The 69,630-nt window shown below is 39.9% G+C and overlaps 1 protein-coding gene, 2 long non-coding RNA genes and 1 other non-coding gene across 8 annotated transcripts in view; 2 read left to right on the forward strand and 2 right to left on the reverse strand.

Annotated features, from left to right (window-relative positions):
* Window positions 1–11,953, reverse strand: part of LOC141743562 (uncharacterized) — a 20,521-nt gene extending 8,568 nt beyond the window's left edge. The window contains exons 1-3 of one of the 2 annotated variants that reach the window (XR_012587106.1): window positions 11,600–11,953; window positions 6,519–6,625; window positions 1–1,660 (exon numbers count right to left, since the gene is read on the reverse strand). The exon at window positions 1–1,660 is cut by the window's left edge and continues 8,568 nt beyond it. This is a non-coding gene — a long non-coding RNA (uncharacterized LOC141743562). Of the gene's footprint in view, window positions 1,721–6,518; window positions 6,626–11,599 lie in introns of both variants that reach the window. The other variant, XR_012587107.1, reaches the window with a different exon arrangement.
* Window positions 11,954–20,956: 9,003 nt separating this feature from the next.
* On the reverse strand, window positions 20,957–49,696 carry USP46 (ubiquitin specific peptidase 46). 2 transcript variants are annotated; one of them, XM_074588055.1, is made up of 10 exons: window positions 49,197–49,606; window positions 48,019–48,140; window positions 36,842–36,922; window positions 35,835–36,048; window positions 33,435–33,664; window positions 29,890–29,966; window positions 24,694–24,777; window positions 24,201–24,398; window positions 23,280–23,358; window positions 20,972–22,298 (listed from the first exon to the last, which is right to left on the reverse strand). In XM_074588055.1, the coding sequence occupies exons 2-10, from the start codon at window positions 48,097–48,099 to the stop codon at window positions 22,197–22,199; spliced, it is 1,146 nt and encodes a 381-aa protein (XP_074444156.1). In that variant the 5' UTR covers window positions 48,100–48,140; window positions 49,197–49,606; the 3' UTR covers window positions 20,972–22,196. The 2 variants fall into 2 exon arrangements, with proteins under 2 accessions (XP_074444155.1, XP_074444156.1); XM_074588054.1 differs by lacking the exon at window positions 48,019–48,140 and having other exon boundaries at window positions 20,957–22,298; window positions 49,197–49,696.
* Window positions 49,697–56,997: 7,301 nt separating this feature from the next.
* Window positions 56,998–59,781, forward strand: LOC141743565 (uncharacterized). 3 transcript variants are annotated; one of them, XR_012587110.1, is made up of 5 exons: window positions 56,998–57,070; window positions 57,370–57,572; window positions 58,393–58,503; window positions 58,977–59,060; window positions 59,497–59,781. It is a non-coding gene; the product is annotated as an uncharacterized LOC141743565 (long non-coding RNA). The 3 variants fall into 3 exon arrangements; XR_012587109.1 differs by lacking the exon at window positions 56,998–57,070 and having other exon boundaries at window positions 57,077–57,572; XR_012587111.1 differs by lacking the exon at window positions 56,998–57,070 and having other exon boundaries at window positions 57,077–57,572; window positions 58,431–58,503.
* On the forward strand, window positions 58,714–58,831 carry LOC141744277 (small nucleolar RNA SNORA26). Its single transcript, XR_012587388.1, has one exon. It is a non-coding gene; the product is annotated as a small nucleolar RNA SNORA26 (small nucleolar RNA).
* Window positions 59,782–69,630: the final 9,849 nt, after the last annotated feature.

A 69,630-nucleotide genomic window follows, 5' to 3' on the forward strand; every position in this document is an offset into this window, starting at 1 on the left:
ATTCTGCCTCTGTTATATGAAATAATCCTTCAGCTTGGACTTTGTCTAGACACGGCACTGCTGAAAGTACCTTTTAACATAAACAAAGGTAGTAGAAATGGTCTACTTCAAATGCATCGGCATGGCCCAGCTTCCCAAAGACATTTTGATGCCTAATTGCGACTGACATGGCCTATGAGATAATCATTACACCAGTCAGTTCACAGAAATGATACTCAGCAATTTTTCTAAAGCTCTTAGGAAAAAAAATGGGTCTAGGGAAGGCATTTAGCAAAACAAGAAACGGAACTGGTCAGAGGTAGGTGTATTTGCTCCCATGGAAAGTATGGCATTTGAGGCAATTAGAGTCACAGTGGTTTTGCTATTTCTTATTCTTAAGCCTTTTGAAGTATATTTGAACACGACTGAAATTTTAAAAACTCGGTGTGTTGTGCATGATGTTAGAAAATGTAGTCTGAAATTTAAATGGAGAATAATCTGTGTTTGAGGTGAAAACTAAATAGAAACCGATGAAAACTTCAACAGATGTGTAATAAGGTCCTGAGGAAAAAGGAGAATGATTTGTGATGTGCATTTTGAGCCGAGTGGATGGGATATGGTAAAGATGACAGTGGCATGGCTGGGTAGTTTATTCCCTAGTGGGAGCAGAATAGTAAAGACCATAAAATCTGAGACTAGTGTGACTCTGGGCCTCCCACAGAGAACCAAAGTCCTGCTTCTGAGGAATGAGCAGAAATAAAATCCTGTGAAGCACTATGGCAACCATCACCAGGGATACCATCACAGATCTGAAACATGTTTATCCAGAAGAATTATAAGTCACGGAGTGGGATGATAAACTTGGAAATGGTATTTTAAAAGTAAAAACACTGTCACCTGATAATTGCAGTGGTATAGAAATGTGACACTTGGACTTCTTAATAAAACAAAACTGTTTTTAAGAGATACTGCAGTGAGTATCTCCTAGAAATAGCTAGAGAGAGTTGTATTTGCAAAATATCCATACACAAGAGAACTGGGAAATTGTGCACAAAGGGAAACCACACCAGCAAAGTCACTGCAGTAGAACTAGGTAGATCTTTAAAAAACAAAAAAAAAAGATAAATCAATGAAATGAATAATCACAAAAATATTTTATGGTCATATCTAAGACCAATATGTACTGACATTTGCAGCTAATCATGTTTGTAGGTGAAGTAAATTCCATCGGGTGTAGTGCGGTCTTCATGGATAGGGTTCCCCTGAGCAATACTTGCATTTGGCAAAGGTGAAAACCCCAACCAATTCTTGGCTCTATTTTCTTTTAAAGAGAGAAGCTGGAATTGTCACATTCTGTTCCTGGATGTGTCATTGACTGGATCTATCACACTGGGCAATTCATCTACTTGTTTCAAATGTCTGTCTTTCAAGGGAAGACAAAAGCTTGCTAAAGTATCACGAAGATGAGCTATTTACCATTTATACAGATGTTTAAACACGTGAAGTGTTGGTTTACAAAATGCTGCATGATGTAATTTGTTGGCATTCTTCACAGTCGGCATTTTTCATCATGAGTCTTGAATGCTTTTATCTTCCACCTATACTGCCCACGAGTCATCTTGTTTCTCCACGAGTTCTCCGGTTTCATGTAGTTCTTGTTGACACTGCCTGCTCACATCTTCTGCAGCGATACAGAAGAAGACAGTGTTATCCTTTACTCCTGCTGAATTCATGAGTGAGCCTGTAAGAACAATAGCTAATAGTAGCAGTCTGTGTCAACAAATGTTTCCAAATCTCGCTGCCAGGCCTGGTTCAAATGTGAAGCTGAACTGTCTCTGATGGCCGTTAGATGCTTACAGCCTCCTGGCCCACCTCTCTGGGTGTATAAATGTCTACCAACCTTTGCAAATCCTTCAGTTAATAAGAAAAATAAAAAAAATATCCCGTATCCCACAAGCCCCTCAGCCCCTGCGGATGTCCCCAGCTGGTGCTACTTGGCTCCCCCATGAAGGAGGCTGGTGTCCGGGAACTGGGTCACCCTGACAGGACATCCGCATGTCTGCTTGTACCCTGCGCCACTTGACAGAGAAAAACAAGCAACATTGCAGTCTAAATCACTGATGAGCAGGCAAGGAGAAAGCACCCTAAACCAGAAAAATATTTCTAATGTTTGAGATTTGAGAGAAACTACTAAAGTTGTTGTAGTAGTGGCCTGGACCTGATCTTGAATAATAAAAAGCTGTTTCTGAGTAACAGGGAAGACAAAAGAAAAAGACAAAGAAAAATTATCACAGACACATTCCTTCTCAGTCTCAAAAATCCCGTCACCTCTGTATTTTCTTACGTGCTTTTTCACTCTGGTATTGTCAGTGCAATATTTGCCTCCCAATATGACATCAAACCATTACTTAATACTTACGTATTGGCTTATTGCTTACGGAAGGAGCACTTTGTTCTGCTGCGTTGTTTAACATTACTCTTTGCTATTATGGGCAAAAATATGTTACTGTCGCTCGCACAGTGACACAAATTCAATCATCCTTTCAGTGGACGCCTTACCCAGATTAAATCAACCACTATGCATTGCATAAAAGCATTTCAAGTTAAAATGGTTCAAGTCAGTCCAATAACCAAGAAGCCCAATGATTCATTACAGCTGATATCTTTAGTTATATTAGTATCGCATCCTTCCCTTTTTTGAAGGCAAATAATTTTTAGCAGCCCAGGTTTTCTTAGTGCTGAACGCACAGGCCTTTATGATTGAATTTGCTTGTAGTGGGGAGCTGTATGATTGGGGCTTTTTTTTTTTCCCCTCTAACTTTTTTGTCCTGGGTTTCAAGGGTGGCGGAAGAGTTGCTTGATCCGATGCGGGCAGCGGCAGCAACCGCTGTATGGGTGATGCACAGAAGCATCCCTGCATGGCACCCGCCCTCTGCTTCTCGCCGGGATGCTCGGCTCCTTTCCACTTGTGGCATTGTTCTGCCCACACTTTTCAAACCACAGGACCACATCCTTGGGGACCACTTTGCTCTGAGTGATGAACAATTCGGGTGTGTTTTCCCTAGTTTATGAAGGTTAGCAAAGATAAAAAAGCTTCTCCTAATGATTCAGTGTAACAGTTAAAGAAGCCAAAGCTTATTTCTAGAGCGATGTGGTCATAATTTTCCCTTTATAAGTGGATATACCACGTACAACTCAACTATACTGCGGTATGAGAAGTGCCTATACAGAAAGCCTGATGTGGGAGTTTCAAGCACGTGTTAGTGAAGGGAAGCTGTGACTCTACCTTAAGTGCTTTTTGAAAGCCCATCTCATCCCCTATCACAAATAGAAGAAAGAACTGTCTGATTTAGGTACACAGCACAGATACCCTTTGCATCATCTAATCATGAAGACAGGGGTAAGATGGAATTTTATTTCACTTCGTATGAGTTCCTGTGAGAAAACTGCAGAGCTACAGCTTTCTCCTTGGTTGTGAAAGCATAATTTAGGTACTTGGATCTATCTCTTCCTGGTAATTCTGTAATCCTTTTTTATAGCAAACTAAATAGGAAAGGCATAGATGAATTTTCCATGATATTATGTATCAAAACAGTCAAGGGGTAACTCACAGAGAGTTTCATATAGCAGCTCCCCCACGCCCCCAAGGCTACACGTCTGAAATCAGAACCACTTGGTTCAGAGAAGACAGCGGCAATTAAGGATGGAGGGTGGTTTCCATGTGGTGAAAATCAGGAAGCTTTCACAGCTCCCAGTAGAGCTACCCAGCCTATTTCATCTGAGAACTTGGCTCCTTACGTGGCTTTTTGTCAAAGATGACTCTGTTCTTGGAGACACATGCCAGAGCTAGCGAGCTGCCAGGCAGCCCCAGCGCAAAAGAGACAAAGCTAAAAACTCCGGACTCAACATCCTCAGGAGAGGAAAAACCTCTCAGTTTTCTAATGCCTTCTTCCTTGCTCCAAGAACTAGATAACACTGATGAATTGCCTCGATGGAAACATTCCACAGCAAATTTCAAATAGAAGAGGTTGGAATTTGAGACTTCTGAATTTAGGGCATTATAACGGACTATAAGGAGCATAAGCTGGCCTATCTTTTTAATAGGCTTCAAACAGTAGGATCTGCATATCATCTTTTAGCTACCTGATTATTTAATCTTGTTGTCTGATTTGATTTATTTCCTTTATGATGAGTCTGTCAGCTAAGATACAATGGGACTGCAAAAGATCTCTTTGATTTAATGGCTTTCATTAGATTATGAGGTTCTCATTTTAATGAATAAGGAATTATGAACAATTTAACTTGTGAAGGGCAGCAATGATTACAGGCCAAATTTGAATTTATGGAGAGCGCAAAGAGGAGCAAGAAATATGACGAACTTTAAACCGCTGTTAAAATCCACATGGGATAGAGAAGAAATACAGAATCTGAATACCCTGATTTTTTAAAACTATAAATGCTTATTAACCAATCATAACATTCAGACATTTAGATAAACAGATATATTAAAATGTAGTATTTGAGTAAAGCAGCTTTTGTCTAGTACCTTAAATTTAGTGCTATTCCCACTGAAATAAACTGAAATCAGGAGTGGCCATACTATGCAAGTTGTGTAAGACCAAACGAGGATCTATTCCATTTTCCCATCTCCAGCACCGACCAGGTCCAGGCCCACAGCTTTATTAATGCAGCCTTAATGCAAAATCTATTGAATTCAAGGGAAGTATTTCCCTGTTGATTTCAGAAGGAGCAGAAGCAAGCCATATAAGTGGCAATTATATTTTATTTGCCTATTTTCAAGCCAAAATAGTAGAACAGAATATTTTGAATAATCAAAAAATAGTTGAAGTTCATTGCATTAATCTAAGGTACTACAAAAATAGCCAAAAGTTGAAAAAAATATAATAAGGATATTCTCAGTTTTGCTTGTAAAATCCCCCAACATAAGAAGGACATGGACCTGTTGGAGTGGGTCCAGAGGAGGCCATGAAGATGATCCAAGGGCTGGAGCACCTCTCCTATAAGGACAGGCTGAGAGAGTTGGGGTTGTTCAGCCTGGAGAAGAGAAGGCTCCGGGGAGACCTTATAGCAGCTCCCAGTACCCGAAGGGGGCCTGCAAGAAAGCTGGGGAGGGGCTGTTTGCAAGGGCATGGATTGGCAGGACAAGGGGCAATGGCTTTAACCTATAGCAGAGTAGGTTTAGATTAGACATTAGGAAGAAGTTCTTTACTGTGAGGGTGGTGAGGCACTGGAACAGGTTGCCCAGAGAAGCTGTGGCTGCCCCATCCCTGGAGGTGTTCAAGGCCAGGCTGGATGGGGCTTTGAGCAGCCTGGTCTGGTGGGAGGTGTCCCTGCCCATGGCAGGAGGTTGGAACTAGATGATATTTAAAGTCCCTTCTAAACCGAACCATTCTGTGATTCTATCATCACCATGACATTTGTCTTTCCACAGCTGTGGTCCATGGGAGACACTTTGGTGGTGTTAGTGGTGTTATTTAGTTGAGTCCCAGCCCTCATCAGAGCCAGGTGACTTGCTACCCTTTGTTGTAGTAACAGCAGATAGTTTACTGGTGAAACAAGCAACCTGGATAAATATCTCAGGGTCCTATTGGCCAGCGGGCATGGGAAGAAGGACAAATGGTCCAGGGTGTGGATGGGAGTGAGGGGGCCTTTATGAGTCTAGGGAGATGGAATTAGGAACTCCAGGGTGCATTGCAAGGGTCATTGGGGTGTTGTCTTGCTCCTGTCAAGGACTTTACCCAGACAAACACTCTTGTAAAAGGCTTTTGGGTCCTTGCAAAGGAGCATGCTCAGGTATTTCCAGAGGTAACTTCAAGGGTCCTAAGGAGAGGATGAAAGACTCACGTTTAATCAATGTGCTTTTCTAGAGGTTTCCTGCTCTTTACATGGTCCTGAAAAGTAGACTAGGACTTGCCCCCTCTCTCGTTCCAAAGAACATACCAGTCTTTTAAAAAAAAAAAAAAGCTAATTAAGGAATTAATGACTACATATTATGCCAGAATCTGTAAAATGTGGGTTTATATTTTATGTACACAGTAAAGCAAAAACTTTTGCTCCTTTATGTGTTGCTATAGCAATGCACACAAAAGATGCTTGTAGGAGAGATTTTAGGTGGTTTAAATGCAAGTGATTGATGCGAAAGGAGTCACAAAATAGCTAAATAATAAACATAATTTTCAATTTAACTGTTCCCTCTGTCTGCTGTGGTACTGAGACCGAAAATTTACTGCTGCAGAGACAAAATACATACTTATGAGAGACTCAGACAGCAAAGAGTTATTGTTTATCAAAAGAAAGGCAGCATCAAAATATTTCTGAGTATTTTTTTTTAAGGTTTAGCACATGCTTGTTCTAAATTCCCTTTGCTCCCAAAACCAAAGAGGGGTCTCTGTCAAACAGACCCTTGATCAAACAGCTTAGAAGTTGCTTTTATTCAAGATCCTTGTGTACAAGTTGTTCTTGCACAAGTCCTTAGACTACAGCCAGGTACTAAAAGGGAGGAGAAAGAAATCACTGACCTCCAATCCCTGAAGTTTCATGATGAGCCACACTCCTGGAGCTGATATTTCCTCCAGAAACCTGGCTCTATTTTGTCTTTTCAGACTCAGGTTGTCTGGAAATCGTCCTGGAAAGCACAGGCAAAGCTGTCAGAGAGCTTGTAACTTGAGGAAATTCATCACAGACTGCCAAGGTCCAACATCTCTACTCAATATTTTCAAGTACGGTAACATGCGCCTAGTTACGAGTACTATATGTGTACTTTCAATTAACAGACACCTAGTTACCGGCTGTTTTAGCCAGTTTTCTGACCCAACAGGATAAAAACTGCTCCCATTGACTTCAGTGAATGCCCCAGAGCACATCGAATTGTAGCATGCGAAAGGCAGGATTTCTTTCCCATCTGTTCCCGTGTATCAAATATTGCATGGATATAGACGATGATAATTCATGCCAGTTGGGGGCTGTTTGGATATGGTGTTCTGTTTTGAGCTCATCTTTCATCAGACCGCATTCATCAGTGCTTTGGTCCGTTTCATCCACTGGTAGTTAGGATTTTTTGAGGCACAGGGGGGTTGCTTTGTTTGGCTTTTTATTAAATTCCTGTTACGAAAGGATAGCAGGTAGGATTTGGGAGGAAGAAAAGCAGTACTTTTTCACAGAAGTAGGAAAATACAGTTCCAGCGTGAGTGAGATCAGTGTCAAAATACATCTGCCTCCAAGGAAATACACTGTCTTAGAGAAAAAAGATCACAGTTTTCTCCTAGAGCAGCTTCTCTATTTTGATTAATGTCTGCGTTAGAGTCCAGAGGAAACAGCAACACGAGAAGAAGCTGCGGTTGCAAAACAATTGTGCACACATGGTATTAAAACAATCGTTTTAAAGAAGTGACAAGTAGGGTGGCGCCTGATGCCCTCATTAGCACTGCAGGACACTGGAGCGCAAGGATGCCCGTGCCCCGAGGCTCGCGCCTGAGGCAGTCATCCATCGCTTCTCCCATCGCTCTCTCAAGCAGACCTCAAATCTGGGAGCCAGAATATTCTTAGTGTGTGAAACTGTGTTGACTGAGAAGCAAGTAAAAGTGGATGACGATTTAACTGTTTAGAAAAAAATCCGTGTCACTTACAAGTTCCTGCGTTACCCACTTGTGTTAGTTATCTAAGCCACCGTATCACCCATCAGGAGATTAGGCACAAGCTGTCCAGCCTTTGCCACTTGTAAATGGAGTTGAACCATATGGTTTGTAAACCCCACAGCAGTCCTAATGTGAGTTCAGTTGGGTCCCATGTGCTGCTTCTGAAAACGAGTATTACTAATGCTTTTACATCAAACTCATAAAACTTGGAACTGGTGTTAGGCCTGGATCTGACCTTTCCCAAAGTCTGGGAATGCTGAGATGATTATTATAAGGCTGTGAAGCCAAAGAGTAAAGGCAACACTTGGTAAACGTCCACAAAGAAAAGCACTAAGAAGCACAAAACATTTTCGTGTCACATAGCTGGTATGGCCCAAACCCTTGACTTTTCTTATTCGTTCTGTGAAGTATCTCTCTGTTAAGCAGAGAAGCCACACAGTCATTCTGGTTCGCTTTATTTGTTCGAAGGAGTTGAAAAGGTTAGGTAGAGTCCCTTCCTGGCCGTGTGTGGGTTGGGTGTGGGGAGGAAACAAAAGCAAATTATTCCGCTGTAGTTAGACCGCATTATAAAATTAACATTCAGCCAAATGCAAATTTTCTTCTACAAAAGATCTTATCAGCTTTTGGAAGAGAATAGCTGCCTTTTCTTTGCTCACTGCCCAGTAGAAAGGGTCTGATGGGAACGGACGTGGAAAATGAAAGGCAGCTCTTTAAACCACCAGTCGTTCCCTGTAACAGCTGAGGATGGTTCACTTCTGCATATTTGCTAGTGTTTGTTCCAGCCTCAAAACGTGGGTTTTTTGGAAACCTGATCCTTATGAGCTCCAAATGCCCATGTGGGCGAGGAATTGCCCTTTATGAAAGGAACACAGCATTTCTTACTCCCCTTCATGAATATTAACCATTTCCTTCTCAGAACATTGCAATGATTTAGCTGACTCCTCTGTTTTGTAGGTGGGAAAAAATGAGGTTAAAATGAAGAGCACAAAACCCAGGAGAGAAATAATTTTAGGACAGAGTTCTGGAAAAAAAATGTTGTTTGCCTTTTTAATATTTAACTTCATAAAACCATTGATGGGTTGGTTTGGGGGGGGGGGGTTGAGTGTATTATTTTATCCTTGTTAGATCAGTTTTGTTGATGATTTTGTAGCCATCCTAAAATCCTTCCAAGGGCCCAAGATGGAATAAGTAACATTGTAAATAACATGATAGCATCTTATTATCTAAAGCACAAATGGAAAACTATTACGGGTGACAAAATACTTTTTAGAGGGCAAATGAGCTAAGCAAACATGTAAAGAACCAGGCAGTATGCGTTGCGCAGCCCATTAGCCTAATTCCTATCTGTAAAAAAAGCAACAATTAACTGAGTAAGTTTGGAGAGAAAGTTTATTTCCCTTGGAAACTTTCCTTTCTTTTCTTTCTAAGGAAACGATCTTCCTTAATGGGTCATTTATTTCATAGCTGTCTGCGATAGGGTTTTACTCCTTTCCTTTGAAATCTCTAGATACGGTCATGTGAGAGACAGCGAGCCGCAAGAAACGTGCCGCAGCTCCCTCGTTAGGTCCCCTATTACTCACTCTGGCCCTGATCTTTGCCCACTGACTGATTTGGGTTATGATGGGGTATGTGGCTTGGAAATAAAACTCAATAATACTGACCTTTCAGGACAAACTTGGAGTATATTTGTATCACTGAATGAATTCCTGCCACCTCTGGACGGTTGTTTGATCTCTTTGTAAAGATCTTTACCTGTCAAATAAAGGTCAGCTAGTCTTACTGTCTGCAATTGTCCCCCCTTGAAGGGAGTGCTGCAGTTATTAAAAGACTGCCTGAAAAGGAAAACATATACTGTTATAACCTAATTATTGTGCATATGAGAGTAATTGAAGTTGCAACCTCTACTCCCCTGACCTAAGCTCCATAGTTCTCTGAGGTAGATAAATAGTGGCATACCCATTTTCTAGGCGGGAAATAGAGGAAGAGAGAGGTTGCATTATTTGCCCCATGTAATACAATGAATTCTTGATAGGGATGAGGTTGGAAGTCACAGACTCTCATGTTCAGTCTGTAGACATTGCTGCTCTCCTGAACATCCTTTCCTGAAGGGTGAGTCCTGTGAATGTGCCCTATAACATTGGATATTAAACGGTTGCAAAATTCACGGCAGCTGGTGAACTGGTATTGCAAATCATAGAATCATTTTGATTGGAAGAAACCTTTAAGACCACCAAGTCCAACTGTTAACCTAACACTGCCATGTCCACCACTAAACCATGTCCCTCAGCACTACATCAACACGTCTTTTAAATACCTCCAGGGATGGTGACTCCACGACTTCCCTGGGCAGCCTGTTCCAATGCTTGACAACCTTTTCAGTGAAGAAATTTTTCCTAATATCCAATCTAAACCTCCTCTGGTGCAACTTGAGGCCATTTCTTGTCCTATCACTTGTAACTTGGGAGAAGAGACCGACCCCACCACTACAACCTCCTCGGGCACGCTGCTGGCTCATATTCAGCTGGCTGTTGACCAACACCCCCAGGTCCTTTTCTGCCAGGCAGCGCTCCAGCCACTCCCCCCCAAGCCTGCAGCGCTGCTAGAGATTGTTGTGACCCAAGTGCAGGAGCCAGCATTTGGCCTTGTTGAATGTCATACCATTGGCCTCAGCCCATTGATCCAGCTTGTCCAGATCCCTCTGTAGAGACTTCCCACCCTCAAGCAGATCAACACTCCCACCTAGCTTGGTGTCATCTGCAAACTTACTGAGAGTGCACTTGATCCCCTTGTCCAGTCATTGATAAGGATACTCAAGAGAACTGGCCAATACTGAGCCCTGGGGAATACCACTGGTGACTGCCCACCAACTGGATTTAACTCCATTCATCACAACTCTCTGGGCCTGGCCCTCCAGCCAGTTTTGAACCCAGAGAAGCGTACACCCATCCAAGCCATGAGCTGCCAGTTTCTCCAGGAGAGTGCTGTGGGAAACGATGTCAAAGGCGTTAGTAAAGTCTAGGTAGACAACATCCACAGCCTTTCCTTTGTCCGCTAAATGGGACACCTTGTCATAGAAGGAGATCGGGTTTGTCAAGCAGGACCCGCCTTTCACAAACCCACGCTGACTGGACCTTTTTGCCTGGTTGCAAAGTACCATGACTTATGGGGAAAAAAATAAACCCAAACCAATAAAAAGGGGGCAGAGTGTCATTTGGAATTATGCCAGGGAACCTACTTCTTGGGTTTTTTTCATTAAGAAAGCTGCATGAATTCAGGTTTAACAGAGGTTCAAGGTAAGAAATGTTTTGCCTGGGGTATACGGCTCATTTTCATATTACAGGGATTTTGAGTAAAATACTTTTGGATAAATAAAGTTCAATTGTATGTAGAACATGGTGAATGGAGTGCTTTGTTTTCAGCTCAGTATCTGGAGGCTGGGATTGACCGCACAAGAGCGAGAGCAAGAGATTGAGTATATTAAGGAAACATAGTCTCTAGGTACGTTTCTTCTACAAGTGTCATGGCAACTAAACGGACCTACTAAACAGCGAGCATTTATTCACCGCTGTTATTGCACTGAATGCTGGCTGCGCACCTTCTGTATTCTGCAGTACCGCTTGCTTTACGATAAACTGCTTGTCTTTCCTCATCCTCTGTAAATGCATTTGCGATCAATAAATGAGTATGAATGTGTAGCATTGCCATAAAATAAAGCTTTTAGATTTCTTGCATCACCTTCTCTAAGCCACTGTAAAAATAGAGTTTAATACAAATACTGAACACTGCTCTGAAGCATGATATTGCAAAAGTGTGTTTAATTCAATGTTGGTTGAAACCACTTTGCAGGATAGTGATGCAGTATGCCCAGAAACATCCCATATATGTCAACAGTGGAATTAGCAACCTATACTTGAGCATTTAAAATTATTGCAGTTGTAAAGGTTAGGGGGAAGAATTTTGCTTACCTTTTGAGGTTTTTTTTGTCTTCAAGGCCAGCCTCTGAGGGGCAACTGTGCCATTCTGGTGTCTTAGCCAACACTGGTCTCTGCCTGAACTGCTCATCTTGCAGAATTAAAACAGTCCAAACTTCAATGACCTTGACTCAGAATACCTTTGTTCATCTGAAAATGTAACTGGAAATATCCCGAGTGAAGAAAGAAATAAACCAATTAAATCACATCATCCTCGCTTTGCCTAGTATTTCCTGCTAGGGTAAAATAATTAACAATTACTAGGGAGCAAAAGAAAGCTAATCCATTCCTTGGAAAGCAAAGCACCGTTATGACAAACTTCCCACATAACCTCAGCTGCCCCACTGCATTCCAGGCAAGACAAGCTGTTTCGGAGATAGCAAGGGATCAGGTTATACTGGAGCAATGTGCTACAAGATCTGCACTTTGAACCACATCCAGAAGTGAATAGGTCATCAAGGCAGCTGCTGAGGAGCTGGTGAAAATGTTCCTACCAGTTACACTGGTCTAGCTGAGGGGCAGCCAGATTTAGCTGAATTTGTAGTTATCTAAAATATGGAGGGATTTTGGTACATATTACCCAATTTCTACTATTCTCACCGAGTTAAGAGCTGGAAATTTATTCAGTTTTCTGGTAAACCATTTTGAGGATGAAAAATGCTTCATAAACGACAGTGAGAATTGTATGATTAGTGACTAAATAAAGGGTAAGATCTTGTGTTTTCAGAGAGTGGAGATAATCCCATTTGTAGTTCTTCTCCAGTGGTTACAGTATTACACACATAGAATCACAGAATGGTTAGAGTTGGAAGGGACCTTAAAGATCACCTAGTTCCAACCCTATGCCACGGGCTGGGACACCTCCCGCTAGACCAGGCTGCTCAAAGCCCCATCCAGCCTGGCCTTGAACACCTCCAGGGATGGGGCAGCCACAGCTTCCCTGGGCAACCTGGGCCAGTGTCTCACCACCCTCACAGCAAAGAATTTCTTCCTGATATCTAATCTAAATCCCCCCTCTTTCATTTTAAAACCGTTACCCCTCATCCTATCACTACAGTCCCTGACAAAGAGTCCCTCCCCATCTTTCCTGTAAGGCCCCCTTTAGGTACTGAAAGGTCACTATTAGGTCTCCCCAGAGCCTTCTCTTCTCCAGGCTGAACAACCCCAACTCCCTCAGCCTGTCCTCAGTTGCTCCAGCCCTCTGATCATCTTCGTGTCCCTCCTGTGGACCCATTCCGACAGGTCCATGTCCGTATGTTGACGGCCCCAGAGCTGGACACAGTACTCCATGTGCGTTCTCACCAGAGCAGAGCAGAGGGGCAGAATCACCTCCCTCGACCTGCTGTCCATGCTTCTCCTGATGCAGCCCAGGATGCAGTTGGCTTTCTGGGCTGTGAGCGCGCATTGCCTGCTCATGTTGAGCTTCTCATCTGCCAGCACCCCCAAGTCCTTCTCCTCAGGGCTGCTCTAAAGCCATTCTCCACCCAGCCTGTATTTGTGCTTGGGATTGCCTCGACCGACATGCAAGACCCTGCACTTGGCCTGGTTGAACCTCATGAGCTTCACATAGGCCCACGTCTCAAGCCTGTCCAGGTCCCTCTGGATGGCATCCCTTCCCTCCAGCACATCAACCACACCACACATCCACGTCTTACAGATGCGTGGAAAACACAGCTCTGCACACCAAAAGTTTTATAAGGATGTTGTAAGAAACTTTATTCCAGTTTCTGTTATTACTAATCCCGCTGTAAAACTGCAAACCTGTGTGGAGCTTCTCTACAGCTACACTGAAGTGGTCAACAATAGAATTTAGCTCTATCAGGTAGCCTCTTGGTTGACGGCTAAGCATTTGCGATGTCTAGTTTGCAATGTTGGGTGAAATCTGTATCTTCTGTTTCAACATCTTTGCTGTTCTGGAACATGACTTGACTATTTTTCCTAATATATGTGTGAAATGGAATCCAAAGGATAATGTTTCACTCTGGCTTATTTCAAATTTCATTACGGTATTAACCTCTTTATTTTAGCCTGCAGTGATTTGGCAAAAAATATCTATCGGTCTCACCTCTTGAACTATGTTTGATCCTGGTAGGTCTCTCCATGCATCCTGGGGCAACCTGCAAACTCCAGGTTGTTGCCTCCTCTGCTGTTTCTGTATTTGTGGTGAGATGGAATGCACTGTTAGCACCAGGTGAAGGGTTTGCGGCTGGCTAAACTGATATAGGCAAAGAGTACGTTCACTTTGATAATGATCACTCTTTACAGTGGTGAATGCCACCAATGGCTTCCTTCTCAGCCAGCCCATCCTTCACATCTGAACCCTAACATTGTGCTCAGAGCAGTAGACACCTGCTGTGGCAAAGCAGACTGAGAGTGCCTCCCCCCAGTCATATAAGAATATGGGGAAGGGAACCATACAGAAAAAAAAAGGGAAAAGCGATTATAGAATCATAGGACTGTCTAGGTTGGAAGGGACCTTTCAGATCGAGTCCAGCCGTAAATGGTTCTGGTCTGGTGTGCCCTGGGAAAAAGGATCCAGGAATATCCAGGTCTCCAGAGGGTTGGTGACCCCGAAGCCTGTGCCACAGAGGTGTCCCAGAGACAGCAAGGAGATGTGGCTACAATCTCTTTAGACTGAGGAAAGCTTGAAGCTCCTGGGTGACAACAGGGCAGCCAAATGAGTCATGCAGTGAGGGTCAGTGAACTTTAACAAGGCGGTGGAGAAATCTACTATTTGATAAAAAATTAATAAGTGAAGAGCAAAATTTTTCAGAACAGACAATTGAAATGTTCTGTTACCATATTTATATTTATATGTCTTGAAAATGGTTGTCCTATTTTTCTTCTTTAAAAATTTTTACTTGATTTTTAAATTGCACACAGACATTCGAGGCAAGTAACATCTCCAGAAACATGGTCTTCCATGTCATAAATTTAGTCATGTCTAATAAATGTTGTTCCAAGTCTGCTGAGTGTATTTAAATGAGGAATCTTATCATTTTCTCCTACCATACCTGAGTTTTCAATCAAGATGGAATTATATTTTTAGCATTTCTCCGTTTATCTGGTACACAGAACACAACCCAATCTAATTGAAAATGATTAATCTAACTCATACCAAAAAATACAGAACAGAGACGTAGGTAAACATCATACTGCTTCTGGGAAAGTGCATTTCTGAAGTGGGAGCAATTCTAGTGGAGCCCACGTACAGTGACTGTGAACCCTGCTCTTGGAAAACTTTCCTTGGTTTCTTTAAATGTACACTATAAATTTTATTTCTTTAAAATGCTTTAAAAATATGGATTTGTGATTTATTTTCAGTCATCTCCTGTGTTTTAAATTTCTGTCTCCATCCTGCAGTTAAAAGCTTATGTTCTAATAACCTAGCAATAAATTTGGAAGTGCTTCAAGTTTTTAATTTGAGAGGAAATCTGCAGTGTAAGATGTGAAGTGTTTTTCAACCTAGTCCTTTGATAGTCTGATGTGTCATAAATCTTATAGCATGATAGCTATAAATTTAACACGCAGTTTGACAGCTATGTTTGATTTTGGTTCTTTAAACAATTCTGAAGGAATAACAAGAATCCATTTAGACGAGAGTAAGAAACTCCAGCCTTTTATTTACCTCACTTTTGAGAAAGTAAATTGTGTTTGCTAATGAATAACTTCAGGAAAATGAGCAGACTACAGGAACCTCACAGTTCTCTGACAGAATTTTAAACCTCATTAGCAAAAGCCTTTCCCATTCCGGTAGTCACAGGTAAAAATCCCAGGCTTGGGAATCTTGTTGAAGAATCCCAATCCTGCAAAATGTAGTTCAATTCTGGCTGCTTTTTATTCTCTTCAGTTTTAGCTGTTCTCAATAACGTTGGCAAGGTCAGTGACGTGCTTTAGCCAGGTACAGCTCACCCACGCAGCTGTGTGTATATTCCACCAAGACGACTCACGGACTGCATGCAAAATTTGTTCCCTTGAGATGCTTCGGAGGCAATTAGCCCAGGTGGTGAAGTATTCTCTGAAGCCGCTTAAAATGCAATGACTCCGTTAAATGAAATAAAACGGGAGCCTCAGCAGCCTTGCCAGCTGTAAGAATGCAGGTACCTGCCATTCGGAAGCATGTTGTGTAACAACCAACACCGACGGGCGGCCTTAGTCTGGCTCCAGCTGAATTCAAAGCAAGTTGAATGGAAGCAAGGTCAGCCAGGGAGTTTATTTTATGTAAAATATAAACATGTTAACAGGAGAAAATACTGTTTTCTTATGTTACAACCTTAATAACCAACATGAGATTTATCTTACATTTCTGCAGGTAGTGCAGGGTTTAATTACATGTACATGATTAAAAAGAGCAGATACTCAACTGTACACGTACACCGTGTATTGTACGATTTACTAGAAATTCAGTATTTTTATGTATCCCCAATTGTGTGCCTAATAATTTTACTACCTCTTACTCCATTTAAAAAGCTAGCGCAAAATATTTCAGTTGTTTTATTATGATTGTATCGTTTTGACAAGGTAGAGAGGGACTATGTATTTACAAACAGATATACATATTCAAAGCCTCCGAAAAACCAAGCCTTTCTGTATTTCTTCCTCTTCTCTTTCTTTTTCCCCCTACCCCACACAAATATTTGAACAGCGTACGGTGACTTTACTCCTAAAGAGTCATGGATAAGTTATGGGGCTTGTGTTATCTTTTCTTTAACAAAAGCCACTGAAGCTAGAAAATTGTCTCCAGGGAAAGCGCTTGAACCTGCAACGTGGCTGCCCTGATGTGTTGAGATGACTAGGAAACAACTTAGAATGTGGACACAGTCTGCCGTGGGACATCTGCAAATATGAACACCTTTGCAAATACAAAGCTGATGTATAAGCTCAGCCTCTCCAAGGAATGTACACCTGTTAATGAGGTTCTGGCGAGCGGGGAGAGAGGGTTTGCAAACATTCATTAGCTGCTGTGGCAAGCAAGGTGTTTTGGTGAACTGCAAGGTGTCTTCGCAAAGGTCTCCTGCGACTTTGGAACCCCTAGGAGAAGGGTTAGGATTACCTAGAGGATGGAGCACCAGCTTCAGCGGGTACAAGCTGCGGTTTAGGAAGCTGTGTGACAGTCCAGCTCCTCCTACAGACCTACCGCGCTGTCACAGAACAGTCACTTACTCTGTAACATTCTTACATACAGCGAAGTTGCCACCCGCAACTGCCCTCATCAGAAGCTCTAGGCTGTTAAATTGACCGCTGCGAATGGCACACACAAGCTAATTTATTTTACATTGTGCAATAGTCCCAGTCTTGACAACAAAAAGAAGCAGAGTTAGTAAAGAATTACAGCAACTCTGAGACCGTGAATAAAGGGAGTTATGTGCGGTTTCATATAAAATCATTCAGGCAAGACCAGCAAGCAAATCTCCTAGGGGTAAAGAATCATTAGTGTGTAAAAAGGGGTGGGCTTAGCCCAGATGGCCCCATCAGGTGGGCACATACCTCCTGATAGGTGTTATTTGACCTTGTATGCAAAAGGAGGGTGTTAATCTGAATAAGCCTTGTGGACAGGTTCAAGCAATCTCTTTGAAGTAATGCATGTTAACTGGAAAGAAATTAAAAGGGTGTCTTCCCAAGGGCTATTTAAATACTAAGTGCCATGTTAAATTGAGAAGAAATGCCTCAGCAACAGAACTGATGCAACAGGAAAAAGCCCTGGTTTTTTTCATTGATCAAAGAGAATACGAAGTCTAAAAAACTAATAACCTTTACAGTGACAACACAGAAACTCAGTGACTTTCTGATATGATACCACAGATGTTGGCCTCTAAGAAACATCCAGTGTCTTTGATAGATGGTGTGCGTTTTTTTTTACATGAGCACCGATCCTACTTCATTATCTCTTCCCTTTATACGAGCCCAAGTGGAGAGAAGGAGGATGCAAAAAGACTGCTCTCCTTGCTAGCACTCACGCAAGGGCCAAGAATAAATGCAGCTCTTGAGATTATTCATACTTGAGACCGTACAGAGGACAGATAAAATGGCAAAGAGTGCAGTATCGGTATCATCAGATGATTGACAGCTCACTCTGTGTTTGGTAAAAAAGAATTCTCCTGTGAGAAATGGAGCTTTTCTAAATTATAATCATTGGTAACTGTGCCACGGATTAAAGTATTACAGCAATTCTCAGCTGGGTTAGCAGGTAGAGGGCAAAACAGGCAGTGAAACATGCACTGTGAGTGCAACTCGTCAGGTACACACTCCTACGTGTAGCAGAGACATAGTAAATCCTTGTTATGTACGAACAAATCTGGGCTTCCCAAATTTACAGCCCAACTAGGGCTACAAGGCTAAAAATGGAAATTGGGTTGTAACTAGAGAGGTTGGATCACAAGCAAACAGCTGCAAAAGCAAAAAGACAAAGGCGAAATGTTAATCTGATTGGAATTTCACAAGATTGACATTGTTGCTTAAAGTGCTTGGGTTGATTACATTTTAAAAAAAAATAAAGTACGTAAAAATTAAAACAGAGAACTAATAGTATTAACTACATAAATTATTATACAAATACAATAACAGAGCAACAAATAAATTAAAACACACACTGATAAACGGTACCAGCAAAGAACAGGTCCACAGCCAAAACTCGTTACAATTTCCAGCACACGTTCAGCTGTAAGATGCTGCTCTCACTTGTCAGCCGCAAGCAGCAAAAGAAGAGACAAAACAAGAAGGGTTTGCTGCTGAGAGCATCACATCCCTGGCAGCTGGAAGCTGTCGGCTCAGGTCCCAGGTACACGAGGCTGTAGCAGATGGGGGAATGCAATGTAATGTCTGAAGACAAAAGACAGGTTGTGGCAGCACTTTAGGACCCACCACGTAATGTAAATTTCAGTTTCGGCTTAGTTAGGTCTTTAATATATTTATTAAACTTAATGCAAAGGAAACACCTACAGCTTTATTTTCTTTACTCCAACTGCTAAAGGAACAGGACTTTTAAGATGTAATCTAATGCTCTAATTTAACTGTAAATTATTAAAATAAAATTGACAGGAGTAATTAGGGGACTTAATTTCAACAAGGTGTTATGCTTCACTGGTATGGTTTCTCCATCACTCCCCTCTTCTGCCTCCCTCTGCTACGTCCCAAAAATAGAAATTACATAAAATCCTGACAGCCTGTTCTGTGAAACATAAAAGTTGAGGTCTGAGCTCATCCTCTAAGATAACTGATTCATCAGCACTGCAGTGCTTCATTGGCTTCGGTGGAAAAACAGCACAGGACAAAAATGTTCATTTTTATAAGGAAGAACACAGTAATGAGATTTTTAAATGGACAAATGCATCTCAGCAACTGTGTGTGAAAGAAGTAGAAAACTTCAGATGTCATTGGGCCCAACATACTCATAACCCAACACCATAAGAATAGTCATTTTAGGGAAGCACAGAATACTATTAGACATCTGTGCTACAATTTTGTTTTCTAGCTGCTGGCTGAAAAGCTTTTATTGTCCTAGATATTTTTCCATTCTTTCATAAGGGAGTGGAAATCTCTACATAAGCAAAGGGGAAAAGGATTATGTTTTATTTAATCAGCTGAAATACGTTACATCATATGACTGTTCCTATGAGGATCCCAGTCCTGCAAAACCCGTGTGAATGTGCCTAATTTAACAGAGAAGGGAAGTTCTGCTGCCTAGACTGGCACTCTTCATCCAGCCATGATGGAACGCTTTTGCTGGACTGAAGTCAAGAAATTCAGCACACTGTAGATTAGATATAATTTATAGAATTGTGACTGCAATTTTAGGTTTTTAATTAAAAGAAAACTCTCCTTTGTTTAGCTGGTGTTACCATAAAGTGAGTATTCTACAATTTTTCAGAGTTGATGTCAGACCACTGATGTTGGGTTGGTGTGATACCAGTGCTGTGATCTTCTCATCGGCTACCATGAATTTAAAATGGATTTTCATATTTTAGGAAAAGATTTGTTCTAGTAATTTTACTCTCATTAACATACTGCAATTATCTGTATGTTTTTACAACCTAGAGCTGTCTTGCAGCTGAGGAAAACCAAAGATTATTATCCTGTACTTTAGCATTTAAATATTGATTCATAATCCTAACACAAAAAAATCAATTTTCAGGTAAGTCGATTGAAATATGGAAAACATTTCCTAAAACTGAACTGATTTAAAAATTATTTTTATGAAAAAATGATTTTCATATAAACATGAGCCCTAAACATACAAATGATACCTCAAGAATATCTTTTTTGTTGCTTGTTTTAAAATTGAAGAACGCCCTAAGAATGTTCAGCAGTAAACTGTGAAGTACAGACCTTTGGACCAGCATTGGTTAATGCTGATCTAGAAAGTGCCTTCATTCACGAGGAAACCGTACCCATTTTAAAAGGCAAATGATTATTATATTTTTATATAGAAATTCTGAATGCTTATAAATAAATCCATTAAAGAGTGATTTGCAGGTTTAGCTTTTCAGTGGAAAAGCTCCCGGGCCTCAGTGAGAGTTGAAGTCACCTGTAAGATGTCTGTCTTCTGTCTTAGAGACAGAACATTTCATTCTAACATCAATAAAAGAGCTGGAGCTACAGCCCAATTATGCTTGTCTTGAGCCTGCACACTAACCTTCGTTCATGTGAGTGATCTCTGCTTCACCTAAGTAAATACTCTAAGGTTACATTCTATGTCTGTTTTCTTGTACCGGTATTATAACAGGATAAATCACAAATAATGTTTGATGAAAAGTCCACTTCTGTTTCTCATTCAGTTTAAAGTGCTACAGTTCCTTAGTTTACAAAATGGCCATTGATAATCCAACTGAACTTCAATTGACGTTACACTAGAAGCTAGTACTTCATTTTCACCATTATTTAACAAAAGTTATTTCACATTCACAGTAGATTACAAAGAAAAAAAAGTTATCCTCTTTCCTACACAAGACTAAAATATAAGACTTAGCTGCACTCCAAAAGCCATTTCTTGAAATGGAGTGTCGGCCATAAAGTGGCAGGCAGGCTTCTTAAAGAAAAGAAGGACCAAAAGCAACATTGTCTAATAAATACTTAACAAGAGTGAATGAAATACAACGGGTAGAAATAAATTTTGTAAGATGAGAATATTTCCTTGTAAATACTAGAACCAACTGTCAGCCCCCCTGAAGACAATGAGAGTGGTTTTGACATTGACTTCATTGAAATAGGAATTAGGCTACTGAAGCACAAGAATTTTATGATGGAGTGAAACTGTCAAACCAAGCAAGGTAGTTACCCAGCGTTACCACTGCCTCAACCTGCTATCAATCCCTTCTCATACCCTATCGATACTTTCTTCTACATTCATTCTTTGCCAAATCCCAATATGTGAGCTCAGCAGTTTTATTTGCCAGTGCCTGGCTAGTGCCAGCCAAATTCACCCAGTAAAATCACAAACTAAGCCTTTTGATGTTTTTAAAATCAGATACTCCAGAGCCCTATCTTTTTCTGTGGTGACCCAAATGCTGTCAAACATGGCCAAAATGTTAGAGATGATCTATATGTGACAGTGGGTGTAAACCAATGGTTGTTATGTACTATGTTATGTTGCTAAGAAGTGGACTCTGTCTTGAGAAATGAAAATGGGACCTACAGATATTCAGAAAATTGCAGGATCAAGCCATGTCTTACGCATTGTAGGAACAACGCTTATTAAAATGGACTGTGTAATTTCAGTCCTGATGGATATGTTTATACACGAGCAGTGTTGCAATCTGCAAACTCAATTAAGTAAACAACGTATGATATCTTTTTAACAGAAAGATAAGCTCAACCTCTAGAAATGTAATTTATCTCTTTGTCATGTGTGTCATCTCGCTCCCTTTATTCCAGTGCTCTGTAAATTCTGAAATCTCACCTCATCTGTACTATCTCATGATAAACAAAGTGACTGGACATACAGAATTACTTAGATCCACCATAATTTAATCCCCTCTATGTGAATTTCAGGCCTGAGGTTATGCACTGAAAGTTTTTAACAACCCAAAATTTAAATGATTTTGGAAGAATATCTTCTTTTGCAGCAGAGAGTAGCACGTAAAAAAATCCCCTATACAACCACAATTCCAATCATCATGAAATAGATTTTTTTCCCTTACACTTAAAATGAGTAAGTATACGTCAGGACGTATTTAAAGGAATGCTTTGTAAATCAACACACCCCAAAGCCATTTAGAAAGTTTTAAACAATTTTGCCCTAAATGCAATGAACACTTCCATATAAAATACTACTCTAGCTGGATTGGGTTTAACAGTTGACATCCAAATCTTATTATCTGTAAATGTTAGTCCATATAAATTCCACTAAAATCTGACTGCAATTAATTCTTCAATCAGACTTAAAAACTACAAACAACCCCCCCTTCCCCAAAACAGAGTTCTGTATGTCAAAAATGGACGGTTATAGTCAATGTCACATAGATCATTTAATAGGAGACAGAGTGTTTCGTTGTTCAACCATACAAGATGTTGTCAGTGTAAAAGTCAGTTAAGGGGGGCCATCACCTTCTTTTGCGTGCAGCATCATTGTGCGCAATTGTCACAGTTTGCCAAGTCACTCTCTTGACTGATAGAATAAAATATAGCCAGACTCAGAATTTTTTGATATATCAGAGGTCAGACCATAGAATTCTTCAATAGCTTGAGCATCTATTTTCTGCAAAATAAATAAAAAATTTTAATGTGCTGTTAGGTAAAAGAAATACCAAACATGGATTAAATGACTGTATAAACACAAAAGACAAACTCAGTTATTTGTTTCAGGGTAGCAATTAGCAAATCCTGTTTGCAATTTAAGCAGTGAAAGGATAATGTTCAGGAGCTAAGCCCTACTGGTCTCGCTCATGGAAGTCAATAGGAATGTTCATCTTAGTGAACCTAACTGAATTCGGCTTTTTCCGATAAGAGGGAGACTCCTTGGAATACAGTGGTGAACACGGTTAAAACACATATGTGACCCCATCATTCCAAGATTCCCAAAAACCCTTTTGAAGACATGCCCCATTCAGTGTCCCAGTGCTTACTTTCCTCCTTTGGATTTACTGCTGGGAAACCAGACTCAAGACCTCAATTTTGCCAAGGTGCCGCAATGACATAGAAGATTTGCTTAGGAATGAATTGCAGAATGCTTAGACAGAATCTGTAATAACTTTCAGCCAGATCCTACTCTAATTTACATTCAGACAAACCCAGATCGACTACAGAATCCAGACTTTCTTGTAACTTTCCAATTGTTCAAAAATTAAAATTCAACAGCAACGCTAGCTTTCCCAAGACCAATTTTGCCAAGTGATATTGCCAAGGTTTGCAACATAGTTCCTGGATATTTTAGGGTTTAATGAATTAAATTGATTTTATTAGATATAGAAAACATTCCAAATTAAACCCTTGAAGTCTGATATTAAAAATGTCTGAAATAAAACACCCCCTCTGACATTGACAGAGTAAGAACTACAGGACTAAAAATTTTGGTTGCAATCTTACTTTTTAACAGAGTTGAGCTAAATGTCACATTACAACCAAACTGTGGCTTTGCAGACTAATAATCTATACCTAGATCTGGATCAGAATTTTAACCCCAAGTAGATACGAGAACATAAACACAAAAAGTTGTGCTCAAGACCTTCAGTATACTGACCTCTACAATGTCATCATCAAACAAGAGCCAAAATCCATGACTTTTCACGATAGTAATATAATGCCCCCGATTTGGTCCACTAGAAAATGAAACAAAAACACAACCCGCAAAATATTAGAAGATACTATTGAGTGTATTTTGATGAGTCACATTTCTATATGCAAGCAGACTGAATTATAACTAAATGTTATGAAAAACATAGTAAACCCACCCCTGAAGGTACAACAGACATTTACTCCTTTCCCCTTTTTACAGACTTGTTGCAAAGATTTCATCAACTGAAAGCTAAATGTCTTGTTTTCATGTGTGCCATGACCATTTGCAAATTAACCTATAGAACACTTAACATATTGAACATGCTCATGGCATGACTATTGCAAATACTTTAAAAACATTATGAGCTGAATTTAACGGGGCAAATTGTTTGGTATCCACCCTGAATATTTAGGTACGTACAGTCTTTGAGAAGAGGGAGAACAAGTCATATTCCTAGAAAGGCAAGGATTTTTCTGTTTGTTTCATATTTGACAATACCCCATATGTGAGAAGCTTTATTAAAGCTATCATTTTCATTGCCTTGACAGGAGACCAAGGTGATCTGTTGTAAGGCCTACATGCTAGCGGAGTCTAGCATTCACAGTGTCCTGGCTCCAAGCTCTCTCAGTGGGCCGATGAGGAAGGAGACAGCTCCATTAATTTAAGCCAATCTTGTGAATTTGGAGGCCTGAGATGTTATTTTTTAACCAAGTACAGATTTCCTATGAGTGGGGATGGATAAGAGGTTCAGGCCAAGACACAGGCAAGTTGGTGCAGCTGGAGGCTTTATGTCCTCCCTCCCACTCTCCCCACATTTTGTCAGGCACGCCTCTGCCCTTGGCAAATGTCTGGCAATAGCTCAAGATATACATGAAAGTATCTTACCTTCCACAGTGAACAACAACAGCTACCAAGTCGTACATCCGATCTAAGTTGACAGCATCGCCAGATGTGTTGAAGAGACGTAACTCCAGAGGAAATACTACACGGTACGATAGCTTAGTATACCTGTGCAATTGCTCCATATACTTGAATCTCTTGAGGTGTAAGGCAAGAATCATTGGCAGTTTTTTTACTCTCATCCTGTGAAACCATTAGAGCACACATGGTAAAGACTTGACCAGTTCAAAGACATTCTGTCTTTCCTTAATGACTAACCATTTGCATTATAAAAGCACTTTGTGAGTCACCGTAGTCAACTAGCAGTAGCTTCTAGACTAAGATGCATGTAATAGATTTCAATCTATCTGTAGGTTCTCTGGCCCACACAGAGGATGCGGCTGGGGTGTAAGCCTTCTAGGTATCTAAACACAATAAATACCAAGAAGTTTGTCAAAGCCCAGGAAGGACATGGTGAAATAGCCTGCTCTTTGCTTACCTTTTCTGTGCCTCTTGTTTACTGCAGCAAGTTTCACAGTAGTATTTCTGTTCACTACATAATGTCTCTGTGTTACTGAAGTCTCTGCAAGTAAATACAATTGTCAGTTCTTAAAGGATCTTAACACTTTTGCCCCACTTGGGCTGATGAACTGGAACCCGAAAAAGACATACAGGATGAAATCCTCTCTCCACTGAGTCCTGTTTTCTAAAACACCTAAAGCAACCGCACAGGGTTTGCAAAAGGACTTAAGGTATCTGGCTGCTATGACAGCCCTGTATTAGGAGGTAAGGACTCCATATGATACAGGTCAGGTGTCTCAAAATAGGACTTATATCCTTGTCTCTTACATGTCAAGAGGTTGCCTAGACTTGGGTGTATTCACTCAATCCATCCAGTCCCTTTTAAATTATTTGCAGAAAGGAACAGCTTCAAGTGCACTTGTATCATCCCCAAATAACTCACATTTGTGCTGTTCTTCTGTAAGATAGGTTTGAATCCTCTTACACGGAAGAAATAAATTGAACTCAGTTTTCTGCATCCTCTGACTTCTTGAACTGTCATCCAGCAGTTATTTGATTATACCTTCTTGTTGTCAAAAAAGGAAAGTGTCAGCTAGTATAAAAGATTTTGTAAATCCTGATCAAGTAAATACGCTTGGAAATGTTTCTGGACTGAGCTTTTGAAGTGAGAGGCAGAGGAAGGCTGGTTTGATAATGTCTCTCAATTCACATAAAAGATTTGTCAGAAGTCACAGTGCTGATATGCTTTGGAACAGAATTTTAGGCACCTAAAAACTTAACTGTAAAAAAAATTACAGTAATTTTTTGCCACCTCTAGTGTCACATTGCAGCTGAGCAGGTGTTTTCAGAACTGTAAATGCAGACATAAGCACCTATCTTCCACTTGAACACGGAGGTTTTCTTGTGAGTTTGGGCCTTAAATAGATATATCTGAAGTATAGAACTCTTCTGTTGAACACCCACATTGTACCTAATAGACCTCTGAACTCCAGACAAATTCTGACCCATTTGGACCAAATAAACTCCATTCTACCATTGCAGTTCACGCACACAGAGGCTGAAGCTGCACTGTCTGCAAGTTCAGCCTGCTCTCACAGTAGGCAGCACCAGAATCATCTGACAAAGGCAAAGGAAGGATTCTGGACAATTATTTCTTCCTGGTATCATCACCACAGGGGTAGATGGGAGAGTTGAAGATGACATAGATTGCCAGGGCAATTGCCAGGTATTAGAACTAATTTACGTAACTTCATAAAGGGGGAGGATTTTCCATTTTCAAGTTTTAAGTTCTTTAAGGTTGACAAAGCGTGACAGAGAGGCACTTCATATGGATGAGTAATATTTATACTAATTGAGAATGCTTTTACTCGAGTTTTTTCTTTAAATAATTTGATCAGAAAGTTCTGAAATTTAGGACAAAGTACATCTCTTGAAAGGTAAGTTGCAACAAAACTTTCATCATAAGTATAATTTTTAAACTAAAATAAAAATAAAGCATGATCACTGGAAGGTATTTGCTTCAGTGGTAAACATGGACCTCAAATATCTGATTTCACATTTGAATTTAAAGACAAAATGAACTGAATTCAGCCAATTCCTCCAAAAAACACGGTAACCTTTCAGGGAATCATAAGTGAAGAGACGAAACATTGGAAGAGATTAGAGACAGGTTATATGTGCGGGGAACAAAATGCTACAAGATTCAGTAGAATGTCCTTGTGTAGGTTTTAGGTCTTCTGTTAAGGAAAGAGTCTGATGTTTATTTTCAAAGCCTAAAGTCTCAACTCAAAAAAAAAACCAAACCCACAAATAAACTTGTGGAATTTATTAGTTTTCTTCCCACCTCAAAGTGAAGCAATGGAAAGAATATTTTTCTAATATAAAGAAACATGTATAGATGGTAGAAATTTGATAGATATCAGTTTGTTCTATGCCAAGCCTCCCATGAAAATGAATTAATCTCACAGAGTTTCTGAATTCCTCCTAAAATGTAGTAATTATTCTGAAAGCAATAATATCTAACATTTCAAATGATAAGTTGACTGGTATGGGAATTATGTCTGTGAAAGCCAGAGAAATATGCAAATACTTGATAAGCTGAGGGGCATTCCCTTACGTGTCCCTTAGTGTTTGTTCTGTTGTTCCTTTGTCTTCTACTTCCACCTGACAGGCTGTTACCCTGTTCTACCAAAGCACGGAATGTAGAGGTGCTCCTAATTAACTTATTCAGCACATACTAATTCCTTTTTCTGTACCCGGAACAGAACCGGTGGCATAATTATAAGCAATAACTCTTCCCTTGGGGGAAGGGAGGTACGTGGTTGAGAATGAGATGCTTTTGCTGCCCTTTACAACTGCAACTTCAGTAGCTGTTTCATCACTTGAGAATTTTCAGCATGGCACTTGTAATAGATGTTGAACAGTTAAAAACAACAGATCATTGACTGGAGTTCACGCAAAGTCTGAATGTACAAGAGCTATAGGCTTGAGGGACTTTTCTCTATACCTGCAGAGCTAGTTTCAAGACATTTCTAACTCTTTCCCGTTCCATTAACAGGCCAATCAGCATTCTGTTTATACGGCACTTTAACAGGAGAATGGAATTTTTTTATCTTGCAGAGTTTTTCTTTAATTTGCCTTTTCGATGCAGTAGCACTTAAAGCTGTAAAGACACAGCAAAGCACTTATTAAAAAAAAAAAAGGAAACAGCAAAGTTTACAAAAAGAGTAACAACTTACGTGGCCGTTCCTATTAACAGAAACCACAAAAGCACTTACACTTTGTTTAATAATGCATAATTGTGCACCACAGAGCAACAAGAGGAAATCCATATTCTAACTGGATATATGTTTTCTAAACAGAAGTAGACATGCTGCTAGTGTAAAAGACAATCAGAATAGACGATAGGTGATGACTCTCTTCCTGTATAATCTGTAAACAGCAACCTGCACCTCCCACTCCAAGAAAAGAGAAACTGGGGTTTTGCTTCCCTTTATTTCCAAAAAGAACAATGGGTGGGCTTCAAAATGCACGTCAAAATGCTGGACTAAAGGCAGATCCTGTACTGGGATGTATAAATAAACTTTTAGAGCATCCATTCTTCACAGGGTTGTGTAGATCTCTGCTGGAATACTGCGCCTAATTTTAGGCAACTGCACTTCAAGAAAAATAGAATTCGAGAGAGAGGTTCAATCGGAGAGAAGGCTGAAGAGTAAAGAACATGAGCAGAGATGTAGAGAAGATAGCCTGTGAGGGAAAGGTTGAATGACCTTAGGCTGTTCAACTTAATAAGAAAGTGATGATGTTCTTCCTGTATGTAAACAGCTGCTGTAAGAGGAAGGGGAGCAACCCCTGGTTTATGTCCAGAGTACACAGAGCAGGTAGAAATGGGCTTCAACTGAAACAAGGAAGATTCAAGTTACACGGTGGGGAAAACTTGTTAGTAGTAAGAACAGGAAGGACTGGGATGGGCAATCAAGCTACTACTGCAAAAAGATCTTTTGGAACAGGTTGGACAAGCATCCCATCTGAGGTGAAGATAGGGGCTACCCTCTTGGTGTCCCTTTCACCTCCACCATTCAGCTGTTGGTTGCAGTAGTGCAGATGCAGTTCTTCCACATCTTAAGTTACAGCCACTGGCTGTCCAGTAGTAGGAATGCTATTGGTACTTCTACTGAAGCACTCTACGCCTTTGCATAAATGGCCTTTCCAAATAAAACATTTCCAGGAAGCTTAACGTCTAAGAAATTAAATTAAAAAATTGAAGTTGAAGGACAGATGGTAACAGCAGAGGTTTCTAACAAGTTAACCAGGATAACCTGTAAGAAGAAGTCAGTGCTCAGTCTCCAGTAACTGTGTATCACAGAATCAAATAACAGCTCAGGTTAGAAATGACCTCAGAAGATACTCACTTCAGCGTCCTTGCATGTCAGTGTGATTTCAAACTGACTTTGAACCATAAGGAAAGGTAAGCAATGCTGACAAAAACAAGTTCAAAGTAGTGGCTACAGCGAAGAACTTAAAAGCATGCAAACAAAAGCCTGTAGTACCAATACTGGTTCAATTATTGCTGACCATGAACAGACAAAGAGACAATGGGGCAAAAGAGAAAATAATTCACTCCTTTCCAAAGCTGCTTTTCAGCTTTCTCACCTTTTAATATGAGTCTAGTTACTGCAGTGTGGACTACTTGAGGTCTAAGGACTGCTATAGTATCCTACAGAACACCAAACAGAAGTTGAGAAGGAAAAATCTTACTGGATCTAGCACTTAAAAGTGTACCAGAAGTTACCTACTACAGTTGTGGTATCCACAGAGAAATCACTGCTTTCTGACTCAGGAAATGGTTAGTACCTCAGATGCTTTCTCTTTCTGTAACTCTCAGCTTGGGGTGAGATGCCAGGCAACCCTTCCTAGGCATTCCAGAATAACTGCTAAATGGAATATCAAACCTAGTAACAATTTTGGAACTTGAAAGGCAATTTGACCAATTGATAATCATTACATTAGAGGAGCAACGTATTGTCTTAAATCTAGGTACCGGTTTATTTTATCAATGTCAAAACTCCGGATATTTTAAATCTCTCAGAATAATCATCCATGCAAGTCTGAAAATTATGTTGATCTTTGGAGTATTTGTTTTATAGTTTATGGAGCAGAACTGAAACTTAGAATAAAAGACTTCTCCCTGTAATTTTGGGATAAGACACAGAATAAGAAACTTCTACGTCAGAAAAGTAGATTTTTGAAATCTTATGCCCTCTAGGGACTCTAGCACTCATTCTGCAAAGCACACACTTAACTTTTAATATGCACATAAGTCCTAATCAACAAAGCACTTGAGCAGAAGCTTAAAGATAAGCACACTTAAATCCCTTTGAAGCCAATTATTATTCTGCAGCAATTCTTCCTGATGACATGGCAATCAATTATTTTCCCCCAGAGATGATTTTTTTCTCTTTCAAACACATACATTGAGAGAGAAAGTCAGTAAAACAAAATACTTTAATGTATATTTTGTCATTAGAGGAAACATCCAATTTACAGTCTTTTTCTTCTCCTTAGGAAAAGCTCAAAACCCAAAGTTATTCGACTTCTCTTTTCTGTACCTATTAGACTTGGGAATTTAGCAAAGTCAGACAGAACTATCTGCCAAAGAGATGCATTCATTTACCTTAGACAGTGTGTAATTGATGTGTTCTGCTCCACATCAACAGAAAGGTCAAGAAAATCTTCATCTTTGCTACTAACCTGTTGCAAAAAATATACATGTGAAACAGAGACTTAGTAAAATGCCATACGTCTAAATGCGGTTCCTATCTATGCAGAAATAAATTACACAAAAATAATTAATTTCAATGGTTTTACATTTTTTTCTAGTTCAGCATGACTATATTTATAATTATTATTTATTGGTAGAGACCAATCCAGCTTTCATATAATCTGACTTCCGTCTGTTCCACTTAACGCATGCCTACCCACCATGGGCCAGTGACCGCAGTCTACTGTTCATTAAAGGGAGACCATCATCCCCTATATCAGCTGTGACTGGTGCATTACGTATGTTCTCTTGTTATGCAACACAGCCTAGTTTCTTATTTTACTGCAATCTTCTTTACCCTTTGTATAATACATTACACTATATAACTAGAGTTTATACCCTACATAATTATTTCCACTATTATGGATGCAATGAAGATATTTTCCAAATAAGCATCTGTCAAGAAATATCATATTTAACCATGTTATGTTGTCTCTCCAATAAGCATTCAAAAGGCTGGCTTTATATTTCTGGTTGACACAGATGGATTTCGCCATTGAATATTGTTCCTGGTCAATAATTTTGATTAAAAAATTAAAAGATTAAAGGTAAAAATGGCAAAGTAATAATATTTTGCAAAATCATTTCAATTTTGCTGTTTTTTTTTAGAGAGAACAAGAGGAGAAAAATTCTAATAAAGATTTTTTATTTTAAAAACGTAACCTCAAACATTTTCAGAATGACAAATCTTGATTTTTGCTTTGAAAATGATTTTTCACTTAGAGTGTTCAATCTTGAAGACGAAGTAATGTAAAAAAAAAGTCATCCAAATGGATAATTGCTGTAATACTTCAACTGAATCAAAAAGACTGCAGAGTTACTTACTGAACATGAATTTAGTCATCTTTATAACAATTAATTCTGTTTATAATATGCTGCAGGAACATTCCATATTTTGCCTCCTATGACTGCATTTTCTTAGAAGAACTAAATCGAACTAAATCTAATAACTACATAGGATAGTGAAGTTCAAATCAAGAACTTCAGTGAGGGGTTGAATCCATTGTTCTGATGCAAGTCCCTCGTGCTCAGATTTCTGCAATTCTAGGGATGTGCAAGTTATGTACTACTTTCAGCTCATCTTTGTGTTATGTCAGGGATCCTATAAACACGGCGAATGCAGCCCATATCAGTCCAGATGAACACTTTTAGCAGGATGAATTTTGATATTATCAAAGATGTACAGAGGCACAACGTGCACCCAATTAAAATGAACAGCAGTTCTTCAAACAAAAATCCTCCCTGTGACATGATTGGGCCCACAGGGGACAGGAAACCGCAAAACTGGCAGCAATCAGCCACAATATAAACACACAGCTAGAATTCAAAAGATAGAGCAACAAAGCTACAGAGGACATTGTGTCTCTATGGCTGGAACTAGAGTTCTGTCGGACACGCTGCATATCAAGAAAGAGCTTAAATACTTGGAAAAGTCTTTGGCAAGTATAGCGTTTCGTCTGAATACCACAAAGCAGCTCAGAATTTTGTTATTGATTTCAGCACATCAAATATTTACTGGAAGCAGAAGATGAGCTCGTTGGAGCCAGAATAATACAGACCAAAACTCAAGGCAGCTGGAAAATCAGATTCAAACTGCACTCTTTGTAAGTGAGAATAAGAACTGCTGGAATACGAATGACTTTTCATGCACTACATATGAATATTTTAGTGAAGGAACAGCTTTTAATCCATTTCATTATCTCACAAAGATTTCAAGATAAAATAATAAAAGAAAAACAAACTGGAAAAAGCATCCTGAGTAGTATACAGTATTTCTGCATTCACAGAAAGCTACAGACAAGTCTTCCTACAGCAGCAATACCTAGGAATATTTTTTCTATAAAGCTTGGTCACTTTGAATTACAAAGAGGGTATTGTGCATTTTTGCTGTTACCCAAGGACACATCCTGACTTCAGTACAGTTTGTCTGAGTAAACACCGGATATTAATTTAGAATTAGGCCATGTTGTTTAAAGAAGCTTGTCAGTTAAAAAATAATTTTACCCTTTCATTATTTTAACTTGCTATTGTTACTTGTGGTTTTATAATTGAAATAGATTAAAGAATTAATTTTCAATCTCTCATGTTTTCACTTATATAAGCTTATTCCAAACTTGGTTCAGCCCCCCTTTTTTTATGCTGACTATCACTGTAGCTCTTTTTCCCCCCTCTCTGACCCAAATCCCCGGAGAAGTCATATTTTCTTGGAGAACAGAGATATTCTTTATGATTAGAAATATCAGAATATGTTCTTTTACTCATCTGGTAGGACCTGGGTAGGGTTCATCTCACCTAACCTCAGTTGTCTAAAGTTAGATATGTAACCGCAGCTTGCTGTCTGAAGAGACCTTCTCTGGGCACCTTCTCCCATCTTAATGCAGATAACCTAAAGCTGCATTTTCTTTAGAGAAAGTCCTCGGTAGCAGCACTGGGCTGAGTGGAAAACGTTATTCTTAGGTCAGATCAGTTTGCTGGCCCGGTTCACAGCATTGCTGCACCAACAATTGCAACAGCTCAGTAACACCACGGAGCCAGGACAAGCCGTATGGAGCAGAATACCTGATACTGCTAAAAACATTCTGTTTCATGAAACAGCCTAGAGACAGATGGAGAGAACTTCCTGCAGGAGCTCCTTTGCAATCTCCATTGTCTACAGAAGGAGCTGAGAAAACTAGTTCATCCTTGACACCTACCTTTTTACAAAGCAAAGGTTCAGTGAGGTTAATTCCAACCTTTTTGGAAAGTCAATGTCACTGTTCTCACCAGAACAGATTTTTTTCCTGACTGAGTTACTCTTTCACATAGCAACCTCACAGAGAGAAACTTTTTTTATTATTAGTATTTCTTTTTCCTTTAAGTAGGAGTGTGTGATTGAAAACCACAGAACTAGATAGGAGATTTGCAATCAGGTTTCCTAACTAAAACTGATTTTACTTATACTTCAAACATAAGAGACTTCACGTTAACAGCATCCTCTAGAAAATATTAGGGAGATAAAAGAAAATACACGGTTTGTTAATAACAAACCTTCTGTATGCCAGTCACATTCTTAGGATTGAATTAACACAAATTCATCTTAACATTTCACTTATTCGTGGAATAATGATATGAATATCTTCTCCCAAAGTTACAGTAATAAGGAAGTGTATTGATTAACTAGAAAGGATTTTAACTGTAGAGATATATATTAGGACAGCAAGACTTGGCATAGGTTAGCCAAGTCATGCTTAGAAAAATAAATTTTTAGAAAAGGATATACTCACTTCAAGAAGTAAAGTCTACAGGAATATCCACAATTCTCAGATGTCTGAAAAGATTCGTATATTTATATATATAAAATGTATCTATCTATTAATGGGCAACAACCAAAAAAAAAAAAAATCTATCCCAATGCTTACGGTTTCACAGTTCAAACATCTAGTTTCGTTAGTCAGTGTTCCCTGAAAAATCTCATGCACCCAGGTGAGTTCTTGTTTATTGTTCTCTTCAGCTTCATTCATGTTGCCATTTTTCAGTTTGCCATTTTGCTTTTCCTGTTTCTTCTCCTCCTGCAAAATGTCTGCGATGGTGTTGAGCAGGTAATTTAAAAACTCATGTGCATCCTGCTGCATGTAGTTGTCAAAGAGATCTGTGAAGAAGAGAGCAGAGGTTTCTAAAGCTGAGCACATCCTTTCCTTCAAGAAAGCAAACTAAATTCATTATTTCTTTCCAAATACGTGTACTGGCCCTTGTTTAGCAAAGCATTTAGAATCATGCCAAAGAAGAGCAGTTCTGCAGTCACGCTGGCTTCAGGGAAGCTGCTTTGGGGGAAGGCTTCATCTCATCTAACTTTAGCTGTCTGAAAGGTTACGCTTTTCTTTGGAGTCGGTTGTGTAGGCTCCCAGTACAGTCAATGAAGAAAGCAAGAGGGTGACTTACCCTAAATAAATTCCTTAGACTAACTTTAGGCAGCACTGACTCCCACCCATATATTCCCAGTCCCTCAGACACTTAGGAACGTCACAGAGTTTGGCCAGTAAGACACATGGCTGGGGAAACTGAAGACGCAGGATGGAGTTACCTTTCCTCATAGCAGGCCATACAGTGCTGTGTTTCATACGTGTGGCTAGAACGGTGTTGATAACGCACCAACATTTTGGCTATTGCTGAGCAGTGCTCACACATCAGGGCTGTCTCTCCAACATGGGCCCCACGAAAGGCTGGTAGGCTGGGGCTGGGCAAGAGGTTGGGAGGGGACACAGCTGGCCCAAACTGGCCAAAGGGATATTCCATGCCATATGACTTTGTGTTCAGCAATGAAAGATAAGAGAAAGGAGGGCAAGGGGGGGAAGGCATTCATTAAGATGTTTGTCTTCCAAAGCAACTCCTATGCATACCAAGGCCCTGCTTCCCAGGACTGGCTGGAAATCGCCTGATGATGGGAAGTAGAGAATAAATCCCCTTTAATTTTGCTTTGCTTCCACTTGCGTCCTTTGCTTTTTTTTATTAAGCTGCCTTTATCTCAACACACAAGTTTTTTTCATCTTATTTTCTCTCCCGGTCCTGCTGAGGAAGGGAGGGAGAGAGAGCCTTGGTGGGCACCTGGAAGCCAGCCAAGGTTAACCCACCACAAATAGTAATAATAACACCATCTAACAAAGCCCATTTTTTACACACAAGTCTGATGAGCAGAGACTTGTCCTCTTCAATAAGAAATGCTTGCAGGAGGAGGGGAGAATATCACAGCGGTGATTTAGTACAGACTTCTCCAGTGAAGGCTTAATTTGCCCACCATGTTGAAGAAAAAAGAATCCGTGTTCCCAAGAAATGTGTATTTTTATCCTCCTGCTCCTGAAAAAGCTCATGTGGATTTGCTCAGAAAATATTGCACAGATCCTTCGGCTTTGCAACGTCTAGCCTGGATGCATGAGCAGGTTAATACACACCGAGCCTGGCCCTAATTTAAAAAAGCTGAAAACATAAGATCCAGCCCCTAGAAGTGATCCCCAACAGTGTGGGGGCATTTACCACTAGGTGACTCAGAGCTAACTTTGTCATACTTTCAAACGTCTGCTCTGGAATGAACAGTCTGCTCATTTATATGCTGTCACCAGGAAGCAATTTTTTCCAGGTGTTTCGCTCGTACTTTGTCTCTTCATTCAAAGCTCCCCTGTTTCTAAGCATACCACCCACAGTGATATGAATCCAGGCCAAAATGGAGCTGTGTGGCAGGTTTCCTTATTTCGAGATGTTCCTCATATCCCTTAGACAGAACTGCTACAAGATTAGGCATATGCTATTGCCAACCTAATGCTCAAAAAAGGCCTGATGCTTCACAAAATGAGACTGTGCCCACCACTATAAGAACAAGGGCAGTAGTTGATGTGTGGGCCACTGAATACCCCCACATAGATACAGTTACCTGTCCTCCAGGGTGGTTTGGGCCAGTGGTGCCTGTAACACTCTTAGGTCACACAGTTTCTACACTGCCAACTGCCTTCAATTTTCTCTCTACCACACTCCACAAAAAAATAACTAAAAAATTACAGCAGAGTGTCACCCTATTCCCAGCCCTAGCTTCCTGTACAGTGCAGTCTGTCCCACCATCCTGTGAAAACATCATTAATTCATGCACTTCTGGGAACCGGTACGGTTATTTCAAGATACTCAAATATTAATATCTAAACCCCAAAAAGTAGTAAAAGACATTTACAAATCTAACCTGAACATCTGATTAATATGACCACATTGCCTAATATTTATTTATACTTTCCTGATCAATGTATGAATGTTTAAGAGGATTCCAGTTTTTCACTTACCATTCTCTTTTCGTAACCTTGATATGAACTTCTTTGGTGGAATAACTCCAACTTTCTTCTTCTGAGTAGCAATACTGTGGAAAAGGTCTGCCAGGCAAGTCAAGAGATTTTCCTTCTTTTTCTGTTGGGCCTTGTATGATAATACATTTTCCCGAAACGGCCGGCAAAAATACAATGCCTGCAGCACGGAGTTACAGTAGCAGGTGTTCCCAAACTGCCATGTAAAATAAAAGACAATCTTAATCTCTGTACATCACAATAAAACTAGTTGCTTCTTTCAACTTCTGGCCTCTGTGCCCCTGTCACATCCCAGCCATTTTGCCGTGCAGCTGCTGTAGGAATATATTTCCACACCCACCTCTGATAATTCACAGAAAAAACCCTATGGTGTTCTAAATTAACCAGGATACAAAGTAAAAGTTTCCACTTGCAAGAGATGTATTTATTGTAGTGGATCTCATTAAGCTTGTTTCCATATATTAATATACTCTTGCTGGGCTCTATCTTACTGCTCAGTAGCAGAATGATTGATGTTTTCAAGGAAAGAATTACTATATCTGTTTTATCTATATGGGAATAAACAAGTGATTAAACAGCCTTCTCACTCATTCTTTCCTTAGTCAGATAAAAAAGCTCCTCCTAAGAGAGTCCCCAATGCAAACTGCTGTACCTAAGCTTGTCCATACTTCCATCACTTCCTCCCTCACATTTCATAGCTAAAATAGATTTTTAACTTTATTGAAGTGTAAATTCTAATTCCTGGAAACTTTCATAGGACAGTAAACTGTTTTCTCTGGGGGCGTATGAAGCTATCTTCAAACATCTGATACAGCTTTGCAACCCACTTTGCCTAAAATTGGAATGTGAGCAGCACTTCTTAAAAAAAAAAGACAATCCTACCTTAAAACAAGATTGGATGGGGGGAAAAAAAAAAGAAGAAACCAAAGTTTAAGTAACATCAAAACTACAGTTCTGTATTTGGTTTGCCTATTGAAAATGGTACTTACATTGACCAATCCAAAGTAGTGTTCATTGATTGGAAACTGCTCTGGGCCAATGTCTTTTTCCAGAGCAGAGGCATTGGTGCCCTATGGAAAAAGAGGGAAGAAATTATTTAGAACATTAAGATTCTAAAATAAAGTTATGGACAACATCAAGACAGAAACTAATTTTTTCCTTTCAGCTGCAATTAACCACGCTAACTCTGTCTTATTAATGAGCGAGCATGACAGTCACGTAAGCCAATAAAAATATTTGCAGTTGTAGGTAGTGGAGCTGGCCTGACCTGGACACTCTAGTAATGGCTGGTTCGAAGTGAACTGGTCACAACAACGGTGGTTCTCCCCACACCCACCTCCTCCTTATTTTTACTGTGTATGTGAACGGCTGGATCCCATTACCCTCCCGCCTCATAAAGATACTTGTTGATCTTACGCAAAACCCTTAAAGTTATCTTGGATAAACCAGTTTTTAAATGTGAGGCAGGTTTTCTAAGCATTACTGAAACTTCTCTGAACCCCTTCTAATTCATCAGCATCAGATGACCTGGGCTCCAGACTGGCGCCCAGTTCTAGTAACAACATCACGAGTGTTAAGATCCGGTGTACTATATCTGCCATTTTGCCCTATCTAACGCCAAAGGGTACGTAAGCCCAAGCACTGTCACATCCCTAAGTCACTGCCTCGGTGTGGCAAGTTACGTTCAGCTGTATCTTCACTCCAACAGTAAAGCTGCTTTCACAACTACTGGTCTGTGAAGCGCAACCACTACTTTTGTATGTTACCTGTAGTTTTGCTATATTGAAATGCCCATTTTTAAACGAGCTTAGATTACCAAGCAAGCAAGCAAGCTAGATTGCTGCCAAAGCCCATGTCATCGCTCCTATCTGCTCTATAAGCATATGGATCCCTGTGGGACCTCACAAAAAATGCTCTATTTGAACAAGTATTCTCTACCTACATTTATGCAAGACCTTTCAGTTAGCCAATTTCTAATTTGTGTGATAATTGCTTTTCTGACATCATACGTTTATTTCCTTACCGAGTATGCTCCGCAAAGCGAAGCATTAATCTATTATGCCCTAGAATTTCCATCGAACAAGAACAGCACAATTGCTTGACCTTCATAAAACCATGTAAAATGCCCCTGTAAACATGCCAACACATAAAACACCTGAAAATTTATTCCCTGTATTCCCGAGGCTTGTTCAATATATCATTTGCTCAGAGACTTCATCAGCTAAAATTTTCAAAGTTACTAGTAGTCAAATTCAATAATTCTGGTCTCCCCTCCCCATCTTCTCCCCAAAGCCTGATTTGTGTTTCTTCACTGCACCTCCCATCACCACTGCTTGCTACATCAGATTATTATTTCATGTCAATTCATCAAAAGAAAATTATTTTAGTCAATAGAATCAGTGGTGTGAAACTCAGCACAGGTACTCTTTGAGAATTTGCAAGCCTTGAAAGTAAATCAGCTCCTTCAAGTTAGCAGCTTCCAGAAATCTCCAAAGATTTTGTATTTTGCATCCCCTTAGCAGATCTCTTTGCAGTCTCTCCCTTTCTCTCACATACACATAGCTGGTTGCTCAAACCAAGTGTATGTGATTTCCCAGACATTCCCTTTGAGACTGAAGTACTTTACCTGCACAAGGCTCCATGCAAAGCTTAAGGGATACGTTATATGTCCTCATCGGGCTCTGCTGAGCCTCAGTGAGAAGCTTGGAAAAAGGAACTATCTATACAAATCAATTATTGGCTACCTTTCAACAGAGATGACAGTGTGATACCTGCTTTGGCAGGGGAGTTGGACTAGATCATCTCCAAAGGTCCCTTCCAACCCCTACCATTCTCTGATTCTGTGATATGTATGTAAGTTCCACATGAAGATTAGTTCCTTTCCTTGAAAAGCCAGCCTTGCCAAAGATGTACTGATTCAGCAAAGCATCCGACTTCCCGAGAGGGAGGAAACTGGTAGATATTTGTCTATCTGATATTAACAGTGAAGCAAACAGCTGCTGTTACTCTCAAAACCCTGGCTGATAAAAGAAAAAACATGACTACAGAAGATTAATGCAGCTTCTGAGAAAACCGTCTTCATGTTAATACTCATTGTACAGCTACATTCAGATCAAAGCAAAGGTTTTCTTCAATTACACTTTTAGTGTTCAAATCAAGTTTCCTAACATAAGAATGAAATGGATGCTTTTCCAGTTTTGCAGGAAGTATTTTCCACACTGAAAAAAATTCTCCCTCTAGAATTCATGGAAAATAATATATCTGAAAAGTAACCTCCTACTCTTTCATAAACTACAGGTTTGTGTATGCTATTACACAAGTAGAATGCAAGTGCTCTGCTAACTAGTTGCTCCTACGTTACTCATTTGCCTTTCCTCCAGGGCCGGGGTTTCTTACTTCAGAGGATGCCAGATGGTTTGACAAATCCTTCTAGTATTTAAATTGTCTTGTAAATATTGTGAAAAAGAGCAAGGATCAGGATTTACGAAACAAAATTATCACTGAAAACCAAACAAATCCATGATGTGCACTAACTGATCTTCATATAAAAACTATACATTACATGGAAATCTCCAAAGTACATGCTGTTGAAACAACATAAGCTTAGTAACAGCTCCTCATAGAGCTTTTCCTCGCCAAAACCAGGTCTTGGCTGTTGCAAATATAAAACTAAACATTGTGTGCTGGTCTCCCAATAAAAAGGAGAGGTTAAATTCAGTCTTTGAGTGAACTGACATAACTCCCATGGACTTCATTAGGAGTTGTGCTTTCTTATATCAAGGGCAATTTCAGTCAGGTTTATTTTAAGGTCTCCAAAAAGATACTGTTAGATTCACAGAAAATGAAGAGTAGGAAAACAGAAGCACGGAGACCTAATATTTCAAGGCAGGATATATTTCCTCCATGGAGAAAAAAAAAATGTAGACAGACTATTTTGTAAACTCAAACCATGCCATGTTGCATATATATTACACGTTTTGCATAAGAAGTCTTCTCAAGAAGGAGTTGACATGATGGCAGAAGAAATGATTGGAAATTTTTCCAACCAAACTATACCAGGAACTGTACACCCAAGCCAGGTTTAAACTGGAAAAAGTATCTTATTAGAGATGTGTTAAAGATGATTCAGAACTCAGTTTAAACGAACCTTATCAAATAGAGAAAACATGTTAGCCTGTTGAGGTTAATCTACATTAAAAATCAACCCTGGCTATTCAACATGGTTTTAAGCACGGTTCTGTTTATTCCCACTCCCAGCAAGTCATTTGGTCACTTCTGCAGTGAAAATTTGATCAAACATTTTTTAGTGCAATCCATTCTCTATGGTTTTATAAACGGTCCTGTGCTTCAGCTGGGAGAAATAGCCTACCACATCTAAATCGACTGTAGTTTCATAAAAACCAGCAAGAGTGGCAGTGTGGCCATAGAGCCTGAAATGAGGAGAGACCACATAAGTCAGTGAACTGGGATCTGGGACTATTAAATAAATTCATATCAGGGTATAGAGACAGTAAAGGAGACTGCTCATACATAAAAGAGTACACTAAAGAAGGAAATGCAACAAAGTGACTGTGGTGGCCAGACCTCATGAGAACTAGGTCAATGTGGAAACTCCTACTATGTATTCTGTGGTGTTGGTGAACCTTGGTTTCTCTGAAGTTTTACCACTTAATTCAACAATCAGTATTCAGCCCCTATAAAATGGCAAAGACATACAGTTGGAGACTTAGCCAAGCATGGGTCAGTTCAGGCTAAGCCAAGATTTCTACCACACCATCGCTCCAAAAACATTCTGGCCATATGACCTATATTTTTTCCTCTTGTTATTTTGCTCCAGGCCTTCCAATGGAGAAGGCTGCCAGTTTTCTTTTCAGCTGAAATTTCTGATAATGTTGCTAAGAGTTTAATTCGTGCTTGGTATCGCATGAAACAGATTAAGTAAAAAAACCTCCTGTTCCTTTGCACTTTAGCATGTAAACAAATTAACAGTGTAGAGGAAAAACAAAGACACCAGATTAGATCATAAAATCACATGTAGCAAAATAACCTAAATATAATTATTCTATGGAGGATGAGAAATGGAATAGAGCTAATATGAAAGACACTGCAAACAGAAGACAGCAAATCAGACTAGACTTTCTAGTGTAAGGAAGCTATAGAAATGGAACTAACTTTCTAGAAATATGCATGTGCTTAATTTAAAGTAAATGAGTGCAGTAAAGAAATTAGGACATTTCGTAAGTCACCTATGGAAAAACCTATTAAATAGGTATCGCCAAACAGAAAGACAGTATGAATAACCATCAAACAATAAAATACAACGTAAGAAATAACAAGAAATACCTTGTTCACAAGAAAATCTAAAAAAATATAAGAAAAAACACATAAAAATTGAATTATGAAAACAGAAATTTAACAGGTATATAAAGAACAGAGATAAATGAAGGAAGATTGCTGGTCCATGACGGAGGGCTTCAGATCATATACGGCTGTGAACTAGATTTTTTTTTCTTAGTATTCAGGGAAAGTGAGAGCAACGTGCTAGAAATAGACTTGTTTCCTGAAGGAACTGAAGACTTAAGACAAACTAAGGGTGACATCTGGGCTAGTAGAAGAGAAATTAGAATAAAAATAGAAATGGCTTCAGGGCCAGGCAGCCTGAGTTTCAGGATTTTGGAAGGCACAGCATAAGGGAAGGAAGGGAAAAAGAAGATAAAGAAAGATATGGAAGGCCTCCTGGCCAACAAATTGCAGTCATGAATAACTCAAAAAAGAGGAAGTGATTGTAAATAAAATCCAAACCTGTCTTCAAGAAGCAACACAAAGAAAATGAGAGTAAGAGCAAGCAATATCCCACCATGCAATATAAATTCAACTGCTTCCAACAGGCACATCACCTGTCCTCAGTGTTGGACTTCAACTATCCTCAGGGACAACCTCAGCTTTCAGAGAGGTATGGTGAGCAATTGGAATAGCAGAACCAGCCTTCTTCCAAACTCACAGATATTAAATGTCAAACCTGAAACGTTTTTGTAATTTTTAAAGTCCCACAAGATGGTTGAATTTAACCAGATTAGCTTTTTTTTTCCTTTCTTTCTGCAAAGAAATGTTTTACTGTTCCTCCAGCAGAGTTATTTTGGGACTTTGTTGCCACAAGATAATAGAGGAAAGAGAGGGTTCTATGAAAAACATAGGGGATCATAGTAAACAGCAAGACACACAGTGTACTCATATTTTTGAAGGAAAGGTGATTTAAAACAATGTATCTAAATGAATTATTTTTGTGCCTTTTTTCCCAAGAGTTTTCTGATCATTAAGGCAAATTAAAAGAGCTTGAAAGGAGATGTCTAACTTGCTTTTTGCTGGATGTACTAATCACAGATCTAAGTACTATATGCACCATAAATAACTTTGCCTTTTTACTGTGTGGTTACCAAGAAACAGATAGAAATTCAGAGACTTGAAATCCTGAACCACTTAAAATCTTGGACAAAGTGTTTAGGGACTTAGCCTTTTATAGCTTAAAGAACCTGGTTTTCTCAAAGCACAAAGCAACATGTGCTGGAAGTGAGGTTCTGGTGGTGCGTTACAAGTTCAGTATCTAAATCAGTAAGTTAGTTTTTTAAAATATTCATCTTTAAATTTTCTGTGATTAGACAATCTTTACCAAACTGCAACTTGGTATTCTCTCATGAGTCCGTCTCCATTTCCAGCTTAATTGTTCTTGGATTAGTGGCACTCGGGCTTTTGCTGGAACAAGTAGCAAAAACATTTTTTTTTGGCCAGTTTCCGTCTTCAGAACACATAACCTCAAGATGGCCTCACAAGTGAAAAAAAGACTGAAGTTTGCTTACAGACTATAATTTCTTCAGTGACATTTTTGTCTGGGCCACCCAGAGTGCATATGTGGTGCCTCAAAACATTCTAAAGGCAAGACACCTTCTAGACTTCACCACAGCTGCACTAGCTGGAGTACTCTCTGATAACCTGGAGACAGAAGAAAGAATATCTTCATTAAATCTCAATATAGCGTGAGTTATGAGGGCTGCAGGACAGGTTTATAATTCAAAATTATTTTTCACAGTCAATTTTTGACTTCTTTTTTTTATTCTAGAGAAATGCTCTAAAAACTGTTGAAATTCAGCTAAGACCAGTGCAAGATTCTGCACATGAAGAGAAGAATCATCTGTACATGTACAGAATGGGAAACAGCAGACTAAAGAAGGAGAGAAAAGAAAAAAGTCTGGAGACCGTATCATAGTGTAAGATGAATAAGCATCAGCTATGTGGTGCTATTTCAAAAAAAGAGAACAACAACAACAATTTTAGACAACATAATGAAATCCTTACAGACAGGAGTCTACAAAGTAGTAATTTTCCTGTTTAATTTGTCACTGGTAAGACTTCAGACAGGACCTTACGTCCAGGTTTGGGTGCTAGTTTTCAAGTAAGATGAAGGTAACTGGAGAGAATCAAAAGAAGGCAGTAAAAATGACAAACACAATTCTAGAGAAAAATGACCTGTAAAAAAAGGGTTGAACAGGGTTGTGTTGCATAAGACATAGAAGTCTCAGGCAGGGCATGACAATATTTTCAAGTACATAGTTTTTTGCAGAAAGGAACTTGTCTATTCTTGATCTCAGGGAGGGACAGGATGAGAAGTACCAAGCCCAAATTGTAGTAATGGAGATTCAGGTTAAGAAATTAGAAAACATTCTAGTCATAAGGACAGTGAAGCCTGAGTGCCTAGAGAGATGACGTAGTCATTGTCACCCAAAATCTTCAAGTTAGACAGACATACATCAGAAATAACACAGGTTTATGAAATGGAATTCCAGTGGACAGTTGCAGACTTTACTGTCATAGAGCAGTTAAGATGCAACTGTTATTAGGTCATTAATTGTGAAATCAAATTAAATAACCACAACACACAATATCCAATAATGGCTGGCTTGAAAACGTCAGCACAGCAGCCTTCACTGCAACGGCTGAGCATACCCAAGAACATGTTTATAATGGAGCATGTTTATAGTGGAGATGCAGGCTCATTTATTCCCCAGAAGTACTGATACCCTGTGGCGTTAAGAGTACATAATGTACATAGTTGTATATAAGTGTATATACCAAACAGCCAACCAAGGACAGTTTCTTGAGGAAAGGAAGATCAGCAGAAGAGATTTTGCTGTCTGCATCTCTGACTGGCTGTGGTTTACACTCCACAGACTGTGGCTCTTCAAGCCACAGAACCTCACCTCCTGTGTGGCACTTGCCCACCCCACACAGTTAATCAGGGTCCAGAGTCTGCTTTTAATCCCATCTCTTCCACAATTCAGACTCACTCAGCCTTGCTGAGCTGTAGTTAAGACATTCCCTTGTAAAGGTATTTAGCATAACCACTGGTTTGCTTTTAATTCAGCAACTTGAAGCCAAAGACTGTATGCATCTAAAAGAAACACACTGTATACCACACACTGTAGTCATGAATTGTCCTGTTGTGCTTATCTTCTAACCGACTAGTACTTGCAAGATAACCGCTTTAGACATTAAAAAAAAAAAAAAAAGTATTCAAGCAAGACAGGCCTCAGCCATTAGTTCAGGTTATACATTGGAAATGATATATTTGGATGTTTCTCACTTTGTATATCCTCCTGTATCCAATATAAAACATATCTTTTGTGGACTTCAGTTTGTCTTTTGATGGAATGCACGCTTACTGCTTGTCAGTCCAGTTCCCATTTGTCAGCCATACTCTCAAGTTTCTCATTACTTCAGAAAGGTATTACAATAATTAGACTTTACATTCCCCAAATTTTTCATATTTTTTTTTCTATATTTGCTATATATGTCATACTGAAGTTGGGCACTCTTGAGACTATGCTTCTAAAATTGCATTGCCTGAACTGCCTGTAAACTAATGTTTTCAGTTGTAAAAATCTGTTTTCCTTTATCAATCTAAACATACCTTCAGATAGCTCTTTTACTGTCTTGGCATGTATTATTCTGCCTTAACGGCTGTTCATGAGAAGTGTTAAAAGTCATGAAGAAATGTACGCTGCAGGTTGTCCGAATGAATACATTCAGTTGCTAGTCATAGTGATCAATTCTGTAATCCAATAACACTCTTACTATACGAAGCAGTTTGACTATTTTTACAGCTTTACAATTGTATTTTTTTTTTATATCAAGCATTTTCCAAATCTATGTTTGCAGTTTGAGTCCTCATTCTGCCAATGCCCTATATTCAAACAAATCCTGCAATGATTCTCTAAACCCATGACATTAAAAACAAACAAACAACAAACAAGAAATCCAACAGTTATTCTTATTTGCTTCCTGAAAGTAGAGACTCCCACATTTTTGTGTTTTTCTCTACAACTAGTTTCTAGGATGGTTAGAAACTTTTTTTGTTTTTAAAAGTGAAAGCTGAAATTCACGGGTATTCACATAATTCCCAGTGAATTGCGTGAATGTTTTCCTGAAGAAAAACACCAATTGTTATGAAACTCATAGAGACTATGAGAATGGGTAACATGAAAGCCCAGTTAATAAAAACCAAAATTAATCCGAGGGACTGCAACTTTTTTTTCCAAAGGATACAACAACTACAAGGAGCAACTGTGAGGTATCTCAGATGATACCTTGTATCAGAAGCAATCCAAGTGTGCTCAGAATGCCCCATTTGTTAAATTGACAGAGCTCTCTGAAGCACAGATCAGATTATTTGAAATATTATTACAAAATTATGAAAGGGGGGATTAATACCTGTTCTCAGCAGAATATCAAAAGGTATTTAGGAGAAATACAGTCCACAGAGCTTGCTAGACATCTCTGTAAAAATATATGTCAATACATTCTGAAATGGTTAGATGTCCTTCACTGCACATAACAGTCATATCCCTAGGCCACAGCTGCAGCATGAGCTTAGCTCAGAACTCAAGGCAGTACCAAAAGCTCATCAACAGGGAAACATACTGCAGAGGATTTCAGCAAGCAACAATCCTAAAACGCCAGCATGCCTATCTACCTTTGAACCAGCATTTTGTTCTTGAGTCATCGGGCTATCCCACAGAAACAATACCAAAGAGGATTACAGCATCCTACATCCCTAGTTTATGTCTATAGTCCACAAGGGTTACATGGCACTGGGTGTTAGTATTCCCTCAAACAGGGTTCCTTCGGGATATCTTATGTTTCTTCACATCTATTGTACCTGTCCTACATAAAAGCTGACGATCGACTATTGCATATGTCCTTCTGTGGCAGACCTGGCATGCAGACAGACGGGATGAACTTTCCCAGTGTCTGAAAGGCAGGCAAGAGGGGACATCTTGGGGACTAGACCTCCCTTTTCCATGAGGGTGGCCACTGTGTCCACATAAGAGTCCCACCGATTCCTTCAGGCACAGTTGCCTTCATCCCCTCCCCCCCAGCAGAACAAGTTTTAGCTCTTTGGTCTCATTAACCAAATCAGTGAATAATAACTAGTACTACTGTTATTATGAATAGGGGGACAAAACTGGTAAAACACAATAGAGGAATTCTGTTTAATTCTAGGAGTTGTACATTTGAATATTTACTACAAATAAATGTGCCAAGTGGAAAGTTTGCACCTAACATTTTTTTCTTACTGCTTGGCTCCTACTGTGTCTGCCTGAGAATGTGAGAGCTTATCCAGTGAATATATGGTACTAGATCTCTTTTGCAAGCAAGTTAAATATTGTCCCTGGCTTCCTTGCCTCACTGCACTTGTTTTGATCCTTCCTGGAAAAGACTGAATGCCTACCATCTTCAGGAGACCAAAGTTATAACCTGAGATACTACACCTCAGGCAGTCAATTAAATAGCAAACATACATCCTAAAATGCTGACTAGCTAGGTTGCCTTGGGCTAAATTCATTCAGCTAAATTTCATCTATTTCTCCCCTCCAGGACATAAAAGTATTTGGACAAACAAACACAAAAAACTTTGTCAAGAAAGGACTACTATTGAAAATATAATCTGTGTTGCATTCAGAGAAGGACAAGTATTTCAGGACCAATTCCTCCCTCTGTCTCTGTCCTCCTACCCCTTTTCCCTCATCTAAGGGGACAGATTTTTGGAGAAGCCATAATGCAGTGTTGCCAATACTTCCAAGAATTTATGTTTCTCTTACAGCCCCAAATTCCTGCAGCTTTCTGAAAATCTCAGCTTCATTTCCTAAAAGTCCCTGCGGGTTATCCAAAAAAGATTATATGTGACTAGCACAACACAACATCTCTAAAAGCTAAGTACACAGACCCCAAGGAATATGTAGTTTTAAGACATCATTATCGTTAAACCAGCTTCACCTTCTGTCACAGTACTGGAACCATAAGCTAGAATTGCCTTGAACTATGGGCCCTTGTATGCCTTTTCTGCCTGAGGCTCTAATTCTTCCCTTCAGTCTCTCCACTTCTTGGATGCTACTTTTGCAGGATATACTGGCAGCAGCAGCTGAGCAGCTCACCATTAGAACACAGCAAAACAGGTTTTGCTGTGAACCTGTTCATTCTTTGGGAGAAGCGTACTGTATGCAAGTGCATCTGTCTGAAGCACACGAAAGAAATCACGGAGTTCTTAGTACTTTATCCCAATGCTAAAGTCTTACAGCCACTTAAGAGTCTCCAGCTCCCCTTCATGCAGTGCTCACTTACGCAGTCTGCAGGGCATCACACCCACCATTCATCAGCAATAAAAAATGGAGCCTGCCCAGAAGGAAAGTACATGTGCCCAGGTTTTCTCCTCAGTCCTGTACTGTTTCCTAAACCTTTCTTTGCAGTATCCCTGGCCCACTGGCCCACAGGACTGGAAGTTATCAAGAACAATGAGAAGTTTAGAAAACTACTTACTGTTGGTGAAGAAAGGTGAGCACCCAGATTATTTTACCCCAAGTCTGGATTTTGTATTAAATTGTTTTAACCCCAAAATTCAACCCTCCCTTTCTGCATTTCAGAGCAGACTTTTCAAAGGGAGGACTGAGGCTTAAGTCAGAACTATGCGTGGGATGCCCTGGACATCTGGTTGGAAACAAAAGAGCAAGCCCACTTAAGTGGAAGTGTGAACACGTGGAAGGGGAGCAGGCTCACAATCCACACTCCCACTGAGCCCACAGGAGCCAGGCCTCTGGGACTGCGCCTGTTGCCTTACCCTGGAGGTAGGCTCCATTCTCCAGGGCAGATGAATGGTATGTGTGGCATCACCAGCACAAGGCATGCTGGGGCACCACATGGAGGGAAGCTGGCAACTGCGTGTAGCTGCTCTTGAAGAACCTGGAAATAAGGGGGAAAAATACAGACTAAAACAACAAAATGTGCAGAAATAGGCTTCTGTTCTGTTTGCATTGGGGTGCTTAGCACACACCCATTTCTTTGGCAAGTTTATTACTGCCTCACTGTATTCATAAACCTTTGACAAAGTTTGAGCTCTCCCTGCCCCCACTAACAAGTTTCAGAAAATCTAAACCCAATTAAATGCTCCAAGTTTGTTAGGATTAAAATTAGACCCAAGCACAATGCTGAAAGTGTCCTTTCAGCTGTTCCTGGGGAGGAAAGTGGCAAAGCCTGAATATAACAAACAAAAATATTAACGTTTCCTTATTCCTTCCTAATTGCCTAGTCTGATTTAGAGAAAGCAAAGTGATTCAAGAGCACTTAACGAACAGCCATCCTCTGAGCAGCATGCAGTGCAAGCTAAACCCTGATGTTGCCTCTTAAAGCCAAGACTTCCTAGAGCAGGTACCTGGCATCGGGATCCAAAAGCATATTATCAGGCATCTAAACATCCTCATTTTCTGTGTAACCTGGGGTGCTCCTGGCCCCGTGAGACTGATGTACCATCGACTGGGACAAGACCACAGGGCACCTGCCCGAGAGGGTTATATGGGGTTCACTGACTTAATGTGGATTCGGAACCCAACTTTGGGGTCCTTTCGCAGGATTATTAGGACAGGAGGAAGGGCAGAGGGAGGAAGGGCAGGGGGAGGAAGGGCAGGGGGAGGAAGGGCGGGCTGCGGCTCCGTCTGCAACCCATATCGGCCGGGACCAGCCCCGCTCCGGAGGGCCCCGCACCGGCTTAGCATCTCCGTCCCTCACTGTCCCGCTCCCGGGCTGCTCCGGGAAAACTCCTGGGGACATCGCCACTATCCGGCGACCAACTCCATCCCGGCCATGTCCCGGCGCAGCCTGCCCGGCTCCCCCACCGCCGGGGACAGGGATGCAGTCACTTCCTTTGCCCGGCGCCCCCGGGGGACCCCCACCCCAGCCGGGCCTGCCCCCGGAGGGGCTGCCGTGCCGCCCCCGCCGGCGCGCCTGCCCGCCAGCACTCACCATATTACAGATGGAGGCGATGTTTCTGACAGTCATTAGTCTAAAGGTTGCAGCGATCCCACACCGCCATCTTTATAAGGTGAAAACAGCCCCGCTCATGGTGGGAAGAGCGCAGGAGGGAGAGGGGGCGGTGGCGGCGGCTGCTTCTGCTTCTGCTTCTGCTCCTGCTCCTGCTCCGGGGCTGTGATAAAAGCAAGAGGAGGGGACAGCACAGGCACCCTCTGAGTCCGCAGAGCAGCGAGAAGGACGAACCTTCCTGCCCTCCCTCCTCCGGGCGAGTGACCGGGAGGTTTAGCGGCGCGGGGAGAGCAGTCGCATCCCCGCTCCTTCCGCCTCCGACTCTCGCACGGTGCGCAGGGCCCCGCGCTCCCGCTGGAGCGCTCAGCCGCGCCTCTGCGCCAGCCGGCACCGCGCTAATCTCTGCCTTCCTCCCCCTCCTCCTCCTCCTTCTCCTCCTCTCCTGGCGGCTGCCGCTCGCCGCTCCATCGCAGCGCCGCTCCCGCTGATCCGCTCTGACAGGGCCGGGGAAGGAAAGGTCGGAGGCGGTGACCGGCAGCCGGCGGTCCCGGGCCGGGAGAGGAGGAGGGGGCCTGCCCGGCCGGGCAGAGCGGATCAGCGGATGCCTCCGAGGGGAGCGGGGGGGTTCCAAATTGCCAGGCCTAGAACGGCCACAGGGCTGTGAAACTCGGGGTTCGGTGTGTGTGACATGGTATTGGCAGGCGGCGGGGTGAAGGACAGGAAGGCAGAGTGCAGGCAGGGTGACAGGGATGTGTGGCAGGGACGGCGGGACTGTGCTTTGGGACATGCTCTCTCCACCTAATTTGAGGTGCGCAGGAGCACAGGGGCTCGCAAAGCCCAGAACAGTAGGCTGGGATGTAATTTACTGCCCACAGCAGGTGCTTTGCATTGCCACTCATGCAGCCAATGTTTTATCTTCTCAAACGCTGTTTGGGGACCATGCCCACAGCGCACATCTTAGTGCCAAAGTGCTCACTCACAAGTTTACAACACATGGCACCGTTAATGCAATAATCTCAGTTCCTCTTCAAACACAAGTAAGCCGAGGCCCATGCCTTTCTCTAAGGCAGAGCACTATGAGTGTATTAAATTTACGCATGTGATAATAGGCACAAGGATGTTAAATAGCTGACTTGAGGCCACACAGCATCTCTTTGAGAGAAGCAAGAACAGAGTTCAACTTGGGCAATGCCTCATCTTAGAAATCCCCTTTTCCTTAGCAGATGTCGTAGTTTTCAGCAGAAGCTTAAGGCCCATATATTGTTCCTCTGTTATGCTGAGGAAATAATTCAAATGAAGAGAGTGAGCTGCTAACATTTCTATAGGCACCTCTGCTCCTGGAAGTATGGCACACTCACACTTGGCCATGCTTTTCACTTCATGATGCTAGAATATAATCATTTCAGCCTATAGAGCCTGGCCCCACGGGCTTTATTTACAGGAAACATTCTGAAGTTGGTAATTTTTTTTTTATTTCAAGAGAAGGTCTATGATTATTAATAAAAATCTGGCATCAGCGGTAGCATCTAAAGATAAATTCCTACCCTGTGGATACTGTTAGGTAAGTGGCCTCAATCCAGCTCATTGTGGACAAGTGCCCACTTTGTAAAAATGATATCAAATTTAGCATTAGTTGGCATCCTGTTGCAAGTTCAGCAAAGAAACTCGAAACGGAGTTATCACAGAGACAGAACTTTCTTTTCTCAGTAAGTTGGATTAGTTGTATGAAATCATTGCAGGTATTTGAAATACAGGATGGAGAAAGACTTTTGGACCTTACAGCGTGAAATCATCAGGGCTGCTAAACCGCTTCATAAATCCACAAATCACTATGTAAAAGAGCCATCAAATAATGTAACACTGAGCAATAAATAATCTTTGGTATAATTCTATTAAGTTCATGGTCTTACATTACGTGTGAATTTGATTCCAAGTGTTTAATTTGCTTAAACTCTGAGGACTGGATTATATGTAATATCACAGGTTTTCTTGACATAATCGAGGGAAATGGGAGTTAAGCCGAGGTGTCATTGCGGGACAGGCCATGCTCAGGCTCAGTTCGGAAGCTATCAAGGCCCGATTGGTCCCCAGTGCATTTCTAAGTAGCCTACAGAGACTGACAGTGCTGCACGATAGATGTTTTTTAATCCCAGATTCCTTTTATTCTGGAAGCCTAATTGTATACTCTTCATTGCAGCCCATTTATTTCAATTTACTGTAGAGAATTGTGCTTGCTCTCAGTGAGAAGTTATGAAGCAAATGAATGTGTTTGATGGGTGATTAAAAATTTAAATGGAACAAAATGTGGTAACCAATAAAGCCATTTACCTCACTTACACTTTAATGTCAAGGACTTTGTTCCCATAATATGAACCCCACAGAAATCATACAAAGTAGGAACAAAAAAAAGTAAGAAAAAGGTAAGTGGCTTTTTCATACTTTTGCGTTGTCACCGATTCACTGATCCTAATTACTTGACTTCAGGGTAAGGTTTCAAGTGGTTTCTGTTTGTTGAACTTTTTTTCTTTTTAACAGAAAATTAAATTGCTATTAGCTAAGCATTTATTGGTCACTCAAGGAAATGATTACTGTTGAAAATAAGCATATTTGGAAATATGCACATGAATACATACACACACATCATTCTGTGAAGAATTCAGTATCATTATCCTTAATGCTACCAAAAATACTTTCATTGAATGGTGGACCGCTTTCATGTCCTATGAGGTTTCATAATAAAAATAGGAAATAATATAGAAGTGTTTATGTGCCAGTTTAACAATAGTTTAGCACTGGCTTTTTTGCTCTTCAGTCCATATCAAACCGGGAAAGAGGAAAGAAAATTTCACACTTGAAATGGGCTGGTGAGTGTTTTAGTTTTCTTCTGGCCTTGTCATTTTCATGACTAGAAAGTTTATTTCTGTAGCTTTTTGAAGATAAAAAAGTGCTAAGAAAAGCAACAAATGTTAGTTACAAACATTATAGGAACTGTATAAATAAAGAACAGTGAACAATTGTTTCCACTCTAAAGCATTGCCCTATCTCTTCATAACAAACAACCCTGTGTTTCTTCTGAGAGTTAGACAAAGAGAAGGAAAACAAAGGACTATTTATAACCTAAGAGTGCTTATATAATTTCTGTTGAAAGGTCAAAAAATGCCTCCTGCGTATAATTTTAGATCAGTCTTGGTCTCATCTGGTTATACACTTCAACATTTTTATTTCACTACATAAAATAAGAACCTACTGTAAATATCCTCTTTGGCTAGCAGAGGCTTGGATTTTCATAACATTTTCCATCTGACTTTCTCAGAGTACTTTGCAAACTTTCACTCAGACTTGTCAAGTTATTGGGTGGCAAGTAAATATTAGCTTCTTTTACAAAGCAAGTAAACAGGCAGAAGAAATTTAGCAACTTGTCCAAAGTTACACAGGAAAGTTAGTAGCAAAGCTGGGACTAGAATATCTGCCCACTCTGTGCTACAAAGAGGATGTTGCATTTCCTCTCCAGAAAACTTGGAAAATTCCACGGGGGCTTCATCTATGTTTTTCTTGTAATAAACTCTGGTACAGAAATGGGTAACTGTCAGTCAGTTTTGCTGAACAAGTGTTTGGAATAGAATCAAATTTAGGATAGATTTCTAGACAATTAAAAGAGCATTTTAATGGAAAAGGCAGTTAAAACAATACTCAGGCTTTCTGGAAGGTGGGAGAATTTTATAAACGCTTTTCTATGTTTTGTATCTCACATTAAATTATGTTCTACAAAAAAATATCAATATGTCTTTAACAGAATGGAAAACATGTAGACACAAGCATGAGGACTAAGAATTTTCCATGAAGCTTGGCCCCCCACTGCAGAACAGATTGTGAGCTTTAGTACAGTGCCAAATGCCAACTTGCAGCCCATGGGCTGAGACTGTAGCACACGGCTCAGCAGGTCTACGGAAGCCACTCTATTTATACCTGAAATTCTAATGGTAAGAGTGAGTCGCAGTCCGTGAAAAAAACATGGCAATCCACAGAAAACATGGGGAGTCTCCTGAGGGCCCCTTAGTTTAACACCCCCCGCCTCAACACACACACTTTGGAATCACCATTCTTCTTTAAGACTGTCAGTTTCAAAGCAACACCTACCCAACTTTTTCAAATTACCTGATTATCAAATCATCATATCAAATTATCAAATTATCAAACTATCAAATTACCATATTTAAAATATGGTAAAACTTTATCTTTAGAATACTAACAAGTCATACTGTCACCTACCAAATATGAAGCACAGAAGATAAAACTTTGCATTAAATTAATCTCTGAATCTTGCCTATCTTTGCTAATGTGAACATTATACTAGTTGGCAGAGATGGAATACCATGTCCTCCTTTTTCTCAAAAATTGCTATTTTACAGAAGAAAACAAAATATTCTTAGTGTCTGACTTCAGGTTTTGGTTGTTTTTTGTTTTAGTTTTGGGTGGGTTTTTTTTTGGTTTGGTTTGGTTTGGTTTTTTTTGCCAGACAAATGCAAATACGTTGATGTCAAATACACCAAGAGCTGACTGAGTAGATAAAAGTGGCTATTAGTTCTATATTGAAAACCATTAAACAGTTTATTCTATGAAGAGGCTGTTTAGGCCTCTACAGACAATTTGATGCTTGATAATAGCCTAGAGCTGTGATTGTTTTGTAATATCTTACTCTTGGTCTTTTCCTTCTGCATAATTGTTTTTCAAAAAAATTAGATTTGAACAGTGACACTAAGAGAACTTCTGCACATTGCTTCCTCAGTTTACATAATATTAATCTTACGTGACACTATTCAACTGAAAATATTCCCACATTTCCATAAGCTAGAAGCTTGAAGAATGGCCTCTTTATCAGGTATTTTATTCAGCAAGGAAGTTCACCAGCAAACTTTACTGGTATTTTTCTTACCTATACAAAATGTACTTTCAGTCAGAAAGATACTATTTAAGTTCTAATCATACATACCGGCTAGAAAGAGATAACCAAAATTTTTAGCCATGGAAGTGATTTATCAAATAAGAAAAGACTCACTGAGCAAAAATAACAGAAAACTTAAGTTTCTAACAGAAATGTATTGCTATTTCTGCCTCTGGAAAGGAAATAACAATTCTGGCTTGCCCTCCTCTTCTTCTCCAAAGATTTTATTTTTTTTTTTTTCTATTCTACAGGCTCTAATTTTAACAAACATACGCTCTGAGAACAAAACACAAAGGATATTTTGACAGCAGACAGGCTGTAAGTGGCATTTAGTCTATTTTCAGCATGAATTTAAAATAGCCTTTTCATTTTATGTAAATTGTGGCATAAATTAATCAAATTACATGTTTATTACATTAGCATCGCAAAGTTTTAATCAAGACAGTCTTATTGCATTGGATATATAGTTAAAAAAAAAAAAAAAGGCTTGTACGTTCCCAAACCTGCCAACCTTTTAATGCAGATGGTTACTGTCATCCATCTGCAAAAACTGATGGTCACATCAAGATTTTACTTCCCTGGTTTTCCTTCACATCAGTGTGGAGAAAGACAGTAAAATTGAAATGAATCTTTAATGCAAACTGCGCATTGTGGTGAACCCAACATGAAGTTTTTAAACAAATGTCTTTTAAAAGTCTTTCAGCTGAGACAGGTGACTTTAAGATTAAATTCATGCATCCCACAAAGACAGACTTGGCTGATTAGAGCACCGCTCTTCAAGATTTGAACAACTGAGTTCAGATCACCAAAGACTCCTTAAAAAGCTCAACACTATATCCACAAAGTAACCCAGCTGCCACTTAGATAACTTCAAAACACACAACTTCAGATATTCTTCTCCATGACTACCCAAAGTGGAAGTGCCCTAGTGTAAACAGACCTAACACCGCCTACTGGCATGGTTGACCAGGTGCCTGACAGTTTTTCCTGGGCATGTGTAGAACCTGCTAATTGCATGCTGAAAAGCATCAAAGGCTTTTCTTTGACATGAGGTAACCCATGTAGAACAAAGGTAGCACATTAAGTATCTAATTCTTAAGTGTAGTTCTTGTAACAACAGTCCACACTCCCCCCTCAAATATTTTCATGTTCACTAGTCAAGCTCCCATGAGAACTGAAGTTCCTGCAAATCCTGCTCATGACCAGACCTGCATCTCTCCTGGTTAGTGGTCCAGGATCTATTTCAAAATGGAGCTGGGGAAAAGGTAAACAATGCAAAGTTTTTATGGGGAGGACAGGAGAAAGATTGTGCGGGGGAAGAAAAAGGAGTAGGATTTTATCAGAATGATTAAAGTGATCATCTGGGATGGATACTGATCACTGGTTTGCTGTACTACAGAGATGCCAGTTTACATTCTGTACTAGAAAAGAAGAAAGTGAGCTTGAGGTACATCCCACTGGCACAGGTGGTAAAAACGTAAAGGTTGGATGTCACTGCATCTTCTTGGCTACAGTACAAGAAAAGGCTGATCTGACCTATGTGTCTAACTGTAGAAAATAGTCATTGCAGAGAACCCCATCTGAAGTAACCTGAAGTTACATGCCTCACAAATTCATATCCAGAGAGTGATTTACCTAGAGCCTTGAGATAGTTTTTGGGTCCTGTTGTACTCACAATAAACATGCTGGCACCGGGATTACATCTGCAACAATGTTTTAAGCAAGTATCAAGAATTAGACACAAGAGGTAACTAGAAGCAATAAGAAACAATTTCTAGTGTTATCCCTTGATTGCAACTATGTCACTGTTTCCAGGCTGAATTAGATCAGTTTAGATCTGCTCTAATTTAAATTTAATACAGGGTAATTGCATGTAATTTAAATGCAGGGTTCAGAAAATTCTGAGGGACAGTGGGCCAACCTGTTATTTTCTTTTCACATGCTTACAGGTGCTGTGGTGGAAGCAACTTAGTACAAGCGAAGAGATGCTCTTTCTCCCCAAGACAGGAAGCTGTGAATTATCAGCAGTGTATTCACCTCTTTGTGAAGCAGGGACTTCCGTTGGATTCAGAACTCCATGGGAACCAAGATGTTGTGGTTCCTCCTACTAGTTTCGCTGGGCAACATTCAAAGTCTCTGCTGCAAATTCCTAGTTTATGCTGATCTGCTTGTACTGACCCTAAAACCTTTTAGTGTCCTCCCAAGTCAGGCAGCACATCTGAGCTGAGGTGGAACAACAGCTGTGTCTCGCACCCACGTTGTGCAGTAACTCAAAGGACGCCAAGCCTGGTCCCACCATGCTGCCCTGTGAGCTGCGGCCCAGGACTGCTCGAGAGTCGGCTGCATGTGCTGCAACCTCAGCCAGGGTATTAGTGCCGGCTTGAGGCTTTACTTCACTATCCTTACAGACAGATCCTAAGCCTCCTAAAGCAGGGCTTAAACGGGAGTTTTAGACGGAGATCAGCAGCATTTAGTTCCTCAAAACTGATACACAGCTGTTACTTCACACCGAAGACGCTTTTGTTTCTCTTAAGTTAAAAACCTCCGGGGCAACAGCGTTCGGCCTGGGCTGAGAAGCCCCGCCATGACCCAGGCCGTGGTTCCACCCCTGACTGACAGGGAAAGCGATCGAGCAACCAAGGAGCCCTTCAGTAAGGCAGAGGGGCCGCCCCCTCACTCCCGACGGCAGAGGCCCGGGGGCCACCGGCCGTCCCCCCCGTTCCGGGGGAGGGACAACATGGCGGCCGCCCCTCAGCGCTCGCCTGTGGTCAACCGCCCTCCCGCCTCAAGAAAGGGTCACGTGCGCCAGCTCCACCAATAGGCGGCGGCGCCCTTGCCGCGGGTCTCGCGACAGCGGCGCGGCGGTATATAAGGGGGCGTGAGGGAGAGCGCCTCCTCTTTCCCCGCCGCTGAGGTGAGGTGGCTCGCTAAGGGGTACCGCAAGGAGCCCCGGCGTCCCGACGGGCGGGGTGTGGGGTTGGCTCGGGACCTCTTCGTGTCTTCCCTTCACATCTTGCCCTCTCGGCGCCTGGCGGTGGCCCGAGGAGTCAACACAGGGGGATAGAGCATATTTCCCTCACAGAAACCCAGTGCGGAACCCACCCCTCCGCTCTGCATCCTGTCGTGAGGCACAGGCGGGCCCCCTCCCTTCCCCATTCCCGGCCCCGCCTCGCTGCTCCGGGCTGACTTCTCTCTCTCTTTCCCCTCTCGCAGTGCGTAGCCTGGGCCGCACTCGCCCCCATGGCGGCCACCCGACGGGGAGGGAGGCGGCAGACAGCGCCCCGAGGTACCGTCAAGGCCTTTCAATGTCCCCCTCGAAGGCTTTGGCCGCTGGCCTGCCGCAGAAGGTGATGCACAGTAGGCCTCGCCAGTGGGGAGCGCTGGGGATCGGGAGTCGTGCCTTTAAACGCCCATAGGTAAGAGGGCATAAAGACCTTGTCGCATCTCTCACAGCCTGGGGCTAGTTGGATAAGTCTTTGGGCTTCAGAAGCGGAGGGCTTTAAGTCCTGAGGCTTTGTACCACTTGGAATATATCTGAGGGTACTGTTCTGTATCACCGTGATACGAAGAAGTATTTGTGTACATTTGTACCTTTCTGTTCTTTTCTAAATTACGGGCATTGAGCTGCACAGACCTTAAACGTGATTCTGTGCAATGCTTTCTTTTTGTGTAGGCTACATCAAGAAAATTACAGTTATAACCTGCAATGTTTGGGGTACTGAATGCTGTAGGCACTTATGGTCAAATGGACTTAATCTTTCAAACGAAAGTCACTGATTACATTAGGCCTTTGCCCCAGCCTTCTAGTATGTCTGTAACAGTGACTTTTGATGTCTGTCTTGGTTGAGTTATGTATAATTTGTTACAGGGTATATATAAGTAGGCACAAGGTAGCAATAAAATGACTGGTAAAGATCAGTCTGTTAAATCTAGAAATTTACAGCTTACTTCAGGGTAGCATCAACACTAAGCAATTAAGGCTTAATAAACTTTCCATTCTTTCTGATTAGTAGTATATGTTAACATATGTTCTATGTAGTTTAAAAGGGCTGTTTAGAAAATCTTTTCAACAGCTTGAACCAATTACTACTTTTTGCCCTGGGTCTTGATTTGATAATAAACTTTACATAAATAACTTCTGCAACTTTGTAGAATATGCTTTAAGAAGGTCTGTAATTAGACATAATATAAATTACATTATTATTTAGTAATTTTTGTCTGTTTTGTGCTGTTTAGGGGTCCCACTTAACAACTCCATGTTTGAAATATTATAGATATGGATGATCACACTAAATTAGAAGCAATGCTCAGGACTTCTTAGGAATGAATAATACCTGCTGATAGAAGGTAAGTATGCTCTAATGTAATGACAATTGCAGATCATTTAAAATCTTAATTTTTGATTATTCACAAATTTCAAGTAAATTGTAATACCTCTTTTGAGTAAATGGTAAGTTCAGATCATCTTCGTTAGTAAGAAAAAACTGATGCTATAACCTACTTCCCTTTTATGCTTTGCCCTCTTTAAGTGCTGTAACCCTACTCCCCTTTTATGCTTTGCCCTCTTAAGTCTGGCGGTGTCTTAAGTGGCCAACACAGAGGGGTATAAAAGTTCTCTCTCAAACCCAGAGGTGAGGTTGAAACTCTTCTTTGGATCATGCTGAGAGGAACACATTCATGAAACTACTGAACTTTAGGAAATTACCAAATCAACTCTGTTGCATTCAAAATAGCTTGTAGGTAGGTTTTGAACTGTCTTCTGATTATCACCTTATAAATAAGAGTCTTAGTATCAGTTTCATGTAAATCTTATTTTCCAGGTTTCTCAAGTGTGTTGATGGTTCATGAACCTTTGTGAAATATCTTGAGTGAAAACAGTTCCTTGTAAATTGATTGATCTTCAGGTATGTAGCGTAAAAAGGATTATCAGATGTTAGTGGTTAGATTGTTTTCTATATCTAGAGAAGTTTAAATTATTCCTTACCTGAAAACTAAAAAAAAAAAAAAAGGGAAAACCAAACCTAAAATTAGTTTGGGCTAGTGGAAGCCTGTGTGGAAATTGTTAGAACTGTTACCTAGATTTAGCCAATCTAAATTGGAAAAGATCTGAGGAAAGTTTATAGCCATTTACTCTAATGTGGATGGACCTCTGGAATGGAATCTGTGCTAATGATATGGGAAAGGAAAATCCTGTCCTGTGCAAATGAAAAATTTGTATTAAGAAATGGCTGACTTAAGGGTTAGGGTCATGTAGCATGTTCATACAGCTCAACCTTAGGCTAGTTACCTTTCTTGTGTGTGCAACACTGTCTGCAAATTTAAATAGAACTTCTTTTACAGGGAGGAAACCAGCATGTGCACGGGGTTGGAACTGATATTAAACATCAGCTTGTGATTTGATGAGTGGATGATTTATGAATCTGTACTAGATGACTCCAGTTGCCTGTAATGTCTTGAAAGTGAAACTTGAGACAAGCAGTGGCTAAAACTACATGCCTTCACAGATCATGTTTAAACAGGAACCTTGCTGTTTGTTGAAACTGGGGTTTCTTAACAAAAACTGCTGTAGTTTATTTCTCTGTCTGTGTGGATTAATTGAAATAAAACATGAAAATGCTACCAGAAGTTTGTGTGTTCTGAAGTTTTCTCATTTAGGTACTTCCTGTGTGAAGGATTTGTTTCATGGATGTGAATACTTATATATTGTCATGTGGAAACCTTCTGTTGCCATGTGCAAATTTAATGTTTAATTTTCAAATCTATTGAAAATGTCCCTCTTAACCGTCATCTCTTATTCTGATCATCTGGTCATAGTTCTCTGAAGTTTTTTAGAATGTAGAAGCACTTTAAGATTAACTGGCCAACTTCTAAGTCATTTCATTAGGCTGTATCTATTATTTTCATGTTCTCCAACTAGTTGAAAGATTGTCTGAAACTTTAAAGACCAAATATTATTACATCCTTAGCAAGAATCCCATTACCTGTCTGTTTCAAATAAGCAAAAAAGAAAAGGTTGCAATATCCCATGTAAAAAAAAAAAAAAAAAAAGACTGTGAAGATCCTTGAAGAGGAAGATCAATATTGTTGGGCAATTGGAAGACCGTATGTGGTTTTCAGTTGCTTATGTCTAAGTAAATATTAACATTTATTCCTCAATGGTAGATTCTAACATGAAGTGATTTAAGTGCATCCTATTACTAGCAATGCTTCTTTAGAATGCACAGACAAGAATATAAAATACAGTTACAAGTAACTGCCAGCCAGCCTAGACAGGAAAGTGAGTTAGTGTGGATTTAGGACCAAACTTTTAAATACTTGGTGAGATTTAACCTCCATCTAGTCAGGAAGTGTTTCTTGTTATCTTTGATTAAACATCTGCCAAACAGGGTGAGTATTGATAATTATATTTGTAGCCTGCTAGGCTCACCTAAGTGTTTCTCTTCCTCTGGGCTTGTGTTTTAATAAAAGCTGAAACTAAATTTGAAGGGCATACAAAAGTACTTTATATTAAATCTGACAACTGTCTAGTTCCAGTTATGAGAAACAATGAATCATTTTCCCCACAAGCCTTGTCAGTTATTTTGTAGAGCTCTGTCCTCAGTGGTCGTGCGCAAGGATGAAGTTTTAGTCTATTCAGTCTTGCTTTACCTGAGTGCGGTTTCACATCTGATCCATGCTGCCCTGTGCAGGTTTTCTAAATCTTGCTTCTCTTGTGTTCAACACTAGTTGACGGTCTTGAGCACAGATGATTTCTAAATGCTGTCTGCTGTTGCCCTGAACTAGTAAGCTTGTTTCCATTTGATAGTTTGGACTGATATTTTTGGTGAGATTTCTACACTTCCAGAACTTTCTGAAGGGAGTAGAAGCTATTCTAGAATCAGGGTTGGAGTTTTCCTTCCCAGATTAATTAGTCAAGCAATAAATGGCATTAAATTCTGTCTGTGGTTCTGCCTACAAGGATCTACAAGGAACTAAGATTCTCTTCCAACCATAATGATTCTATGATGCTATGAGATCTTTTGGAGTCTGCAGTCATGGTTAGCTTTGAGTATTCTGCTGATGCTGAAAAAGGAGCTTTGAAATCTTTTCACTTCTGAAAACTAGCTAGTTGTCCCTCTCCTTCCTGAATTAATGGCCTAGGAGTACACTAAATGTTGCTTCTATTTCATGGTAGCTATCATGCCCTTGAAAGACATTTTGAAAATTAGCGTCTTTCTTTGAGGCATCCTCTGTGACTCCTTCAGACATGTTTAGGGCTTTTTTGAGGCATTACTACTTCTCAACTTCATGCTGTGCACTTGGTGATTAAAAAGTACCATTAAATTCTAATGACTTGGTCCCGATTCAAATATTTGTTCTAAAATGTTTCAGGCAGGTTCATTCATCCCTAGTTTTTAAAAACTTTGGGAAAGTAATCTCTATCACAGACAAATTGTTCATCGGGCTGTTGTGAGGTAGCCTTCAAATTCTCGAACGCTCCTTTCCTACTTGTTCACTTCTTGGGCTTGCAAACTCTTTTGCAGACTGCTTGCTTCTGATTAATTTGCAGAGACTTTAATATTCTTTTAATCATATTGCTCCTTAAGCATTTCTGCTGCTTCAGTATTGTAGAGATTTAAAAACTGAGTTATTCATTTTTACTTTTCTTTGTTTTGGCATGACTTGCAGTTACAGAAAGATAGAGCTTCACTGTGGAACACATTCACTGTTTAAAAGTGTTATCGGTTTTGTGTGTTTTGATTCACCCATGAGACTGATTAAAGCTTGTCTTTTAAGAAACGTTTTATCTATTCACCTATCTGCACCTTTTTAACTGGTACTTTAAAGTAGTTTCGTTGCTCATTGCTTTCCTCCTTTTTTTCCTTAAAGGGGGAAATTTGCCTTAAATTTCAAGAAGTTCAATATAAAAATGTTTTGGGATGTACTTTCCATTGCTGACAACTGAAGTTTTGTTTCCTATCGGTCTTTCTGTTGCAGAAGATAAGATTTTTCACATGTGTATACTTTATATAATATATATTTAGTTTTTGTAAGTATGTAAGGCTTACACACTTACACTGTATACTGGCAGTACGTTATACAAGTTTCCCAATAAAACTGCAGTGTTGGTGAAGTCCTGATTTCCTATAGCTATTAATGAAATGCCCATGTGTCACTAAGTGATGGTGTTGCATCTAAGCCTGGCCTTTGCTGTTCTGTCTTTCTGAAACATCTGGTCGGAAAGGCTGACGAAGAGAGAGGGAATCCATCCTAAACATGATCTACTATTCTGGTTTCATACAGCACAAATGGATTCAGTTTGCAAGAATGAAAAAAGTATACTTGAGACTCTGTGTTGAATAGTTAATGTCTCACCTTACCTTGTTCTTCAGGTAACTAGGCAATCTTAAGGCACTATTCTTTAAAAATGGAAAGAGCTTTTTCAGTACAACTGGTTTAATACAAAATCAAAGTAGAGTTTGCATTTTAAACTAAAGAAATATCAAATTATTTCATGTGTTTAGAAAGCTTATGACTTTTTACCTTTGACTGTTATCACCCAGTTGGGGCCATTATTCTGTGCTGAAGGCTCATTTTGAAGAAACGATGGTTGGAAAGATAAGTCACGTGAGAGTACTCTGTTCTATGACTTCTCATGAGTAGTTATAATAAATCTCTTACCAATTAACTTTGACTTGTTTCTATTCCATTTTTAGGCTTTTTGGAATACAAATACGTCAGTTCAGGTATCATTCACCTAATTAATTTTATCATATAACATGTTAAAGTAGCGAAGCAAAACAAAGGGATTAGTATTAGTCTAGGAATATGAAGTAAGTCTAAATCTCATAACTTTGTTGTAAACTGTCTTATTCACCCTGACCACCACCCTGTGGGACTGTGTACTTGGGGCTGTGCAGTTCCTTAAGAGAGAGCTGGTTTGTATGAGCGCTGTCCTCTAAATGAATTTATAACATTGCAATATTCCCTTTTATTACTCATTGGAAAAGTGAAGACTAATGGAAGAAAAAGAGCCAGGTTTCCTGGAGAATAGTCAAGGGCTAACTAGTTGGCTTACACCATCACAGATTTGTATTAACTAGCCTTGTTACAGGCTAAATGACATTAAACCAAATTCTGCCATTTTATAAATGTTTGTATGTATGGTTTGTACAACAGGGATTTATATGAGAGAGTTTGGGGAAATAAGGACAGAAGAAAGCTATAATATAGCTTCTAATCTGTACATTTCTGTTTTTTTCTGGCTATTGATTGCAAATTTAGGAATGCTGGTTCAGTTTTTCATTGACTAAATCTGCAAGAATGTTAAATTTGTTCAGCAAGACTGAAGACTGTCAGAGAGAAGGGGGAATATTTTCATGTCTTTGTATTTATTCTGTGTTTTAGCAGAAACACAGTTAAAAAGCATTCCTTTTAGTAAGTTGTTACAATTGTTGAGATTCAATGATCAAAGGAAATGCAGATAAAAAAGCTGAAGAATGAAATGTACTTTGGGAGTAACATGTCTAAGCCCTGGACTGTTTTCTCCACACAGGGCTACAGGCAACAACATTGTTTTGTGTTCTGAGCAAGACACAAAAAAGCTTATTCTTCCCTCTTTTTTGTATTGGGAAGAGTTTTTGGGGGACCACCTTGAAAGTCTGGTACTCCCCAAGAGTTTTAGTTCTGAGGAGCCTGGCAATATCAGAATTTGTTTGACTACTTCTACGTAGTAACACAAATTTGTGACCTCTGAGGTTTGTACTGCTTTAAGAATCTAAAGTGTGGATGCAGGTATTAATTAATTTTAAAGTTAAGTTTATGACTCTTTGTGGCCTTATGTTAATAAATCATACTTCTTGATCTTCAGTGGGAAGCTTGGAGGCAATACTCAAGTAATAATGATTACTTGTTTTCCTACCTATTATTTTGAGTTAATGGTTAGTTGCCTGCATCTTCCTTATTTTTCCTCATGCCTTCCCATAATGTTACGGTCATATTTAAGATTCTTGAGTTTATTCAAAGAGCAAAATAGCAGTGGGGTGAGAATATAGGCTGAATGCATTTGTACCTAAGAAACAATGGGTGTGCATCCCATGTATTCTGGTTTGGATCAATGCAGGCAGGCATTTCTTACAAAACTACAGCGTATGAGATGGAATAATCCTCTTTTCATGGTCATTAGATATCAGATCCATAAAGAACACATGTTCTTAAAACTTTCTACACTTGGTTTCAGATGCATCTCACATTGGGTTTTTCCACACATCAATACTTTTGCTTATCTAAATAAAGCTAAAAGCTGCATGACCTTCACTGACGTTCATTGCTGCAGAGAGGGCCTTTTCTGTTCAGTGGGCTTTGATGTAAAGATCAGAGATTTCCTCACATGCTTTCATATTTAAGGTCTACAGCTTTGACTCCATGCATAAACACTGAACACTATAATACTGAAAACACTCATCCTCTTTCAGATTAAAAACAAAGTATGGAAGCTGACAACAATGACTTGCCATCCTCAGATTGTTTTGTATGTGTTTACTGTAAGACAAAAAGTTAATTTAATTCCCAACCTATTCTAATGAATGTATTTTAACTTAAATTAACTTTATTGAAATCCTGAGCAGGAGGAATTGGAAACAGGCGGAGTCTAGGAAGAGCAGTGCAAACAAAACCAGGGGATGAAAAAATGCTGGGAGTTCCTGCTTTTAGCATTGCTTGGGATTGGAGACAACAGGTCGTGCAGATCCCTAGTTTGTCTAATGCGGTAACAGGTGAGGTCGTTTTATTTCCTTCTTGGTGGCGTATTGCACATCAAAGCAGAGGTGGTATGTGGCCTATGATTCAGAGTGTTTTTCAGACTTTCTCCTGATAAGTGAAGGGATTACGTGAAGGTAATTTGTACAAAGGAATTTGGCTTAGGTTTTATTAGTGCTCCTGCCATTGAGTCTTATTATAGATGACACAGGAAGATGAAATCCCAGCTTCTGTTTGGCTGTGTCATCATCTAAGCCTTAAAAATAGAAAATTACCTCATGCAGTTTGGAAAGTGAAAGAAAATAAATAGCAGCTCTATAGAAAAAATTCTCAGCAAGCTGCTTGGAAAAACCGCTAACTGTAATGTTCTCAGGATTTTAGTAATGACTTCTATTAGGTTCATCATTTTTTTTTTCCTCTGAAGTGTAAACATAAAATACATACAACATACTTTATTGGTAAAGTAACCAGAAGGGAATAAAGCCAAGTATAGCATATAGAAAGATGGAGTCTGTTTCCAGAAATAATGTGTTCTCTCCCACATACCCAGACTCAGGACAGTGATTTCAGGTCCAGTATGGCACAAGCTTTTTAGAGTTGCTGGTATGCTGTGACATACCATGGGGTTTTTTTCCAGATGCCCATGGATTTTCTCAAAACTGCTGGTTTAGACCTTGCTGTTTCAATTTGCGGATAGGTTATGTCCTCTTGGTCCTATGTTGTGTGGTATAAAAGAAAAAAAGGAAAAAAAAAAAGAGTAAGATAAGAAGAAATCAGTAGAAAATATAAAAAAGAAAAGAAAAAATCTCTTCTAGTGCTCTACATGAGATCTGGAATTTTCATCTAGATGTACTCCTACATGCTATCAAGAAAAGCTATTAAAAGAAAAAATGGGTATAATGATAGAACTCATACGTGCAATAAAAATGTTTTAACTCCGTGATATATTTTTATGGTAACAGTAATGTGGAAACTATTAAAAAGCAACCCCAAGAAATATAAGATGACATTATCACTCCCATTGCTGGTTCTTATACTGCATAATGAGTATGTTTGTTGGAATCGTGTTTCAGCTGCAATCCTTTCAGTTGTCCACTACTCCTTGTTAGTATATTGTTGATGGCAGGGCATGAATAATTTTTGGCCTTACGCAAAAAAGGGGCTGCCAGATCAGTGTTTTCGTATCGTTTTGTTGTAGGGAGAGCACCCCAGATTTGGGTCCCTAATTGTAGGACATTTCTTCTGCCTAGTGTTGGAGATTCTGCATTGGCAATGCTGTCCGATTCCCACCTGTGTAGGGTTAAGGCTGAGAAGTGTCACTGATCTGAGCTAGGTGCCATCTGCTCTCTTGGTCTCAGCTGCAAAATGATGGTTCCATCTGCTGTGGTTCCTCTCCAGCATTGTTTTACCACATGTGTTAGTTAAAGGAAACTAATTATACAAATAGGTAGCAGACTCTTTATACTCCTACTGGGGTGCTGTACCTCTAGCTTTTCTTCCAAGCTTATGTTTTATTGCTCTATCTGTTTTGATTCACAATGAGTATTTAATCTGTTCTCACCTGACTGAATACACGACACTGCAGCGCGTTGGTTTCCTGTGAGTCAGAGCAAAAAGATCTCAAGGTACTTCAATAGGTTGGCCCTATTAAGCTCTACACCAAGTTCCTCAGATTGCCACGTTCTTCCCAGGCTCCTCAGGTTGCAATCTTCCTCCGCAGTAGCCATGATTTTCTCTTCTCATGGGGCTTCCTCCCTTCAACCAGTTTATGAACACTCACTAGATTTATTATAGTATTTGAGTTTTGTTGTTCCAGCTTCTCAGAAATACTAAACAAAAAAACATTTTAAACTGACAGAATATGGAGAAGCAACTGCTGTTAATAAACGCTATGGGGTATGAGCGTGTCATTTGAAAGAATTACAAAATTAGACAGATTAAACAGAGTTTAAGATATGGAAAAATATTAGCTCTGCCTTGTAGGTATCTGTGTAACTGATTAATTCTTACAATTTCAGACAGTATTAAACTGATATTTAAAAATTACAAAAAAAAATTATTTTTATTTCTTGCCTACACGGAGCATATTTTAGAGGTGAGCAGGAAGAGAAAAATTATTGTCATTGTCATAATTCTGTAATGAATTTAGCACCACCTCGCTTATGCGCTATTCACTGTGTAGTCCATAATTTTTGTAAATTCTTTCCTTGAACTGTTTGCTTACTTTCTTCGGAAATTTCTAGGAAGAAGAAAGTGAGCCAAGAATTCATAATAAAACATTGAGAACTTGAGTGTCTGTATTTATGCCATTAGAGAGGGGCTGAGGGTTTTCCTTTTTGACTAGAATTCTGATTAGTAACTGAATGCAGCTTCAGCTACCAGATGAGTACTCTCTCTCCATATTTGGATATAAGGTTTGGATATGAAATAAAAATGTAAAAAAAAAAATAGTGAATATATTATATACCCTCTTAAATATCCCAGGTATCTCAAACAGCTTCACAACGCTATGAGTCACAGTGCTACTGTCACTTTGGGAACTGTAAGCAGATACAGCATTTGTTATGTAGTTATTAACAGCCCCCATGTAACCCTTGGACAGAACTTGATTTATGAGGAAGAAAATATAGATAGAGCACTACCGTTGCAGAATGGGTGGGTTTTTTTAGAAAATTGTTACATTTTTTAAGTGGAGATGTTATTCCATGTAAACTGTAGCATGATAGAAGAGCTGCTCTCAGCTCTCTCTGACTTGAGACCTATCAATTAGAGTCTGAAAAGGCTGCTCAAATCTAGGTAGCTTTAAAACTTCCAAAACTTGGAAGTCACAAGGACCTGTAAATCAGGATGGTAGATGACAAGCATACTAGTACAAATGTAGGGCAGATCTTCAGACAATTTCACCAAAATTCAATGAAACTCTGCTTGTTTACTTCAGCAGAGAGTCAGGTCGCCCCACTCCTCTCTACAAACCTCGGTTATCTTTATGAGGTTGCTTTTCATAACCTACTGTCTAAAATTATTTGATGTCCTGTCCTCAGTCTTGCCTCTTTGTTATCTCAGGAGTTCACCTCACCATTCCTATTCCGGGCTGTGCGACCAGGTGCCCTGGCACAGTCTGAAGGTTTGGGGTTATATAAAGTTGGGTTATTTATACCATTTCTCACTAATCCCCATGCTGTTAATGTGAACTCATCTTTGATCTTGTTCAGCAGGGTGTCACAATTTTCTAGCTTGACTCATACCATTTCTCATGTACTACCTTTGGTTTTCGCTTTGCAAATGATAATCTTTATTCTTCCGTGTAAGTGATCTGTCCTTCCATTGTGGCTTCTGTAGTTTAATCATGAATTATTCCCATTTCACTGCTTTTTTTTTTTTTTTATGCAGGGTAATTATATTATTACTGAGTATGCCTTAAGAAAGTTATTTAATAAGTTCCCAATATTTTGTGCGTGTTTGTGTGATGACAGAGAGAAAAAATCCCTTGCAATTTGTAATCAGAATCTTTAAAGTAGTTATAGACAGTGATGTAAGTGCCTTTGGTTTTATTCTGTTAGACTTTTACATAGTTTAGGTATGTCTTGAGATTTGAGTACAAGTTGGACTGCTTGAGAGGGTCTTGCATAAAATCCAGTAATGCAAAATGCTGTTGCCATTTTCTTGTGGAAAAATAAATTAGAAGTGAATATTTCATGTATTGAAAAATGGGCAGAGAGGGATTTTTTTTTTCCTTCCAAGTAAGTTATTTTCAGTTGTCAGATTTCAAAGCTTCAAGTTAGAATATCACACGGATCATCTGTTTGTTTATATTCTCTGCTGCCTTTCAGATCCACTCTGGAAGAATTTTTCATGCTAGATTCTATAAATTGCATTTTTCAAAGTAATTGAAAATAAAGATTTTTAGGGTAGGGTAGGGTTTTTCAGAAGTATTCAGAACTGGATTCTTTCCAGTCTTTCTGAAATCAGAGTTTTACTGTTAATGTCAATAGAGCAAAATTTGGCCAGTGCTGAATAGTTTGAAAATCCCTCTGTTGGTTACTGAAAGCAAAATCATTGGTATTCCTTAAACTCTTCAGGAGGCAGGGCATGTTTCGTTCATCCAAGTGAATTGGATTGGCCACACTGAAACTATGGATAATGTAATTCCATATTTATGTCACAAAGCCAAGAGGAAAAAATCAATTTGTTATCCTGTAGGCACTGAGTGAAATATAAAACATACAAATGTAGTTGTAGACTGTCTTTCAAGAAGCCTTAGTCCGTGCCCCAGGTATCACCAAATAGAGCCATTGCACGATATAAGCAGTCTTGCAAAGACAAACTATTTTAGTAGGCAGGAGCTTGATTTGAGGAAATTGTTTTTGTTACTCACGATGCAGTTCTTTTAAGAACCTGAGCTAGTCCTGTGTAATACTAAACTCCCTGCCTGAATTTTGTTTCCTAAAATACAACTCTAGGGATAGAGTCGCTATTTACAGTTCGTACTCATAGTCTGTAACACGCTTCAGGGCCAACCTGTAAATGAAAGCAATCATCGAGGTAAAGAGGTTTAGGAAAAGATGAGTTTCATGCACAGAATGGTATGGAAGACATGATTGAGAATACACAATTGATCTCAGATTTTTGCGTGCACGTTTTAGTGTCATTGTGGTAGCATCAGTGGGGTAAAAGAAAATCCTATTTAAACTATATGTAATTAATTTTAATTAAAAAGCAGGTAGAACATATTGTTAA

Source organism: Larus michahellis, chromosome 5 (genome assembly GCF_964199755.1).
Source record: "Larus michahellis chromosome 5, bLarMic1.1, whole genome shotgun sequence".
Taxonomy (NCBI): Eukaryota; Metazoa; Chordata; class Aves; order Charadriiformes; family Laridae; genus Larus; species Larus michahellis.

Bases quoted from the DNA above. Each gene is read 5' to 3' on its own strand.
- USP46 (XM_074588055.1), bottom strand. From the start codon at position 48,099: ATGTGGTGCCCCAGCATGCCTTGTGCTGGTGATGCCACACATACCATT. The intron at 36,923-48,018 runs GTAAGGCAACAG...CTTTTTCCATAG, and splicing joins GAATGGAGCCTACCTCCAGG to GGCACCAATGCCTCTGCTCT. The intron at 24,778-29,889 runs GTAAATGAATGC...ATTTACTTGCAG, and splicing joins TCAATTACACACTGTCTAAG to AGACTTCAGTAACACAGAGA.